This window comes from Schistocerca piceifrons, chromosome 5, assembly GCF_021461385.2.
Source record: "Schistocerca piceifrons isolate TAMUIC-IGC-003096 chromosome 5, iqSchPice1.1, whole genome shotgun sequence".
In the NCBI taxonomy this organism is placed as follows: domain Eukaryota; kingdom Metazoa; phylum Arthropoda; class Insecta; order Orthoptera; family Acrididae; genus Schistocerca; species Schistocerca piceifrons.
The window spans coordinates 417,341,911-417,413,999 of NC_060142.1; the positions used below are offsets into that span (position 1 = coordinate 417,341,911).

The following is a 72,089-nucleotide window of genomic DNA, read 5'->3' on the forward strand; positions in this document are numbered from 1 at the left end:
TCACGAATAGTTAGTGAATGCTCCAGCCCTGAAGCCCAAACACTGTAACTCATTTCCCCTCCCTATCTTTTCCTTACTGAAAAAAATTACAACATCATATGTTGTAAGTTTTACAAACTGTAGATTATGAAATCGATGTCTTTGGGCAACGTTTGCAGATAAGAGCATTCAGAGACTCATTTGGATTTTGAATTTTCCCATGAAAGTACGTACTTAGCATGCAAAGATTAGCCAGGTCCTAAATCTGGGCATGGTAGCATTCATTACACATTCAGGAACGTATTTATTGTCGCTGTAGGGAGTATCATTCGACGAACAGTAGCGAAATAGGGAATGGCTGTTAAATATTGAACAACATATTTTTGTTTTCATCAATTCCATTACGGCTGCGAAAATGAGACTTTTGGAAAATGTTATCAATACTACTAAATGCAAACAAAATTGAACATGAAATTTCTGGTCACATTTACACACATCCTCCCATAAACTGAGAAACCTTTCTATTTACCAAGAAAGAAAAGAGAAACAACGTTAACACCCAGTTAAGACACAAATTACTCAGTTCTCGCCACAAAACTCTGCATTTATTGCCAGACCAGTAATAATGCTCCACTTCAGTTGGCTTATGAAATATGAAAACTATAAAGTAAAAACATCATGACATGAAAACACGTTAATGTTTTATAAGTGAAGTGACAGTGCGACCTCTAACGTATGCCCAGATTTCCGTCGTAAAAACGAAATTAGATTAAGTCCACTGAAGATACCTTAATGTAAAAAGGTGAAGTTCGTCTGGAACATAAACAAATATAACTGCACCGAAAAAACTAAAAAGTATTGTGTTTCTTAATAAGGTAGCTCATGAGAATAATTTCAGGCCGTGACTTACTCGAAAAGTTAACATTCCAAATACTAGAATAATATCTCATCCTAAGTCCTTGTCGGATTGTCTCGCAAACGGTTCGTTCGCGGATCTAAGTTCACGTGAATGTTTTGCACCTATTTCGTAAACTTTCGCCCATGTCAGTGTCCCTATTAATTGTGATACACTCTATACAGTCAACCTATCTTCCTCTCAGTATTTTATATTAAGAAATGTGCACTAAGGCGATAAAAGTCTTGCGATACCCCAAATATCGTGTTGGACCTCCTTTTTTCCTGCGAAGTACAGCAACTCGAAGTGGCATGGCCTCAATAAGTCGTTAGAAGTCCCCTACAAATCTACTGAACCGCGTTGCCTCTACAGCTGTCCATAACTGCGGAAGGGTTGCCGATGCGGGAGTTTGTGCCCGAACTGACCTCTCGATTATGTCCAATAAATGTTCGGTGGGATTTACGTCGGACAATCTGGTTGGCCAAATCATTCGCTAGAACTGTCCGGAATGTTCTTAAAACTATTCGCGAACAATAGTAGCCTGGTGACATGACATCGTTGTTTGAGAACAGGAAGTTCGTGAATGGCTGAAAATGGTCCCCAAGTAGATCAACGTACCCATTTCCAGTCAATGAACGTTTGAATCCATTCCATGTAAACACAGCCCACACCGTTATGGAGCCACCACCAGTTTCCACAGTGTCTTGTTGACGTCTTGGGTCCATGGCTTCGTGGGTGTCTGCGACACACTCGAACCGTACCATCAATTCACACCAACCAAAATAGGGACTCATTTGTTCAGGTAGCGGTGTTCCAGTTGTCTATGGTCCACATGGCCACGAACACAGGGAAGACGCTGCAGGCGATCTACATCTACATCCATACTCCGCACGCCACCTGACGATGTGTGACGGAGTGTACTTTGAGTTCCCCTATCGGTTCTCCCTTCTATTCCAGTCTCGTATTGTTCGTGGAAAGAAAGATTGTCGGTATGCTTCTGCGTGGCCTCTAATCTCTCTGATTTTATCCTCATGGCCTCTTCGCGAGATATACGTAGGAGGGAGCAATATACTGCTTGACTCTTCGGTGAAGGTATGTTCTCGAAACTTCAACAAAAGCCCGTACCGAGCTACTGAGCGTCTCTCTTGCAGTCTTCCACTGGAGTTTATCTATCATCTCCGTAACGCTTTCGCGATTACTAAATGATCCTGTGACGAAGCGCCCTGCTCTCCGTTGGATATTCTATATCTCTTCTATCAACCCTATCTGGTACGGACCCCACACCGATGAGCAGTATTCAAGCAGTGGGCGAACAAGCGTACTGTAACTTACTTCCTTTGTTTTCGGATTGCATTTCCTTAGGATTCTTCCAATGAATCTCAGTCTGGCATCTGCTTTACCGACGATTAATTTTATATGGCTATTCCATTTTAAATCACTCCTAATGCCTACTCCCAGATAATTTATGGAATTAACTGCTTCCAGTTGCTGACCTGCTATATTGTAGCTAAATGATAAAGGATCTTTCTTTCTATGTAATCGCAGTACATTACACTTGTCTACATTGAGATGTAGACAAGTGTAGATGTCACATTATTAGCGAAGGCACTAGCATCGTTCATCTGCTGCCACAGCCCATTAACGCCAACTGTCCTAACGGATACGTTCGTCATAAGTCCAACATTGATTTCTACGGTTGTTTCACTCAGTGGTGCTTGTCTGTTGGACTGACAATTCTACGCAAACCCCGCTGCTCTCAGTTGTTAAGTGAAGGCCGCCTGCCACTGGGTTATCCGTGGTGAGACGTAATGCTTGTTCAGAGTCTGTTAATTCTTATCGTGCGGTCATAATCACGTCGGCCGCATTTTCACATGAATCATCTGATTATAAATGACAACTCCGCCAATGCGCTGTCCTCTTTGTGTACACGATTCTACCGCCATCTATATGTGCGCATATCGCTATCCCATGACTTTTGTCACGTCAGTGTATTCATAGCGCACGAAACTTAAAAATTTTACCAGCAATTAATTTTTCTCGTATCACTGTTGCATTTTTTTTCCACATTTACTTAGACTTAACTTTAGTTTCAACTAACTAATGCGCGCTTATCAGTGATTTAGGCTCTCTTTAGCATCGTCGTGGACTGTTATAACAAAGGAGTTGCTTATTAGTAAGTATCTGTTCATCTCTTTGTCCCGGTAAAACTTCCATGAACAATGCTGTATTCCTAATAATCAACCGTTTTCGTGACAGTCAACTAATAACCCAAACATTTGTATTAAATCCAGTGACTGGCCACTCGTCATCCAAAGCCCATTGTTGCTTTTATACAATTTTCCACTTTCGAGTACTTCGGTGTAACTACTTGAGAACTTTTATTTTCTTCTAAAAGGCGACAGCGGCCTGAGCCCGGAAGAGGCCTTGAAATGCAGAGCGCATCGCAGCCTCCGCCACGGCCAACGCAACGCGCTCGCGGCGTCACAAACAGTAGAAAGCAAGAGTGGCATATATAAGGGGGCGCCCCGAGCTCACACCGCAGCAGTCATCCGCTCTCCGCTTCTGTCCACTACATACGATGAGGCTGCTCACGGTAAGCACGTCATTCTCTCTTACGTTTATTGTATTTTGTGCTCCACTGCCTCTTAATTGTAGTCGTGCACATTCAAGACGCGATATGGCACCCTTCTGACTCTACCGCAGCGCCTGACGTAGATGAGCACCAACATATCAGGCCTCTGTGCCTTTAAGAGCGTACCGAGGAGAGACCGTTTCCGCCTGGCCCTAGTTAGGCTCTGCCTATCACTTGCGATGCGCCAATTCGGAAATAAGTCATTCATCTGTGAACTGAAACCTTAGTATCCAAAGAAGATTAAACGGGCTTCGGAACCTTCTTACACCCTTCAGTTAAACTGCACACAAGATATTCATACGCCCGTGCACGGCACAATACGTAATTGTGCCACAGATACTCTTCTTTCTCAGTCGTTAGGCGTGCTAAGTCCGAAAACAACCATTATTCAACTGCCAATGCAAACTTCGGCATCCAAATAAGAATAAACTGTCTTAGGAACCTTCTATTGTCTTTCAGTTGAGACGCACGCGAAACATTCTTATATCTGTGCACAGCACAAAATGTAAGTATGATACAGATATTCTCTTACTCTGAGCAAATGGAGAAAAATATGATTTTGTGCGTCTGTTTCCAGAACGAAAATTGTCCAGTTGCGTGAAACATGATAGGTCAAATTCATTTTCGATGCATGTTCAAGCGGAAAGACCAGACAGTATCATGAAAACGTCGTTTCAGTATTGATTGAGAAGGTATTCACCTTCATTAACAATTGGAGTCGTCACAACGAAGACTCTTCCTTCAGTAGAGTGGAACTTGATGGAGACATTACGATTAAAGCCTTTCCTTTACAACAACACAATATGTGCAGGTTTGGAGGTCGATTACTTTCAGCTGAAGATTTATGTCAGACGACTTTACGATTTTATCACATTTTAAATTAGTAAATTTGATAATTATAATAAAAAACTAAAAGATAACTATAAATGTTCAGCATGTAGCCAAATTTACTAATTAATTTACAATGGGACACGACCGCTACGGTCGCAGGTTCGAATCCTGCCCCGGGCATGGATGTGTGTGATGTCCTTAGGTTAGTTAGGTTTGAGTAGTTCTAAGTTCTAGGGGACTGATCACATCAGATGTTAAGTCCCATAATGCTCAGACCCATTTTTTTTTTTTTTTTTTTTTTTTTTTTTTTTTTTTTTTTTTTTTTTTTTTTTTTGTAAATTGACACTTCCACATCATTACGACTTATCGTACACATGATCCATGGAACATTAAAATAACTAACTAACCTCTTCAAATTCATTATAGAATGTTTACAATGATAACACTTTCTGTAGACTGCAATCAGACTCATGCAAATAAAAGTGGAAGCATGTTAGTCTACTCATAGTTGCAGCACCATGATCTTACGTCCCTTGTATGCCCTGTCTTTTGTATTATCTCGTGCGCTCAGTGGTCACTTTGCTAATTTCAAACATAGGTATTTATGTGTACTGCTGTTGTGTTAACCATTGCATTTCATATCAGAGGGAGTGAGAGATCTTGATCAGGCTTTTATGTGGAAGTCACCAATAGGATGAATATGGACATCATTTTATCGCGGATGGAGAGTGAATGACAGATGCAAAGTAACTTCAAGCGTGCCCTGCGGATGTATTTCAGGACCCATTGCTGTTCGTATTGCATGTTCATGAACTAGTAGACAAAATTAAAAGTATCTTTAGACTCTTTGCAGATGATGTAGTTAAACAAGTATCCAATCAAATTTTGTTAAGATTTTAAAGAGGTCGAAAGATTGGCAACTTTCTTCAAATGTTTTGAAATGTAAAATATGCGCCTCACAAAATTCAGAAAATGACTACAATTTCGGTGCGCCACAGCTGGAGTCACTCAACTCATACTAGTACTTGGTCGTAAGAGTTTTTGCGGATATGGATGGAACGAGCACATACAGTGTGAATCGTAGAAAAGGCTGGTGGCAGTCTTTGGTCCACTGGTAAGCTACTGGGAAAACGCAGGCAGTCTACAAACGAGACTGAGTACAGACGCTTCTGTGATCCATCCTAGAATGTTATTCTAGCGTGTGGGAGCCATTCCAAATAGGACTATCAGCTCATATTGAACGCACACAAAGAAGGGCAGTAAGAATAGTCACTGCTTTGTTTGACCGATGGAAGAGTTAAGGAGATGCTGAAAAATCTGAATTGGAGATATATGAAGATAAACGCGAAATATCCCACCGAAGTCTACTTACAAAGTTTCAGGAGTCGGTATTAAGTGAGAATTATAGGTATATCCTACAACCCCCCCCCCCTCCCCCACTTACAGCTACCGTAGAAACAGTGAAGGTAAGCTGTGACTACTTACACAGCGCACAGAGGCAAGTAAGCATGCTCCGTGTTCAGCACATGTAGCTCCCAGACAAGTGATCACGCCAGTTCAAGAAAAAGTAGGCAACTTACTCAAGGCAGTGGGACATTGTAGTCAAGCAGAGGCTGGTCTGCATCTGACTGCACGCTACTAGAGGATATAATGGATAATGAGCACAACATCGGATAAGACTACGTAAATACACTGCCGTAAGAAATGCAGCACCCTAAAGGACTGCGTTCATTGGCGCCAGAGGATTGTAGCGTTAATGATCCATTTTTTACGGTCATTGACGATGAGACGGCGCTCTGGAAGCCTGTCTGCGCTCTTTGTTTTGACTCTGCAGTCAGTAAGCGTGCTGAGTTTAAAGACGAACAGTGTGTACAACATTGATTCTGGGGTACAACCACGCCTCACCATCAAGTTCGTATTCCTGTTGAACAACTCCAACCATTTGAACAGAGTCGAATTATGGGCCTGCGGGAACCTGAATGAACACAGCGACGGGTTGTACACAAGCTGGGTACAATGTACCCGGTGGTGTGTATCTGCTTTCAGACAGTGTTCTGTGAAACTTTCCCACGCCCGTAGATCAGGGTGAAGACATCCACGTAGCGCAAAAGCACATAAAGAGCGACGCACTGTGTGAGCAACAGTGGCCGACCGAATATCATCCACGGACGAATTCTGGGCATATGTTGCAACCGATGTGTCACCACGGACCACTAGGAACCGTCTGCCTTTTGCAGCATTAACACCACGTATGCCTCTGGCCAGGCTACCACTGAACACCAGGACACCGCCCAGCACGGTTATTCTGGTATCATGAGTCGACTGGACTTCACTGTCAAGTGTAGTTTGTGCCGCATGTGAGTGATGGATTTACAAGTGTACGGCGTAGACACAGTGAACGGCCTATTCCGGAAATTATTCACCAATGACAGACTTCATGGTGTGGGTGGCCATCAGTTACAACTGTTGTGTTCCTGCAGGGTAAAGTAACCTGTGCCCGCTTATACTGCACAGATTGTGATCACCGTGCTACTGCCATTTATTTGACAGGAAGTTGATGTGCTTTTTCAGCAGCACAACGTGCTTTTCATGGCCTTGGCCATCAAGATCACCAGATCTCCCGACTATTGAACAATATTGTGAAGCGGAAACTTACTCGTTCGCCAGCGCATGCAAGAACAGTTGCCGAATTGCATCGAAAGGTGCAAGGTAGTTGGAACAGATTGTTGCAGGATGTCATTCGACTCCTTTACGATCGTTTGCGTGCGAGAATATATGCCTGCGTTGCAGCCAGTCTTATCGCGGTCCGCGCGGCTGCCCCCGTCGGAGGTTCGAGCCCTCCCTCAGACATGGGTGTGTGTGTTGTCTAAAGCGTAAGTTAGTTTAAGTTAGATTAAGTAGTGTGTAAGCTTACGTACCGATGACCTAAGCAGTTTGGTCCCATAAGAAATTTACAATTTGCAGCCAGAGAGAGGGGGATGGGGGGGGGGGGGAGAGAAGGAGGGTGGCTGCACTATATATCGCTGCGACTATTTGGACACTCTTTACCGTGACAAGCGTCTCTCACTTGGTCTGAATTTATAATCATATATCCCTATAATGATGAACCACATGTCACATCACTTGTCAATAAAATAGCCTTCTCCTTGAGGATGATGTTCCTTTTCCGGCAGTGTATTACACTGAAGTGACAAAATTCATTGGATAGCGATATGCACGTACACAGATGGCGGTAGCAACGCGTACACAAGGTGTAAAAGGGTGCTGCTTTAGCGGAGCTGACATTTATAGTCAGATGATTCATGTGGAAAAGGCTTCCGACTTGATTATGACCGCACGATGGAAATTAACAGACTTCAAACGCCCAGTGGTAGTTGGAGGAAGCGCAATGGTAGCTGGAACTACATTAATGGCAAATTCCTTTTCGGAAATCGTTAGAGGTTTCAGTATTGGGAGATTCACAGTGTCAAGGGTGTGCCGAGAATACCAAATTTCATATTTATCTCTCGCCACGGACAATGCAGTGGCCGACGGTTTTCACTTCACTTAACGACCGAGTGCAGAGGCGTTTGCGTAGAGTTGTCAGCGCTAACATACAAGCAACACTGCTTGAAATACCCGCAGAAATCAATGTGCGACGTACGACGAACGTTTCCATTGGAATACGGCAGCAGAATTTGGTGTTAATGGGCTGTGGAGGCACACGAGCGACGCGAGTGTCTTTGCTAACAGCACGACATCGCCTGCAGCGCCTCTCCTGGACTCGTGACCATATCGGCTGGACTCTAGACGTCTGGAAAACTGTGAGATGATCAGATGAGTCCCGATTTCCGTTGACAAGAGCTGATGGTAGGGTCCAAGAGGTGGCACAGACCTACAAAGCCATGGACCCAAGTTGTCATCAAGGCACTGTGCAAGCTGGTGGTGGCTACGTGAAATGGACTGGGTCCTCAGGTCCTACTGAAAGGATCATTGACTGGAAATGTTCGCCTACTTGGAGACCACTTGTAGCCATTGATAGACTTCATGTTCCAAAACAATGACGAAATTTTTATGGATGACAATGCGCCATATTACTGGGCCACAATTTTTTGTGATTGGTTAGAAGAACATTCTCGACAGTTCGAGCGAATGATTTGGCCACGCAAATCGCCCGAAATGAGTCCCATCAACCATTTATGGTACATAATCGAGATGTTAGTTCGTGCACAAAATTCTGCTGGATGGCTGTAGAGGCAGCATGGATCAGTATTTCATCAAGGATTTCCCAGCGACTTGTTGAGACCATGCCATGTGGAACTGCTGCGCTACGCCGAGCAAAACTAGGCTCGAGGCCATATGAGGAGGTATGCCATGACTTTTGTCACCTCAGCGAATGCATCATGTGTCACACTGTCTCTATTTCACAACGTATGTGAGTGTGGGAACTTAAATTTCAACAATGCAAAAATCAAGATTAACGGGCATGTTGACTAACAAAAGATTCATATTCATGTAACTTTAACGCCATATCATAGAACGTATGACATTATGTTGGCTTCCTCTTTTATAAACGTTGGCATACTTACAAATTTTTCGCCGTGTTTACATATTGCTTTTGCTTCCTCTAGGAATTGTGGCAGAGATTTCTTCGGCAGAGCTACATTTCCATTTATGAAAATATCTGCTGCTGGCAGAAATAAAAGCGGCTCTAATATGAAATGTATAATTTGCCCAGGTGTTTCTCCTGGTTGTGCTGGCTTTGGCGATGGTGCTGGCGGCCCCTGCAGGACTAGACTCTGACCCGACGATAGGAGATGAGGACACCAGGTCCAACCTGTTCCTACTCAAGAAGAAGCTGCTCAAGAAGAAACTGCTGTTGCTTGGCTGACGCTCTACTGAGCCATGGCTGGCTCGATTTGAGCTCTGTGGTAAATACTCACTTTTGGCACTTGTAGTTGTCCCTCCCAATAGTACCTCAAGCTACGAAAATATTAATTCCTTTTAATAATTTCTTTCTGAAGCACATTTCGCAATATGTACGTTCCACCTTCAGTGCAGGTATAAGCTGCACATACATCAGCACATGCAGTCACAGTACACTGTCATTAAAATTTGCTGCAAGACATCCTTTCATCAACGGCCATCAAACCGGCTGCCAAAGTCTCGGTGGTAAAAAATTACGCCAGAGCTTCAGGCATTCTCTTGTGCCAACATTACTGTATTTAAGAAACATTCTACAAATTAAAGTCCAGAGTGAACCATTTTCTACTATGAAAATCTGTCTTCATAGTCTCAGATATGGCATGTTATAAACTGAGTAGACCTATGTGAGCACAAAATATGTAGCTTCTAAGTTTCACCCTATATAAATAATTAAGCAGAGATACTAAATCTGGAAAATGTTTCAGGATACTACTAATTTTCTCAACAAACCTCCATTGCTAAAGAACTTAAAAGACAAAATTATTTGAAAAATCACTTCAATATAACACCCAAAATTGGTTCAATTTGAGTTAGTTATCTCAGCCACTCTGTTCCTCAGTGAGGTGACTTCAGCGGTTCAGGATCTTCTATCACGATAAATCAGAATAATTTAGAGTTATTTATTTATTCATGTCAAAAACGTTGTACACAAAATAGACAAAAAGGAAAAAAAACAGACTAAAAGTATAAAATTAATATATACAAGGAAATGTAGATATAATACGAGCCTGTTAGAGATACATAATAATAATAATAATACATAAACAGATTACAGATGCTAAAATGAATGTAATTGGACCAAAAATTAGCAACATCACGGCAAATTCCTTGCCCCGCAGTAGGTCCCCAATGTGCGGGAAACTGGGCACTAAGGATAACTTTACAGGTGCTTGGTGGTTTGTTCGGTTCAATATTAGCATGAAGTTGATGGGTCCCCAAGATAGTTACACTTGGTCATATTATCTTTTGCTCTACCTACACCACTTTTTAGTCTGTTGAGGGACTTCCACGTTTTCCATTGCAGATTTTTGCCTGGGGGGAGGGCCTCCGAAAGTGGGATTGAAGACGCGATATCTGCATTTCTTATTGTCCACAGCTTTTGTCGTGTCATTGACGGTGATGCACTGTCTGACAAAGTTTTTAGGAAGCTCTTCCCAGTTTTCAGCCTGCTTAGGGGGAGCTGGTAACCATGGGAAGGGGGGGGGGGGGACAGCGTAGAGTTCCACTTTGCGTCTCTCTGTGTTCACGGCAGCTTCCCTTTTTATATCTGGTGGGGCTAACCTTGCCAGTAAAGTTTGTAGGTCGGCGTTGCCCTCAGGCATCACAATTCTGTTCTACATGTCTCACTGAGGGCATCATCCACATGCCTGGCACGAACTGATCTGTATCAAACAGGGCAGGCGCATTCAGCGACAGATTATCATAACGCATGTACTGATGTTCTGAGTGCTGTCAGTTGGGTACTCCCGTCGGCTACTTGTGAGCTTTCTGATGATGTTATTGAAGGTGAATACTCCTTGCTTGTACTGTCAGTTGGGCACCCTACCCGCTACTTGTGTGCTTTCTCATGATGTTATTGTGGGTGGATACTTTTTGTTTGTTTTGAGTAATAAATATATGTATAAATTCAGGTGGTAGGAGCATGACATCGGGTTGCTGAAACGACTAAGAAAATTTATATTAAAGATGCTGTTGCTGACGGTTAGGTGATATAAAAATTAGGAATCTGACATCCTTTACTCACATGTATTATGTAATGTCATATAGTACAAATTTTGGCGTGATTCATCAAGTCAAACTACAATTATTAGAGACCAGGCATGTGAAATACAAATAATATGTGTTGTAAATTGAAGAAAGTCATGCAGAAGCCTTCTCAGAGAACTGTATGACTAGCTACTGCGTCACAGTACAATTTCAAATTGGCAGCTCAGTTCATTAAGACAATTATTTTGTAAATACATATTATGTACGTTTGTCTTACTGATGTATCCTCTCTCCCTGATAACCTCCTTGTTCTGGATATAAGGAAAGAACAATGTATGTAATGTAATCTGAAGTGCCAGAAGTCGTGTAACTATATATTTTGCCTGATGTATCCAAAAACGAAAAGTACTTAAAGAGTCACTCCTTTGAATTCTGATACCAGCAATGAGAACGCACTTTTTAACAAATGAAGAGTTATGAAACATATTTTCGTTGCGTATTTAAACTTCTTTAATAGTAATTCCGACATTACTGTATTTGCAGATGTCTATTTCGCCGCAGAAGTAGCCTACCTCCTAAGGAATGCGTAAAACGTCAACATCCGTCGTCTACTTCATGACAACGTAGTTGTCTCGCTTTATGTGAATAAATTAGTTATAGTTTCATATTACAAATAATTTAATAAAAGTATTCAGTAAAAATTCAATGTGTATTTTTTGTACTATTGTTAACCTCTTAACCACAATATTTGTAACCTTGGCTGTTGAAACAAGGATAGACAGGGGTCATACTTTCCAATTTTAATATAACATCAAATTTAAAAGTTCTTAATGGTGAAATTCTGAAAAATTCATGTATTGTGAATGGTATCCATTCCTGTTTTACGAAAGAGAACTACCGTGTGAAATCCTCTGTACGATATGGGGAGGTCTATGAGCACATACAACGTCCCCAGAAATGGAAACTGGCGTGATTTTCGTTAATCGGTCAACTACAGCCTGTCTGAAAAATGATGGAGGTCATTTTTGGTGACACAATGATTATTCGCACAATCAAGAAAAAATTTCAATTTACCATGCAACTTCGTTCGACATGATGTAGCAGTTTCTCGAGAAAAGGGGACAGAATTGCGTGATGCATTTTACAACAATCATATCACATCTAAATCTGATTACTGGATTATGTTCCAGAGTTCCGTATTAGTAAAATGGTTCTGAAGACAATGCGGGTCTGACTGCTTCAGTTAAAATCAGCTTCAGTATTTTGGAGGCTGTTTACAGAGGCCTACAGACAAAGAAATTGGTTGAAAGAGCGTCTGGAATGACAGAGCACAATATACAATTTAAAATCTGAAAATCAACAGCTGAGCAGACTGTTTTAGTTAGCCTGCCGGAGTGGCCGAGCGGTTAAAGGCGCTACAGTCTGGAACCGCACGACCGCTATGGCCGCAGGCTCGAATCCTGCCTCGGGCATGGATGTGTGTGATGTCCTTAGGTTAGCTAGGTTTAAGTAGTTCTAAGTTCTAGAGGACTGATGACCACAGCAGTTAAGTCCCATAGTGCTCAGAGCCATTTGAACCATTTTTTGTTTTGTTTTAGTTACTAAAAGAAAATAAAGCCAGAAATGGGTAGAAATTCTTATGTGGTAATAAAAAGTTGTTAGTATTTTCCAAACAAGCACAGAGATCATTGATGCCATCTTCCATTTAGGTTGAGCAAGCCCACGTAGGTATTACTGGATGTGTTGGAAACAATTTGCACGATAAATAATTACAACATGAAAAATTGGCTGCTCAGAAAAATTGAGGAAAGGGACTAACATATATACAGGTATAACATAAAACAGAGTGCAAAGAAACGTCGCATAGAACAATCTGCACGGAAACGAAAAGTATGTAATTACAATAATTCTCAAATAGAAGCATTAATACAGGCGTACAATGGAAAATATTAAACCAATCAGTCAACAAATACATTTTTAGATTTTGTAACAAATATTTGTAGAATTTTATCGTACAATATAAGAAAAATTGCAGACATGTCTCCACTTACAAACTATACTCTGTATGACGAGAGAAGATCGCTGACTGCTAGCAGTACTGTTGCCAGTTTTCAACCACAAAATAAAAGTGGCTACGTCAACACTGCCTGAAAGCCGTAGCTGTGACAACGCTCAGACGTTGCCATAAAAAAGTAAACAAAATCATGCCACATGATTAGAAGTGGCAGATGCGCGAAGCAGGCCCACCCAGACCTCTTTAACTGTCAGGACTCTTAACTTGCCGTACAGACCAATGTTAGTAAAAGACATTGGTGACCGACACATATAAATAATATACGAGGGCAATCACAAAAGTAGGGTCTCCTGTTTTTTATAAGTACATAGACCTGTTTGTTTCTGCAATGTTTTACATCTGTTTACAGCTTGAACATTTAGCTATTTTTTGACATAATCACCATTTCTGTCGAAGCATTTTTGCAGACTCTGTGGCAGTTTTTCTATGCCTATGTCATACCAGCTCGCCGCCATGCTGTTAAGAAAGCTGTGACCCTCTTCTTTCGCCTCGTCGTCGGAGCTGAATCGCTTTCCAGCCAAGTGTTCATTTGACTTAGGGAACAGGTGATAGTCACTGGGCGCCAAGTCAGGACTATAGGGTGGGTGGGTGATTATGTTCCACTGAAACTTGCAGGAGAGCAACGGTTTGCTGAGCGATGTGTGGGCGAACGTTGTCATGGAGAATGTGTACGCCCTTTCTCAACATTCCTCTTCTCCGGTTCTGAATTGCCCGTTTGAGTTTTTTCAGAGTCTCACAGTCCTGTCAGCGTTAACTGAGGTCCCAGTGGGCATAAAGTCGACCAACAATACCCCTTTCCGATCCCAAAAAAACGGTTGTCATGACTTTACCGGTGGACTGTGTTTGTTTGAATTTCCGCGGCTTTGGCGAAGAAGGATGCTGCCACTGGCGTGATTGTTGCTTAGTCTCAAGTGTAAAGTGGTATGCCTAGGTTTCGTCGCCCGTGACAATTGAGTCCATAAAGTTGTCCTGTTCGGCTGCAAGGCGGTGAAGAAATGCGCGGGAAGCATCAACTCGTTGCCGCACGTGGTCCTCAGTCAGCATGCGTGGCACCCATCTTGCGCACACCTTCCGGTAGTTCAATGTTTCCTTTAAAATTATGTGAGCGGTGCCTCGGGAAACCTCAGGAACCAACGTGCAGAGATCATCCAGGGTGATCCGCCGATCTTCACGCATGCTTTGCTCAACCTTCAACACTGTCTCCTCAGAAACTGACGGTCTCCCGCTCCTTTGTACGTCGTGAATTTTGGTCCGACCAGCTGCAAACTCTCTACACCACTTATGAACATTTTTGACGCCCATGCACGACTCACAATACACTTCCGTCAATTGGCAATGGACTTCAACCGGCGCAGTGGCCTTTGCGTTCAAAAACCGAATAACTGCGCGCAATTCGCACTTGGCGGTAACATCCAACGGGAGCTCCATTCTCAAGGACTGCCAAGCCAAGACTGAGCGCCTCAGCCCGGCGTGCACATATATACAAACAGTGCATGAAGCACTCTTCATGACAGTGTGACCAACTGCCACACAAACTGAGTTCTGTACTTATAAAAAAAATAGAAGACCTTACTTTTGGGATTACCCTCGTAACAAGTTTATGATCCTTTATTACGATATGTCACATCAATTATGTTAATGTAACTGTGTATGTTTTAGGCTCTTTTGCAGTAAGTACAACTTAGATGACTAAACTCTTGGAATCAAGGTGCTCAGGTTTTTAAGTAAGAGTTGACTCCAGAATACCAATACAATAATTCCGGTATCACGATATTTTAAACTCATTTCACTAATTGCTGAGGGGCCACATTGAAAAGTTTTGGAGGCGTTACAACAATATTTATTAATTATTCGTTCTAAGAAGATAGTCTGCACGATAGTTGACGGGATTAGCTATTTCGATCGAATACCGAAGACAGTGTATAACTTCAGATTATTATGTTCTTGTTCCCAGTCGCTACCTTGTTAGCCTTCAGTACTATCTACTAACACACTGACATTCTTGTAGCCGTATTATTTAGTTCAGAACGCTGTTTTGTAGTAACGATCACGTGTGGGGATATTAACTTTCCAGTATCTGAAACTAATTATACAGTTTCATTTGCGATTACGTAGACACTCTGGACGCAGTTCTGTCTTCGCTGAAAAAGCTGATGGTACCGACAATGACCATTCGGCTCCGGCCGAAACACCTACTCTTGTCATCTCTTATGGCGAGAGTCTCCTTGGAGCGAACAATTAGTATTTGAGGATGAACTATGTTTTCATAGAGCTGATTCTTTTAAATAAGTTTTTGGTATCAGCAATGCTTGCAGCTATCACAGTGCAGCTGAGATTTCAGAACAGTTTAGACCAGGAATCCATCTTTTCTTATGAAATAAAGTTATATATTCATTAACATTTGTGGATTGTGATTTTAGTTGCCTGATACCGAGCATAATATACATAAAACGAGTAACTTTTATTCATAATAGTTCTTAAATGACTGCTCTAGTTTGGTTTAAGAATCCAGAATATCACCAAACTCGTGGGAAAATGGAGCTTCGCAATGACTGAAATAAAAATACAACATCAAATTTCAGGCAACTTTATAAAAAAGCTTTGAGTAATATACAACTCTACGTCAGATTCATACTTAAAAAATTAAGAGTATTAGTATACACCACTTCCAGCCAGCAACAAAATGGAGTTAAATAAGCTTGTTATTTTGAACACAGTCTCCAGTTTCTGTTGCACATCGTGTATTTTCATAAATTGAATTGTCTTCGTTAATGCCTTCCAGTGAGATGACAAACTTCTGGCCTGTAAAATGACTTTAAAGTACACATAAAACACCAAGTGGTTGAAGTAGAAATGTAAGTTACTAGCCGTGTTACACCAAAGCCAGTGTTCACGTGACTGAATTTATTGTGCCTTGACACTCAAACTGAAGGCAATTCTCTAACAAAACTGAAGAGAACCTACATTACTTAATTCTTAATATTACAGACATGGAAAAGGTGTGTGGTGAGACGAAATCAAATGAGTGGCATTAATTGATGGGCAGTGGGACTGGTCAACATGATGCACTTCGCAGCTCAATATGTTACTGTACCGTACTTTTACTCGTTTGCTACCCTGAACTGCTTGTAGTGCGCTGAGGGAAACACTACGAAAGAACAAAGAGAACACGGAAACACTGATAATAATTAGTGACAAGAACACACTCAGTTATTGGCGAATACTCAACTTGGTACAAATCGGCTCAAGTAGCAGATTCTCAAGTTCATCTACCACTCCAGAAGGTAAAGATTGATAGTAAACAGATCTTGTACCACTAGCATTTTCGCTGAAGACGGGCTCGTGTGAACTCGCTAGAAGCAGACGATGTGGCACAAAGTACACAAGCAGGAAGCGGTCTTCTCGACAGCCGAGCTAACTTGTAACTGGCCGCTCTGTAGTGGCGCCGTCGCATATCACTTTTCTGGTCGCGTCACTGCTGCAACTTCTTGGTGCGACAATGCTAGGCTATATGCCGTCTCTGGAGTGGGTTGTCAACCTACCGGAGCATGTGGTGCTGTCTGGTGTTGTGTGCTGCGCTTACGACAACAAAACATATATTTATATATATAGGGTGAGTCAGGAGGAAATGTACATGCTCTGAGGCGTGATTCTGAACGATAAACTACATATTGACGTAAGTACTATTGCGAATGTTTTCAGAAATGGAACACGTTTAATATCACTTTTGTATGTTTTTCTTGAATAACTTGAAAACCTTACCCTCAAACGAAACTGTGTCTCAGTACACAAACCAAATTAAATTTGCTACAAAGCAAGGTCGTATTTATTTTTTCTCCAGGACTAATCATTTGCGCGAAGAGATCGCGAGAATATTTAAAATCTCGCGCGACGCGAGTGCACTGTAGCTTAGATACTTTTTGTAGGCCAGTTTGAGGTAGTTTTCCGACTTCATAGACCACAAGAGTTCTGTATTAAAATGTTCGTCTCAACTTCCTCTAAAGTGGTCTAGCTCGTAAACCATTCGGTATAGGGCATATGTCCACATCAAGTTTTTTGTTCAGAATCACTAATGCTATCACCCGTCAAAACACACCTTTCCTCCTGACTCACCCTGTATATATATATATATATATATATATATATATAGTGTGTGTTTGGAGGTAATGGCGCGTATCAACGCCCTGACATAGACTAAAAGAAATGAATGTGGATAAAATGAATAAAAACCTTGTCACACGATGAGGAATAAACCTACAAAATGACACTCACAAACTCACTCCCACCTCATTCGCGTTGACCCACACAATTATGCAATCTCACACACCTTAAGACATCGAAGCAAGGGTGAAAGGTGGTAAACATAGGAGTAAAATATAAGTAAAATGACAGAGGAGCTAAAATAACAGCACAGAGAAATACGACTCACTGACCACTTACTGAAAACAAGGATGAGCCAATCTATAAACTACCTTAAATGTGTTAAAACGAAAGTAAAACAAGAAATACAAGAGAAAAGCTGGAGTATCAGCATAAGGAAATGAGACTGGCTGACCAATTACAAAATATATCGATGAGATAGTCACCCTGTTAAGACATTAAGAACATTTCCCTAAAATTTCGGGAAACAGGTTGAACATATCACAGAACCTTAAACCTCTAACCACTTTAGTCTGAATGTTACCTAAAATATACAGGGTGTACAGCAATTAATGACGTAAACGCTTACAGTTGAAAATACACGATACTAGAAGCAAAAAAGTCTCAATAAACATAGGGTCGAAAACGCATACCTTAAGAGCTACGAGCGATTTTTCGTCTTCAATACTGTGAAGCAAATCTCTTCCACTGCAAGCTCTTTCCTTTCCACATTTTGGGATGTAGTAGTATGGAACAAAATAAGAAAAAATGTCAGTAAACATTTGCTCTAAAATGCATACCTTAAATGTTGTGAGCAATCGTTCATTGGAAGAGTTGTGTTTCCAAAATGGTTCAAATCGCTCTGAGCATTATGGGACTTAACATCTGAGGTCATCAGTCGCCTAGAACTACTTAAACCTAACTAACCTAACGACAGCACACACATCCATGCCCGAGGCAGGATTCGAACCTGCGACCGTAGCGGTCGCGCGGTTCCAGACTGAAGCGCCTAGATCCGCTCGACCTCATCGGCCGGCCTGTGTTTCCAAGTAGCGAAGATGGGCACGTGGTCATAGCTCTTAAGGTATGCATTTTAGAGCACATGTTTAGTGGACATGTTTTCTTGTTGTGGTCCGTACTACTACTTCCCAAAATGTGGAAAGCAAAGAGCTTGCAGCAGAAGAGATTTGCTTCACCGTACTGGAGATGAAAAATTGCTCGTAGCTCTTAAGGTATGCATTTTCGACCCTATGTTTACTGAGACTCTTTTGCTTCTAGTACCATGTACTTTCAACTGTATGAGTTTATGCCATTAATTATGGCAGACGCTGTAGAGCAGATCTGTCGGCAAATCGGTCGTTGTCCTCTGGTTTGAAAGAAAGCTATAGCCTACTAAAATGTGGCGCACGTTGATCTGTACGCTACAAGCACCACAAACCGAAGAGAACTCTCGCCGGAGCAAGTAGCCATACGTTAAAGGGCTGTGCTCTGCACGAAGACGAGTGGAAGAACCACATCCCGTCTGGTGGCTAGAAGGAGGTAAGCCGTGCCCATGTTGTGGGCTTTACGAGATGCAGCTAGTTGTCTGTCACTGCCAGTCATTCTTCTTTCACCTAAACATGATTCTGTACGTCAACATCGAGGCGACAGCACGTAGGGAGACAGCCACAGTGAAGTATCTAAAGATTGCGACACTCCTTGGCTGCTACATTTTCCCTCTTGTTCCCCACAATACCCGTGTGACTTGGCACCAAGCAGAAAGATACTTCGTTGCCCAGCCTTTGTAGGTGGAGGGCGTTTTGACAATGCTTTCTATTAAGATACGTAATGACAACAAAAATGTTTCCAAGATAACGCTCAACCTTAGGGAACATACAGAGCAAAACATATTTTGCACAGATGTAGGTTTGTAAATATTGCTCAGGAAATGAAGGAAAAAACTAAGTTTTTTGTAGGTTGTTAAGAAACTGTTTTATGTCTTTACTTATTCCAGCTGCAGACAATATCTCAGAATCAGCCACATGAAGTTATAATTTTGTCATTCATTACAGTTTCTTTGGCTAAACTACTTTTCAGAGGCTAAATATTGGTATATACAGAAAAATTGTTCTGGATAGACACGGAAATGCAAAAACCATAGTACAAGATATAGTTAGCAGTGGGGGATAAGCACGGCCGCCTGTATTTGAGGCCGGAGGACTGAAATGTGGCAACGTTACGTTAAGGCCTACCGCATGGCTGTGGCTATAAGGTAGCAGTTGTTTACGTACTTTCGCGGTGTCTGTTTTATCTGACATTTCAGTGTAATTATGCTATACTAGACTTCTGTTATTTCAGAAGTTGTTGAATATTCTTTCAGTGGTGTAGGGGTGCAGTATCTTCTGACGGGAAAACTACAAATTGATAATTTGGAATCACGGTTTAATAGGTATCGTCAATTATCGGGTGGAAACTAAAATGTTTCTGTAACCCAGGTATGTGAATCTGAAAAGAAGTTGCGTATAATGAGTGTTTTCGGAATAAAGTCTGCAAAATATGGCCCAGTAAAATTTTCTCCAGAAATAATGAACGACGTAAGCACCTCAGATGTAATGTCTACGGATGTTGACGTGAATCCGTTTGTAAGTGTTTTGAACAACGTAGGCAATGAAAATGTTGATGTACACCAGTCTGTGCTTCTGTATGTTTGTGGTTATGCAGCACACAAAACAACACAATTGCTCAATTGTACAACATGCACTGATTTTGTTTTAGGCACACACACCACAGATAAATATCCGAAGTGGATTGACTGTCCCATCAGATATTGTTGTGGAAATTGGCACTTTTGTATATACAATTATGCAGCTTTTAATATCTGAAGAGTATGAAACAAAATTCCTCACTTGTCAAAACTAAAAGCAGTTACTGCTCAATCTGGTTGGCCAAGGAGTTGAATCACATGTTTCTCTGCAAATATTTGTAACAGATTCATGTCTCTGTGGCAGGCCACTTACTGATATCTACAAAAAGCTGGTTTCCATTATGTGTAACATTTTGTTAAATAATTATACCAAACTCCAAAATGATCATTTAATATGTTCCAAGAAGCAAGGAGTTAACAGAAAATTAAAACATTACATAACTTTTGACAAAAAATTATGAAACTTCTTTCTTACCCACAACCTCAGTCCTTAAATGCTCTGATTAGTACTGGCAAGGAGGAGGTGGCCACTATGAAATAAACTTTAATACACTGATAAATTTCAGTCATGCTTCTTACGCAAATCCTACAGCAAGGTCACCAGTTCATTCTGATTCAGGAAGATGTGTAAAAGCATTTAAATAGATTGTGTATGACCTGTGATTAAAAAAAATGTAACATACTAATGAACAATACACAAAAAACGTTCGTTAAAAATTATTATTATTATGCCACCGTCATATATAAAGGTGTGAAAGATATGTTGCAGCTGTCAGAAACTTTTATATTAGTTTGTCATTTATATAGGAAGGAACATGATAATACATTTCAAATAACAGACTGAAATAATTGCAAGTCTGCAAATAATGTTAGTAGGCACCTCACAAAATTGTTTGCTGAACTTGTATCTCCAAATCTCGGGTAAGAAACGTCATAATATACTGCTATGAAGCACATGTGAGTTATTGAAAAGTTCATCGTTGCAAGGAAACGAGAATAAAATGCGTAATTCCGACATAAAGTCGGCGTAATACGCGATTGCGTATTTATATCTGACACGTCGCCTGCATTCGACGAAATCTAAACTTCAGTCTCGGACTAGCTGGTCACGCTAGCCGGCCTATTGACGTCACAGGCTAGACGTTGTCAGCTTGACGACTCCGGCCTCTAATACAAGCGGCCGTGGGATAAGCCAAAGGTGCCAGCTGAAAACAACGTTTCCTGGGTGCAGTGAAATAGAAACTAAAGAATTCAAAGTGTTACAAATTCTGCAAACAGTTAACTTCAGGCTATACTGTTAGGACGTGTAGTTATTTATTCTAACGAACAGTAGCTAATAAAATATTACGCTGGCCAACAACGTACACATTACAAATCATATGAATAATATTCATTGCTAAGTCACGACCCGCCAGGTTAGCCGAGAGCGCTAATGTGCTGCTTCCTGGACTCGGGTAGGCGCGCCGGTCCCGGATCGAATCTGCCCAGCGAATTGACGACGCGGGCCAGTGTGCCGGCCAGCCTGGTGGGTTTTAGGCTGTTTTCCATATCCCACTAGGTGAATACCTGGCTGCTCCCTCTCCAATCTCAGTTACACGGCTCGCAGACATCTGAACACGTTCACACTATTCCATGGATTACACTAGCTGCAGACAGCTTGGGTACACTAATTCTGTCCTGGGGAGTACGGGATTGCGGCAGGAAGGGCATCCGGCCACCCCTTCACATTGTTGCCAAATCCATACCTAACCATACCGACCCTGCGAAACTGCGGGATAAAGGTACGAACTAAAAAGAAAGAAGTTCATGTCTTCGAAATCCTCGAAAACGTTTGGTATTGGTTATTCTTCTGTGGCTTAATTTAAATGCTCAGAAGATTTAATCGTTCACAAATAATCGAATTATGCACAAACAAGTCACATGAAACTCCGTCCTGAAAGCTGCCTCCAGGAAATGTAGATGGTTTGGCAGCAACTGCTTAAACACATCGAATCACGTTGTGTTTGTTGACACTCGCTTCTTAGCGCCCAGGCTTACGACAATTTTTGGAAGTGACTGCTTCGTGATCTAAGCACGTGAAGGTTTGTGGTTTGTCTTTTGGGTTCATTCAGAAGAAGAAATAAGTCGCCCTGTGTAAATAGCACGATTTCTCTTTGTTGTATCTGCGGAGAGTTAAATCTAAACCGCAGAAACAGAAATTTAATCCTTCTGTTAGGGCTTAGATACGAGGGGGGAGGGGAGGTCCACAGAGCCATGACTTTTTTTTCTTTTTCATAATTGGATGCGAAGTAGCCCACTTTAAAATACGGCAGATAATTAGTAGTTGTGAAATATGAGATTAAAAATTGATTGTTGAACACTTTAATAACTTTTACATTGCGAAGTCTGGCAGCATCGAGAACTGACAAGGTATCTGTAAGTTGTCGATGCTAAGTTGAGCTTCGGTTCCCTATTTGTTATAGGTACATGACGGTACACTTCCTGTTCGCTTATGTTTACGATTGGTGTCAGCTTCAGTGATCGAACAGTTGTAGAACTATAGCAGTGTGTCAACTGAAAAACATATAGCGCAACGAGTGTATTTGAATATGAACAACTCTATGATATGCTTTCACATAACCATGTTATTCCTGTGTGTAATTTATACCATAGTTGCGGATTATCTTCGCCTACGAATGCCCAAAGTTGCAAAATTTCATAGCAGATAGACAAATTTCTCCTCTTACGTCCCTCCCCAATGTGCGACAAAGTTATCTTCTGCTTTCTCCGCACGTCTCACTACCGAGGTCGAAACTTAATTTAGCACCGACGACTTAAACCGATTTATGTTGATATCTACTCAGCGGATCTATTGTGTCTGAAATAATTAAAACTTGAAATAAATGAATCCTGGTTTAAAAAACATAGCGCTTACCAAAAACCTGAAGGCTTTTAATACTGTAAAAATTACAGTGCCTCAGAGTTTCATTCGAAGTGATGTAACAATGATATATCTAATGCATAAGTTGGAACTGTTTTCAATGGCGTAAACGTTTCATCACACTGATGGCAAGGAGAGAGTTGTGGTATTTAGCAAGACTGATTTTGTGTTATTTGTCCAGTTCAGCTGAAGTGATACTTCAGGACAAGTTTTTTTATTTATATTTTGGAAGAGTGATGAGATATTAACTAACTGTGTTAATTTAATCATGCTAACCTTACATGACAATAAATTTAAGATTGGGGGTTATCATTTCAATAAACCATAAAATGTTCTAGTCACCTTTTGCATTAAAAATACGGACATTGCTCCAGAAGACAGACACATTGTTGCAAAAATGATATAAGAGTGTCAATGTGACTTCAGGGACCAATACTGTGCTTGAGAGAAGCCATGGAAATAGTTCAGGACACTAGAGAAAAACTGAAAATTCTGAGGTCTGATACTTCAAAAACTTTCAGAATTGTTTGGAGAGTGCAGCTGAAATTTGTCAACAGCTGGACATCTTAGTCTTGGTTCCCTGAGTGGCTGAGATCCAAAAGAACAGACCAATTAACTCGATGTGTGATCCTAGAGAGTACTACTTGGGGGCGGTCTTTACTCTATTTTTAGATTTTTTATAACAAAGTTAAATTTTACAGAATAAGAAAGTGCTGTTTGGATGTTCTTCACTGTTCCCGATTTCAACCAGTGAAGTACGTTAATTATTGAAGAATAACAAGAGTTCAAGGCCTCAGCTGAACTATTCATTGAAGATGTGGAATGTGTAGTTGAAGATGTTCTTGATGAACTACATTTATGGAGAAAGAAATCTATGAAAGAAGATTCCAGTAGAAGCACTTCAGTTATACAACAAAGATATGAATCCAAATATTAACGTCATTCTGTCCTTCTGAAGATATTGGCCACACTTCCTGTAGCCACAGCCAAAGTGGAGAGGTTATTCTCCAGTTAAAGAGAATCATCGCTTACCTGCGAAATTCAAAGGACAGGCAAGCTTTAAAGTTTATTGTTTTGCATTAACTCATATAACAATTATTAGATTCCAGAATGAAATTTTCACTCTGCAGCGGAGTGTGCACTTTTATGAAACTTTCTGACAAAAAACAAAACAAAACAAAAAAAAAATGGTTCAAATGGCTCTGCACACTATGGAACTTAACATCTGAGGTCATCAGTCCCCTAGACTTAGAACTACTTAAACCTAACTAACCTAAGGACATCACACACATCCATGCCTGAGGCAGGATTCGAACCTGCGACTGTAGCGGTCACGTGGTTCCAGACTGAAGTGCCTAGAAAACTTCCTGACAGAGTCAAACTGTGTGCCAGACCGAGACTTGAACTTGTGATCTTTGCCTTTCGCAGGCAAATGCTCTACCATCTGAGCTGCCCAAGCAAGACTCACGACCTGTCCTCACAGCTTCATTTCCGCCAGTATCTCGTCTCCTACCTTCCAAACTTCACAGAAGCTCTCCAGCAGACCTTGCAGAACTAGTACTCCTGGGAGAAATGATACTGTGGAGACATGGCTTAGCCACAGCCTGGGGGATGTCTCCAGCAAGAAATTTTCACTCTGTAATGGAATGTCTGCTATTATGAAACTTACTGGCAGATTAAAACTGTGTGCCAGACCAAGACTTGAAATCAGGACCTTTGTCTTTTGTGGGCAAGTACTCTACCATCTGAGCTATCCAAGCATGACTCGCAACCCATCTGCACAGCTTCAATTCTGCCCCTACCTTGTCTCCTACCTTCCAAACTTCACAGAAGCTCTCCTGCAGACCTGTCCAGCATTCACATCAAATACTGAAACATTGTTTTGTTTATTAAGTATGCTGCTCCATACCTCCCTCACATCACACACCATATGCTTTGCCTATTTATATTGAAAAAAAAAGTGTACAGGTATGTCAGAATGGATTAAATAATGTTCACATATGAAACTTTAATAAACTGAGCTAAATGCAATGAAAAAATGAACTAGTAATGTGACATACATAGATATACTAAGATAATATTCCTAATATTTACAGTACATACAAATAAAAGGAGTATTCACTCAATTTACTAGAACACCCATGACTTTACCCAACAGAGTTCATGGAAAATTTAATTATTCTCAGCACATTACATAGGATTAATAATAATATTTAACACTAAGTATTCTAAGCTCAGAAAATTTATTACTAGATATTTAATAGCATTGTCCCATTTCAAAATCGTAAAAGGATCTGCTCATTTAGTCTCATAGCATACATGAATCAAATTCTAAAGCACAGATCTATTACAAAACGTAATTACAAAGTTGTATGAACCTAAGATGCAGAGTGGTACAGATTTAAACTTTGTCAATAGATAAGACAGAACTTAAGAAATCACATCCTACATACTACATTCTTGATAAACATAATAGAATAATGCTGTTGTATAAACCTGCATAACATAGTGTATATTTTCTTCCAGACTAGGAGTCACTATGTATCCATGTTCAAAGGTCTTGTCTTCTATACTAAAGGATAACAGTGCCTGATATTTTGCCAATTTGCTTTGCTTACCAGTGGCTCCTCTTATCTTTGCATGTACAGTGGACCTGCCAACAAAATTCTTGCTGTACTTGATTTTGTCACTGAATCGTTCAGACCTACCACAAATTGGGATACCTGTACCAATCAAACAGTTACCTTCCCAGTGAACAATCTTAATTTTAATGTAATGACACCCAAAATCTGAATCATCTTCTCTGTTGTCAGACAATTCATGTGAAAAATCACTTTCAATTTCATAAAATGCTACATCCACACTGTCTTAACAGGATTTTATCAACTTTACTGGTATCATAGCATTACTTTGGTTACTCATGTTGTAAGGTAAGGATTGAACACAATGAATGGACTCCATGCCACGACTAACATCACTTGTTACAGAAGGAACACAAAACACATTGCTGTCAAAATTACTGTTCCTGGTTAGATCCTCTTTCATCTCAGTCCCCCAATTTGGATACAAATTCTGGCTGACCACAGCTAACTTATTCCAAAATTGACCTATGTTATCATCAATCTGGTCCCAAAACAAACTTCCAGAAGTTTTCACTTTTATTCTCCAGGCTCACAGATAACTCACCTTTACGTTTTGGATCATTACTGTGCATGACATTAATGAAAAACTGCTTTGACTGGACTGGTATTCCATGACTCTCACTTACAACATCACATACATCACATCACGTTACCTGTATTGTCAACATCATTCACAAATAACTCTGAAATTTCATTATTCTTAAACTCCACAAATACCTGATACTTATTGTCATCATTTTCCTCCAAAATTACTTCATCAACTTCACTAATAATACAAGTCTCATCTGCATCAAAGTCACCTACATTAATTCGCAATAAGCCACCAGTCTCACACATACCTACCTCAGTTATTTCACAGCTCTCATTCACGTCTACATAAAAAATATTACCTAGTTCAGATCCAATACAGTCATCAATTGATTAACATGCATCAATAACACTGTTTTCTGCCCAAGAGAAGAAATCATTAGTACATACTACAGCAACATTCTCTCTACTCTCACATTCTGGTTTGTGATTAGCACTTACATCACTATAATTAAACATATTATCCCAAAACTTTAGATCAAAACATAAATGGGAACCCTGATATTCCTTCTGTTCAATTTCAGATACATGTGTCATATCATTAACCCTGCTATTATTGTCTAACTGCAGGTATTACTTGAGAGTCCCATGCTTGTTATGTTTCTTCACCCCAAAACTGTGGACTTTCATTGAGGCAAACTGCCATTTCCTGAGTAGTTACTTCTGTGATTGTTTCTTCTATTAATTTTCCCATGGTTATTCCCATTATTCCTGCTGTTAAAAATTTCTCTCTCTATTGTCACTTTGATCCTGATGGAAGTTACCATTATCTCTGTTTCCGTGATTACTCCCATTGTGATTTCTATCATTCCTATTATTATGTGATATACTTGTTTCTGCTGCCCTATCCAGCCAACCAACATATCGTAAAAACTGTTCAAGACAATCATCAGGTCTGTGTACCAAATCCCACTGCAGTCTTTCTGGTAATCTCCTTTTAAGTGCATCAATCAGTGTCATTACGTTTAATGGTTTGTCAAGATATGCTAATTTTTTTAAGTTGGTTCTTATAAAATTCTTTTCAAGTCATTTAGTTGTCCTTGTAGTGAAGTAAATTTGCTGTCATTATGTGTTCTTATTTCAGTTAACTGATCATTAACTGCATTAAATTTGCTATTGTTATCTGTCTTCATTTCCTATAGTTTTACCAAAATTAACTGAAAAATATCAGTTTTTACTGTTTCTTCATTGGCTACGATTTCACTCGTCTCAGCCATGTCCTGATTGGATTCTGCAGCTTCCATTTCTACCTCACTTTTGCTTTCACCCTATTCATTTTGTTAACAAGCACATGACTCCACAAATAAATTAACTTCACAGATAGTTTGTACTTACTTTTCCTTTTTGACATCCCTGTTTGTAAAGTCCTCCTCACTTTCATTAGATCTGATCAATCATTATTGGTAGTGTTTTGTCACTTTTGGTATAAAGATCCTTTGTTGGGCAGCCTTCAATTTTGCTCCATGTGACCAAAAATTCATTTGTACATAAATTTCAAAAATCAATGAAATAAAATAATTTATGCAACAGACAAAATTTCATTATTAGTCAATTAATCATGGATGACGCACCCACTTGTAATCTCACCCCTCCTTCCTACTTACATCTATTGTCCACATTAAACAAAGTCCAGTCCAAGCAGTTAATAAGCGAAGTCTTCTTGGGAGGAGTGAAGATTACGATAAAGTTTCGAGTTTACTTAGCTTCTTGTGTTGAGATAGCTCCAGTTCTTCTTGTCTAGCGTTCCGATTCTTGAAGCTGAAAATCTCACATCAGGTCATGGTTGGTCTGAACTAAATAAATTTGAAGATTGTTGTTGCATCATTTTCTGTGTAAATATATTTTCTCACATTTGTGTATATCATACGGTATTTTGATTTTTCATATTAACAAAGTTCAAATTGCATTGCCCACACAAAATTACAAAAATATGCCCAATCAAATCAGAGGCAATCTTATGACTCTCTCTCTGCGGAAATAATATTCCAAAGGGTTCATAACTTTTCTTAACAAACAAATTTCTACTAGTCTATATCTCTGAAGTTCAATATGCTCCTGCTTTTCGCAATATTCAATAAATTGAGCTTTAAGGTGTGTGTCATGTCAAAGTTTGAGCATTTCATTTATGAAATTAGTGTTAATGAAACCTAGTCAGCAGCTTGTGGTCTTGTGGCTAGAGTTGCCAACTCTTGATCACAGAGCCACAGGTTTGATTCCCCATCAGGTCAGGGATTATCTTCACTTGAGACTGGATGTGGGTGTTGCCCTCATCATCATTTCATCATCAACAGAGGATAGGTTCCTACACACCATAAAGATGATATTGAGTTGCAGACAGGCACAATGAAAAGACTACTACACATAGAGCTCTTGGGCAAAGCCTTCATCAGAAAAGAAAACACAGACAAATTCACACAAGCATGCACGCATATCTGCTGTATCTGGCTGCTACGCTCAAAATTCTGGCTGTAGCAGCCAGAGGTAGTGGACATGTATGTTTAATGTATTCCTGCTTATGTGAATGTGTACGTGTGTGTCCGTTTTTTTCTGAAAAAGTCCTTGGCCAAAAGCTCAGTGTGTAACAGCCTGTAGGTAGTGGTGAGCGGGCATGGTAATTATGATGATAAATAATCACTCACACTCCCATACTCACTATGAATACTTTTATTCTCGCAGTATATACACAATTAGTGTAGCATAGAGTGTGTACTACAGACAACTGATCTGCAAAGATACAGTTAGAGCCAGTAGTTCTACAAGCCCACAAAGCCACCCGCAGCCCTCCCCGCACACACAAGTGAGAAGTACAGTGACTGGTGTACACAGAGATGCGTTATCCTGCTGGCAATGGCAAGGGCTGACAAATCGTAGTCCGCCACGTGGTTGGGCAACTGTGAAGGGCGACTGGTCCGTGACATCAGCAGGGGTGCCAATGGGACAATAGCAGTGTCTTTTCAGGTGTTGGTGGTTGGTGGTGCATTTTCCAATGTTGGTGAGGCTGTTGGTCCGCTGGCGGTTGTGTCCGGGATGTTAGTCATCATTATGAAGTGCTCCGGGCCAGACATGGTCAGGTAACCATCCGAAGAAAGCGTGGACTTCAGACCTGCTGTGTTGATCATAGGTGGAAGGAGCATGGAGTGCTCTAATGACCTCAAGACCATGCTGTATCCTGACTGTCTTGTCGAATTTGGCCCTAACCATGAGTAGTGAGTCCTGCAGTGTTATAGAAATGTCTTCTGGGAGGTGGACTTGCAGGTCTAGGCCAAATGCAAATTGGCTTAAGAGGCTTGGAGCTGGGGCCAGTGGAGGGTAAGCACCAGGTGTGTCCATTTAAGTCCACTCCAATTTTAGGCAGTTCAGTCACACTGTTGTCGTTTTTCAAGCTTGCAAGACATGAAAAGTGTTTGGCCCTCACTTCAACACCTTGCACGGGCCACTGTACACAGGATGGAGGGTGGGTTTGATGGCTCCAGTCTTGATCATAATATGTGTACATGATTGGAGATCCTTGTGCTCAAAGACGGTTGGTTTGATGTGGTGGGATGATGATGGGATGTGGACGTGGTGAATGTGATCCCTGACACGTGGGGCCAGTGGTATGTAATGCAAACTCTGCTGGGAGAGTTTCCCCCTGTAGAGCACCTCTGCCAGCGAGGCATCCAGATCTTCTTTGTAGGCTGCTTGTATGCCCAGCAGCACCCAGGGGAGGGCCTCTATCCATTCCTGGTCAAGGCAATCGAGCACTGCCTCGAGGGTGGGTGCCACCGCTCCATAAGTCCTTTGGATTGAGGAGGGTAGGTCATCCTGTGGAACTGGTGGCACCAACCAAGGATGCCCTGGTCTGTTGTCAAGGACTCTGGGCAGTCAAAGTGTGCAGTTTGTACTGTGATGAGAGCTCAGGTGACAGTGTCAGCTGAGATATCAGTCAGTTGTGTAGCCTCCACCCATTGAGTTGTCCTGTCTATGGCTGACAAGATGTACTTGTATCCATTTGAATCTGGCAGTGGCCCCACTAGGTCTATGTGAACATGTTGGAAATGGCCCTTTGGGATGGGGAATTCCCCAAGGGGAGGTTGGGCATGATGTCCTGTCTTGGCCTGTTGGTGTTTGATGCAGGCTCTCGTCCACTCAGAACAATCCCTTTTAATGTTATTCCAAATGAAACATTCTGTTATGTGTTGGTCATACTGCAGGGTGAGACAACTTGTGGAGGTGGTCAAAAACTGTCTTCCTGAAGTTCTGTGGGATGACTGCTTGTTGCCTACCATGGGATACATCGCAGCCAACTAGTTTGGTTGTGCCTCCTATGGTGCACTGCTAGAACTGGAAGCCTGTTGTGTGTCCAGATAGCCGGTTTTGAAGTACGGTGTCAGTTACTTGTGCCTCTGCTAGTTGGTCGAAGTCAAGGTGTGCTGATGTAGTTGTGAGTTGTGAGAGGAGTCAGCCACCATGTTTTCTGCTTCCCATACATAGCGGATGTACATAGTATATTGTGAAATCAACTCCAGGAGGGGAGATACTGGCTGGCAGGTTTCTAATAATGTCTGCCAGAGAATGGTAGTCAGTGTAGACAGTAAGCAGCTGGCCTTCGATGTCATCTCAGGAGTACCAAACCACCTCATACAAAATCAAAAGCTCACAGTCAAAGGTTGAGCACATTTTCTGGGGGTCGATAAGTTTCCACAAGAAAAACCATAGGGGGTGGCTTGCACCAGGGACTTCCTTTTGTAGCACCACCCCAATTGCCTGGTTGCTGTTATCGGCCGTTATAAGCATATGGGCGTCTGGTGATGGGAGTGCCAAGTTGGTGGTGTCAGCTAGCTCAGTTTTAATGTTCTCGAAATCTGCTTCCCCACAAGTCCAAGTGAGCTTATGTTGGCATTTGTCCTTGTTGACAACAACACCATTTGCAGATGTTTCTCATGTTCTTGAGCTGTATGTGAGAAGATAATTACACCATCCAAGTAACAACAGCATAAGGGCATTGTAAAAAACAAGCCGGCAATGAACCATTGGCAAGTTTGGCTGTGTTCTTTAGTCCAAAGGGCATAAAGAGGAATTCATATAGGCCAAACGGTGTAATTATTTCTGTCTTTGGGATGTCCTCCATGGCCAATGGGATCTGCAAATAAGCTCTTTTGCAGTTGATCACGCTAAAGATTGTAGCACCAGTCAGTTTCTGGGAGAAGTCCCCAGTATTGGGCACAGGGTAACTGTCAATGATAGTGTGCATGTTCAGATGTCTATGGTCCCCATGCTGAGGCCAACGTTTATCTTTACTCATTCTCATAGTAATCAGTGAGATCCACACACTGTCTGATGGCCTGATGGTGTCCTTGCATAACGGTTCCTTGATCGTAGCCTTGGCCGCATTTAGTTTGTGAGGAGCAAGGTGGTGGGGCCAGTGTCAGACCAGTGGACCAGGTGTAGTGTTAATTCTGTGTAAAGTACCATTGCTTACGATGTTAATCTTTTTATGAGGCTGATATGGAGTTGCACATGAGGCACATGATCTGCTCACATAGGCAATATCACTGTTTGCACTCGACCCGCTCTCGAGAGCAATATCACTGTGGGAACATCATCACCAGAAGTAAGAGGCACTGGACTGACCTGTGGTTCTGAAGGCCTGGCGGCGTCTAGGGCAGGCAGCTCTCATTGTTTCTGGTGTGACAACAGCTGCTGCTGTTTGATGTGCATGTGTGCTCTGTGTGATGTGCATGTGTGCTGTGAGCTCGGAGCAGGAGTTGAAGTGGTGATTGTTATCTGCTTGTGAGTTGGCATTGTTGCAGGGGAGGTTGGTGTATGCAGTAGTCACGGTTTTAAGCTCCTTGAACAATGCCTGGCACTTTAGCATGAGGTCCAGTACTGTTTCAGAGGTAGGTGGAGTAGGCGGCATAGTCTCGTCCCGGTATGTGGTCCCTGTTTACTCCAGTGATAGGTGTGTGGCCATCACAATGTAGCAGTAATGCCAGGCCTGGCAGAAGATTATAATGCCTCAAAAAATTTGTGGCCAAAATTGGCTCTACAGTGTCAGCCACGAAAAACATCCATTAGCGAGGGATGTGGTTGTACAGTTGAACTGTGATAGAAGCCGTGCCTATCACGGGAATCATTGAATCATTCATGGTGTGTAGTTGAATAGTGGATGGTGTACATTTCCCAGGAGCCAGCTGAGGTAGCAGCTTGCTAACATTGGCACCCATGTCGACTAGGAAGTACACTCTAAGATGGTTGTCATAGATATGAGCTGTGTGTCATTAGAATGTAGACACGAGATATGACGAGTGTTGTCGTGTTTCATAGCAAGGCAGCTTGAAGCCAGGCAGTGACCTGATGCACCTGTGTCAGGCTGCTATACTAGCTTGGATAGCTGCGGGGTGGACAATGGCAGCATGCACTGGCATCAAAGCATGTGTGGAACCAGCAGGGGTGGTGCAGCTGAGTAGGTGCTGCATCCTGCCTGTGTGAGTTGTTGTGATGGTTAGGTGTGGGTTGATGGCTGGGCATGAATGTCGGAGAGGTTGTTCACATTCCGCTGCAAAAATGGCTCCTGGGTCTGTCATGGTATCTGATTGTTGGTACCTCACTGCAGTGGAGTCTTGCGAGGCTGCTGTGGGTGTGGCATGGAAGGGCTCGCTGAAGCTAGAACAGCTCAGTGACTTTATGTTCGACCAGGCACTGTGCAGCGAATGTTTCATGGTGATCTCTGTGCATGTGGCCAGTGTGCAGCCTGGCCTGGGCTGGCTGTAGATGCAGCTGGCGTTGACGTCGATGCCGGAGCTGATGCGAGTGTTTACAAGGCATGATGTTGCATGAGGGCAAGTATCTGGTCAGTAACACGTAACTGGGTTCCCAACGGTTTGTCCTCACACCTTAGCATGGCCGTATGTATTTCTTCAGGCAGCTTGAGAAGGCATAGTGACCAGAGAGGTTTGTATTGATTCAGAAGCATAACCTGTGACAGAGTGCTGGCCCAAAGATGTCCCAGTGACAGCTAGGTGGACTTGTTGCTCAGGTGAATGTGACAGCCACTGCAGTGTGAGTGTCTTCACTGTCTCATATCTGTCAGTGGCTGTTGTGTGCAATAGGAGATCACTGATAAGATCACTGCTGGTGTGGAGGTGGTTCAAAAGCAGCAAAAACTTGTCATGGTCGTCTGTGATCCCAGTTGACTGCTTCATGCACTCACAGAGTGTGAACCGTACTTGCGAAGAATCAACCTGTAGCGGCGGTAGATGTAATTTGATGTGTGGCTGGTTGTTTTAACCATGTGAAGTACATGGTGCAGGTTTGTGAACATCATCTGGTGGTGCAGATAGAGGCAGCAGTTGGTGCAGCAGCGTGACAGTTGCAGTACGTGTGTAGGTAATGCGGGTGTTATGATCGATTATCACAGACACAGCATGGGTGTTGTGGCTGGTGTATTGGCGTAGTGGAGGATGGTGTTGTAGAGGGATACTGAGGAATGCCAAGCTGCGAACAGGTCCTGGTTAGTGGCAATCGTGATGGATGAAGCATCGATGTAGGTCACCCGACATGGCAGCTGTTGTAGGTACTCCTAGTGTCCCCACAGTGTGTGGGTCATAGTTGTATTCATGCTTGTTGTATTGATAGGCTGTGGTTGCTAAGTGTGAAAACCATGCATGTTTGCAGGTAGATCCGGTGTTCTTGCTTGTTGAGTGACAACATGTGGCAGGTGTCACCTGGAACACAGTGCAGCTGTTGTCAGTGTGTCATCATCTTGATGACATGATGCAAGTCGCAGCATGGCTGTAACATATGTGACATCACTTGGACGACATACAGTATTACTCAGAACATAAAGTTCAGGCGTAGCCCATGGAAAACAGATCTCAGCAGTGGGAGGTGGTCATATATGGTGGCAAATGTTTGCAACAATTGCGGTACTCTGGAGGGTTTCTGTAATTTGGTACATTGCACACAGAATTTTGATATGCGCTGAATCATTAGAATGAAACTGAGTGTGTTGCAGTTCATTAATACTGTAACTGATTGGTATATTAGCCTCACTGGTTAGGTGGGAGGTGGGGATGGCGGCAGGTAGCCATTGTTCACTGTTGATGTAGCACAGTTAATTAAGGAAGCGGCAGGCTTCGTCTCACCACCTTCACTGATAACATCATACTTGATTTATGATTTAGTGTATTCATCCATTTTGTGAGAGGTAATGATGCTCTGGTTCAGCAGTTGTTGAAATAATTGGAACATTGTCGATCATTCGATAACCACAGCTGCACTGGTTATATCACCTGGGAATCAGAGAGAACACAAAATAGTGCACAAATAAATCATCTGCAGTGATGCCGGGCAATAAAGCATTATCATAGGGTGTGTTTTAAATGGCATGAAGTTTGCATCCCGTGGTAATCGGTGGCATGCCAGCACGAGTATAACTCAGTATTTTGCAGTGCATTTGGAAAGAAAATAATGAGGTCACCACTTTAGGTAGGGGGAGTGGGCATGGTAATTATGATGGCAAATAATCACTCACACTCCTCTCACTTTCTGTGAACTTTTCTATTCTCATAGTTTATACACAATATGTGTAGCATACAGCGCACACCACAGAAAACTGATCTGGCAAAGATACAGTTCTTCTTGCTGCGGTAGAGCAGTGATATTATTGGGAGTAGAGGCAGTGATTCTATGTCCCCACAAGTCTTTTAGATGTGCATGTCTGCAACTCAGCTTGTCAACTTTATGCTGAACAGCAATCAGTCCTTTTCATAATATTGTTGATATTCCAAACTAGAGTTTCCTTTGTTTGATTTCGCCATCAATGAAGCCCAAATCACTGAAATGGCTTCAGATAAAAAGATTGTTACATTCTATCCTGGATTTTCCATTGTTTTGTTCAAATAAAAAGACTTGTACCAGGAAGCTGAACTGCCCAAAAGGGGACTCCTGGCCAACAATACCATTTGCATGTTTCCTTGTACAAAACCCAGATTGGCAGAATAATTTGAGACCATCGTGTTCAAGATGCCAAATGTTCTCTACATGAATTAAACAGCCTTGAACATTACTAATGCCTGCAAATCTGTTTTCTTTTTCTTCCAAATATTCTTTCAAATAATTTGCTATGTCTTGGTAAAGACATTTGGTGATAGTTAAGTCTCATTGGAGTGCGGAAACAGTTAGAAAATTAAATAAATATTTTTTCTTCAAGTTCATTTATATGCAATTGCATTTTAACTTAAAACACAAATATTCTTTTAGTCATTTGCCCAATTGTCTTGTTAGGTCCCTACAATTCCAAGATAAGTTTGTTGAATTTTTGTGTACTATCAGACAGAACTTCTGTAAAAGCTTAGCTATTCTTTATTATCAAGTTCATCAAATTTTACTGTAAAAAGAAAATAATTTCAGATTTCAAATTGATAAGCCTTTTTAGATTTTTCCTTTGGTTAACCCTCTGACAGCAGTATGTAGAACAAGCTTACCATAACAAGCTTACAATTCCTCCAGTAGTTCTTTAAATTTCTGGTGATTAAGTTCATATGCACAAATGAAATTTATTCATATATTTATGTTAGTAATTATCCTTTCAGAAAAGTTGAAACTTTGTAGACTTGCGCCAAAGGCAGAGAGCTGTAGGGTCTTCCTAAATGGATCACGTATGCACTACAAATTGGTGCACTAATTCAGCTTCAGTTTGGTGTTATATTTTTTGCAGGAATATTCTACACTTCGTAAAATGCTGCCATCACAGCCTCCTTTTCTCCAAACACTACTGACATGATTATTTGTTGAGGATGAATTGTTGATTATAGTAGGGCAATATTTTGTCCTTTCTCTCGTTTGAATCTAAAGGAAAAGCTACTGTAAATGAACTGTGCTTACCTGTGTAGTTGCAAAATAAATGGTCTCTCTCCTTTCTCACAGCTGTTTCCCAGCATATAAAGCAAACATCAGTACCTTTTTCATGTCCACCTATTAAAAAAATAAAAATAAAAATAAAAAAATGTTCTTCCCAGTTTTCTTGGGAACTTCTGTTCTCTTTACCTATATTCCTCGCAGGAATTACTTTTTATGATACACCAGAATTACTTATCCTAATAAAGGTAATTGGTAGTTCAAACATACCTGAATAATGGTACCCCTAGAGGAAATGGCAGTAAGGGATGGGAAGGAACACCAGGCACACTCTGTGTGTGCCTGGTGGCCTCATACAGCATGTTAAATTGGTTATTCCAGTAGCCGTTCAGGGAACAGGGTGCAACCAGCTCCAGATAGTGTAACAAATGATGCCTGTCATTTGGATTCCAAGGTCATACTTGGATCATCCCAGTGACTAGCAGAGAAGATTCAAAATACCACACTTGCTCACAGAGTTCCAAAAAAACCCACAATCTGCAGCACTGTCTGCAGAACATACCATGTTCACCTGCCTCTGAGTTGAGTGGAAGCCTTGAAACAGAAAGTCTGAGGATTCTGTGACAAGATAGGCAATAACTTTGTAGACTTGTGTCATAGGATTGAGAGTTGTGGGCTCCCCATAAATAGGTCACGTGTGCACTACACATCAGAGGCAGCTACCCAGGTAGTTGACTCTGCGTGGGGTGTACACAAGTGCTTTTTAGATTAGGCATCTCTCCATTCAGTCCAAATAATGATAGTCATAGGAAACCCAGTAGTATCAGTTAATATCCAAAGAATGCCCCCCACAGGTGAGAGTACTAAAATTCTAGTGGTTAACTGCCGAAGAATTTGCAACAAAGTGCTAAAAGTTGAAGTGCTGTTGAGAAGCACTGAAGCTCACATAACACTAAGCACAAAAACCTGGGTAAAACCTGATGTTGAGAGTAGTGAGATCTTTGGGGCAAATTTAAGTGTATACCAAAAGGATACAGAAATGTGATCGGAGGTGGCATGTTTGCCTCAGCAGACAAGAAACTCAAATCCACCAAGATAGAAAATGAAGCTGCATGTGATACTATCTGGGGAGAACTCATTATCAAGGGGAGACATAAAAATATAATAGACTCCTTCCATAAACAATCAGACCAACTTCCTGATGTAACTGAAAACTTTAGAGGAAATGTCATTTCACTTGTGCATACACTCCAGTTGAGCTGTAATAATTGGAGGAGACATAATCATCCAACACTCAATTGGGATTCTTATAGTTTGTTAGTGGTGGACATGACAATACATCCTGTGGAACATTACTAAATGCCTTCTCTGTAAACTATCCAGAACAGGTAGTTCAGAACACCACTCATGATGGAACTATAATAGATCTATTGGCAACAAACAGGTCTGACCTCTTTGGGATGTTCACATCTAAACTGTATCAGTGATCATAAGGAAGTTATAGCAACAATGATCACCAAAGTACAAAAGGCAACTAAAACAAGTAGAGAGATTTGTTTGAAGACAAGAAGCAGTTGTGTTACCTCAGTGAGGAACTTGGAACTTTTAGCTCAGGACAGGAGCATGGAGAGGAGCTGTAGCTCAAGTAAGAAAGATTAGTTAATCATGGACTAGATGGCTATGCACACACTAGAACAGTTCACGATGGGAGAGAGTCTCTGTGGTATATAGTTGCTGTAAAGGAACTTCTAAAGAGACAAAGGTATAGAACAAAACATAGAGCAGATAGAGAGATGCTGAATGAAACAGTCAAGAAAGCAATGCATGAAGCCTCCAGTGACTACTGTAGTAGAATATTGTCACAAGATCTTTCACAAAACCCAAAGAAATTTTGGTCATATGTAAAGGCTATTATGGCACTAGACTTAATGTCCAGTCACTCATGGGCAAGATGAACTGAAATTGAGAGTACCAGAGCACAAGCATAAATGCTTTAGTCATTTTCCTAATGTTCCTTTACAAAGGAAAACCCAGGAGTATTGCCCATGTTTAATTGTTTTACCACTCCAAAGATGAGTGGAATGGATATTAGTGTCAGTGATGTTTGCGAAAAAGTTGAAATTTCTAAAACTGAACAAAGCCCCAGGAACTGATTGAATCTTGTATCAGATTATATACTCAATTTTCAGTTGAGTTAGTCCCATTGTTAACTATAACCTGTCATAGATCCCTCGAACAAAAAACTGTCCTGAATAGCTGGAAGAAAATATGTGTCACACCTATTTACAGGAAAGGTGATGGAAGTGATTCACAAAACTACTGTTCAATTTTCTTGACATCTATTTGTTGTAGAATCTTAGAATCTATTCTGAGCTCAAACATAATGAGATATGCCAACAAGCATTTATTTCAGAAACATTTCCCTAATTATTTGTCAGTTTGTTATTGATAGTGTTAGTCTACAGTAGACATGCGAAAAGCTGATCAGCAGCCTCAAAGTACTGATCACTACATGTTGACATCGTTCAGAACTCTTTGTGTTGACTTTTATCTGTTTCAGATTGCTGCCTACCTCAAAGGCTAACAGTTGTGACACTATGGATGTGTCATGGTATTGTTGGTTTTACTATGTGTCTGCATCAGTTAGATTAATAATAGTATTTGTACTTACATTTAAATGCACTGTTGAATGTGAGACACCATCACAAAAGTTTGTTAAATTGTTTAACTCTAGTTTTCTTCAGTTTTATTACAACAGCCGTAATTATTTTGATGTTCCTTGCTATAATCAAGTACTGCATTTGAATATGGCCATTGCTGTAATGTCCATCCACAAGTCCAGGCTACTTTTGTGTCAAAATATATACCATAGCAGCTGATCTGTATGAGTCACCCAGATTTGTGAGTTGTCAGTACTGGAAGATAAACAAAATACTCTCCCTCTCACATCTGCGAAGACCAAACCGGTCATGCCATTTATTTCTCTGCCCCTGAGGTAACTGGCCAACTTTCTTATCTCACGCCCAAATTAACCAATGTCAATTCAAATCAACACATCTCAAAATGTTACTTTATCTGTAGTTATTTTTGGATTGTTGCTCAACAGGAAAACTACACTATTAACAACCTCTTCATGTTAGTTAACTTTTTTTGATTTGGCTGTTAGTTGTTAGATGTATATTATTATAACGTGTAGCTGAGAACCAAAAGCTCATGAATACTTGATTTGGGCAACAGTTTGATGACCACTGCTTCAGTGGCAACACCAGCTCTCTCGTACATATGTTTCACAATGATACTCTCATTGTTGGATGAGAATTAAACACATTGATTGTCCCATTCTTAGTGAAGGACATTTCACCACTAGGCCAGGCACATGGCTTTAGGCTTTACTGCGGCCACCAAAGACCACACAGCATCAGGCCTGTCGTTCTGCTGTTGCCACCGGCAGTCAAAGTTTTAATTAACCAACAATCAGTTGTGATAAATAGTTTTGTAAGTGAGTGGCATGACAGGACATCCAGGAAAACAGTGCTACATGACATCTGTAAACTGTTCAGAAGAGGTTTTTAGAAAGCTAACTCATTATGGAAATACATAAAATGCAATGGTAACAAATAGATCTGACGTGTTTGAGTATGTCCATGTTGAAACTGGTGTGACTGACCATGAAGCAGAAGTAGTAACAATGTTTACTCAAGTTAACTTAAAAGAGTAGTAAGATTTACAAGTGTAGTAAACTAGATAAAGAATTAGTTGGGTAATATTTCAAGGAGGAGCTTTAGCAGTGTGGGAAGACACTTAACAAAAGCTGCAATTCTGACTATCTCATAATATCTGGTATTGTATAGGAGCTTTACGTGAAGTTGTGTAAACCTATAACAATGCACTGTAATAATGTTAATTCATAGTATTGATGAAACTGAGGTACTTGACATGTAATTAAATGAAATATAATTAATAAGGTGTGATATCTAAACAGCAACTCAAAATATGTAAAAATCACTGTAAACAAAAGTCCAAACTATGATCTGTAATATTTGTACCCAAGAAATTGATAGTAATTATTATTCAGCTTTTCATTAAGACTCAGGCATCAAAATTAAATCAGTATTAATAAGGAAAGTAATTCAAACATTATTACAGAATGGCATTTCATGTAATTTAGCCATAATGATCATAATATTTCAGCATGTTAACTGGTTTATAAATATTGTAAAAAATAGTATAACCAAATTCTGTAACCAATTTTGTAAAACCCATCAAAGTTTCATTGTAAACTTTAAAAAGTCTGTTCGAAACAGTATATGCTCAAACATCTTCATTGTTCAAACGTATAGGAGGACCAAGGCAGTAGCCATACAGAGTCATCTGTGGTACTATGATACACAGCCTCTGTAAGGACACTACTGTGCAATAGACATAAAGCACAAGATTACAAACGGAGGAATAATGTTAGGTTGTCCAATGAGCACTGGTATTTAATGACTCTGAAAAGCTTTGGACCAAGTACCACACCAATACAAATTAAGGAGGGAATATTAGGGTTTTAAGTCCCACAATAATTAGTTCATTAGGGACAGGGCATAAATCCAGTTATGAGAAATAAGACTATTATGTTTTCCCAAAGGAACCAATGTAACTCTGCCTGGTCACATTACCTTTTAAATCACCATGAAACCTGTAACTGCAATTGTTTCATTTATTTATTTATTTTAGCTAGGGGCCGTCATGTTATACTAGATGGAGAGACAATGACAGATGTCATTACCTTTTAAATCACCATGAAACCTGTAACTGCAATTGTTTCATTTATTTATTTATTTTAGCTAGGGGCCGTCATGTTATACTAGATGGAGAGACAATGACAGATGTAGAAGTAAGTACAGGGGTGCCCCAAGAAAGTGTCTTAGGAGCCTTAGTGTTCATGTTTTATGTTAATGATCAACCCCAGCCTTTTTGCAGATAACACAGCTATCTATAATGAAGTACTGTTAGAAAAAAGTGCACAAATATCTAGTCAGATCTTGGTAGAACTTCAAATTGCTGAAAAGATTCACAGCTTCTTTTAAATGTTCAGGAATATAATACTGTGAGTAATGCAAAAACATATCATCCTATGACTAAACCATCAATGAGTCACAAGCATACAAATAGCTGGGTGTAACAATTTGTATACTCATGTAGGCTCAGTCACAGGCAAATCAGGCTTCAGATTTCTGTTCATTGCTGGGATATTGAGGAAATGCTGTCGAACTAGTAATGAGTGCTTACAAAACACACTTGTGACCCTTCAAGGATATTGCTAGACTATGTGGGCTCCATACCAGATATATCAAAGAGGAAATGTTGTATTGATACAAATAAGGGTACCTTGAATGATCACAGTTTTGGTTTGAGTCACTGTAGAGTCTATGGCAATTATGAAATACCTGAAGTTGTTGCCATTCATGTACCACTTCCGCAAAAACAGCAAAGACAAGAATGGAGTCATTACAAGCCATGGAGAGTCAGATAAGCAGTTATTCTTCCTGCACTCCATAGATGAATGCAATGAGAAGAAACTCTAATGTGTGATACAATGAAAAGTACCTGCTACTATATATTTCAAAGAAGGATGTAGATCTAGAAGGAAAGGTTGGCTTTAACCTTGCAGCTCCCTAGTGATATCAGTATTTTTTGAGATTGCATGCAGTTGACACCTCAAGCTAGTGCTCATTGTTTGTACAGAAAGACATTATGGACGCAAGTGTGTTAATGTTTCCCTACTCACAATATTGGTTGTGGTGATAAACTGGTCTATAATGAACCCTAAGATATGAGTTATATTGGAAATTGATGCTTTGGTTGTGGGTTGATAAAACCATCATGAAGACTATGTAATCTTCATTATGCTGACAGGTTTATCTTAAGTATACTTCAAGTCCTGTAAGTCTTGTTAGCAACATCTATACCACAGTTAATACACCTTTCTTTATAAATAACTAAAAGCACATGTTAAAATCAGAAATTTAGTACATATTCGATATCTATCCAATAAATATTCTGACATATGTGCTTATACTATGCATCACTAATTGAAAAATACTTGGGAGGTGAGGATGGGGACTGAGTAATGCAATTCTTACATTTGAAATTCTTATTTTACATGGTCCTGAATTCTTAGCACATCATTCAGGCTATAATCTCAGACAGGTCTTCCATGTGTTTGGTTGCAATGCAGCTACAGTATACACTGTTGATGGTTGTGTTGCTGCATACATTTTAAGTATTATACCTTACAAAAACTTGGTTATACAGTGCACTATGAAATGAATATTTTTGCTGGTAGCTCTTACTAAGACATCTGTTAAGCTTTTGCAACAGATTTGGTATATTAAGTTTCTTTAGTTCATGTTTTTGCATTAACTGTCCATAAAAATGTGAGTTATTGACAACATCCTTGTAGTAGCCCATGGAGCTACCACCCACTTACGGGGCGCATCAGACACCATTGATATCACTGCAGCCGGGCTCCTGCATCTCTGCTATCTCAGGGATCAGTTGCCAGAGAAACACTGTTGTAAAATCTGCTGCATGGGATGTACATGCAGGTGACCTCTTAATGCCAATTGCACAACGTTTCATTACAGCCATCTGTTTATGTGGCTGTCACAAGCTGCTCAATCATCTTTGTCTTTGCTTGCAGTACTGTGTGTGGACCATTCTCTACATTTGAATCTATTTGCTGTTATACTGGGACTTGGGACTTGTTTTTCTGGTTCGTGTACTATGTTTGTCATGTATCAAATCTGATCTGCGAAATACATCAGTTATCTAGCTTGCCACACTATTATTTACGTTACAGGTTACAATATAAGTGAGGAAGACAGAGGTTGAACAAAATACTATGGTGCATGAAAATCAACCCAGTACAGCATCAAATACTACAATGTGTGGAAATGGACCCAGCATGGCATCAGCTGCTGTCAGGCTTGTCCATGGAGGTCACATTCAACAACTCTTCTAACAGCAGTCAGAAGGACAGATTCACACATCTGCCACCATTCCCATCATATGATAAAATGGCTGAAGAGTGAGATGTGTATGAGAAGCAACTCCAGCAGCATTTCACTTCATTTAAGACAACAGACACTGCAACTGTTAAATCACTATTTTGGTCTTGGATCTGCCTCAAACATATTGGGCTTCATGAGCTTGTTCCTCTCACTGAACCAGCCCAGCTCAGTTTTGATGAAATGTGTGCTTTGTAAACGCACCTTTCCACCAGCATTGTCATGTTGTATCTTCATAAGTACACTTCTATCAATGTCAGAAACAGCCCGACCAGTTGTACTGCTTTTGGCAGATGAATTACAGAGGCTCAGTAGAAAGTGCTGTTTCATTACTTCCAATGCTAAGTAATCATATGTCACGGTTACAATCAGGAAGTACATCAGAAAGCTTTGCAATTTGATGGCCTCATCTTCGAGGAGGTATTGAAACTGGCTCAATCATTTGAAGTTCACCACATAGCCAAACACCATTTAGATTCTTGGGCAGAAATGTCTGCCATCACTTCCAGCCCGGGAAGTACCTGTCATAGAACATAAAAAGAACTGCCCTCTTGCTCTGCCTCACAAACTAGGGATGAAATCGCAACTTCTTGACAGGTGCACACTTCCGTCAGGCCCAGGCTGTTTTTGCAAGCATTCCCAGGATAACTGCCCTGACAGCTGGGCTGAATTCATCAAATGCAATGATGACAGAGGTCCCTCTTCTGTATGTCAAACCTCTTGATTCTGGCATGCTCCTTGTCAGGGACAACTGGATATCAGTGTAACCACCTCATACTGTCAAAACACAATGCTGGCACCCCAAGAAATTGTTCATTACAAATGCAGTGTGCAACAGAGACATTCAGCACATTCGACTACTGGTAGACACAGGAGTATCAGGATTCTCATTACACTTTCCTACCAGCATGGTACACCATCACTAGAAGAAACTGCTCACTGCCTAGTGACTTATAACAAGCAATAGATTCCAATCAAAGGTTAATTTACTAGTAAGGTGGCTTACAGGAATGTCATGTATAGCACACAATGCAGACATGGAAAACTTTTTCAGCTTATACGCCTTTTCTGCTTTTCGATTTGCAATCAACAATTCAGTGACCATCAACTCCTACCAAATACCTTTGAACAAGCTAGGAAACATTTGTAATGAATGCCCAGACATTTTGTGTAGAGGCCTCAGAAAAGCAAAGAATTTCACGGCACACATGAGATTTTTTTGTGCACAACCCATACCTGCAGCGATGCATGATTCAGTAAAAGATGAGCTGGACAGATTGATGAACCTTGACATTACTCAACATATTTCTGTCAGTGAATGGGCAACACCATTGGTGGTGATGAAGGAAAAGTTTGATTATGTGGTGATTTTAAAGTCACAGTAAACTCAGTCTGAAATGGAGACTTATTTTACTCCAAAACCAGAAGAACTCTTTGCCACACTCTCAAGTGGACAGAATTTTTCAAAAACTGACCATGCTAAAGCCTGTTTCCAACTGCCCCTTGATGAAGAATCACAAAAGGTATTCTTTGTCTACATGCTACATTGTCTTTCTATGTTTAAGCACTTGGTTTTTGGCAAAGCCAGTGCCCCGACTCCTTTCCAATCATTTCTTGAAGAACTGCTTACATGTGTACTTGATGAAGAATCACAAAAGGTATTCTTTGTCTACATGCTACATTGTCTTTCTATGTTTAAGCACTTGGTTTTTGGCAAAGCCAGTGCCCCGACTCCTTTCCAATCATTTCTTGAAGAACTGCTTACATGTGTACTGGGATGCATTAATTACTTTGTCTTTACTAATATAGTCATGGGGATCACAATGGAAGAACATTTACAGAATCTTCTGTAATGGGACACCCTCTTCTAACATCAGCTTTCTTTATAGAAATAGGCAATACCAGAAGGTATAATTTTGAATTTTGTATAGGTTAAAATTATCTCAGCTGTTTCAATAAAAAAATTTCGTATGATTTTGTATACAATGTATTATATTTCAGGCTAAAATGTATAAAAAGAAATTAAGTTGTTACAAGCGATATACCTAAAATTATTCTTCTTGTAGAAATACACACATCAAAAATAGTTTTGCATCACCTCGGTTATGAGAGTTCCGGAACCTCTACACAAAATTGGAATAGAGATCAACAAAAACATCATTTACACCCTTTTTATTGCTCATGACAACAACACAGTGCATGTTGTACAACCATCCAGCGAGACCTTCAGAGGTGGTGGTCCAGATTGCTGTACACACCTGTACCTCTAATATAGTAGCACATCTTCTTGCATTAATGCATGCCTGGATTCATCGCAGCATACTATACACAAGTTCATCAAGGCACTGTTGGTCCAGATTGTCCCACTCCTCAACATCGATTTGTCGTAGATCCCTCAGAGTGGTTGGTGGGTTACGTTGTCCGTAAAAAGCCCTTTTCAATCTATCCCAGGCATGTTTGATAGGGTTCATGTCTGGAAAACATGCTAGCCACTCTAGTTGAGTGGTGCTGTTATCATGCAGAAAGTCATTCACAAAGTGTGCACATTGTGGGTGCAAATTGTCATCCATGAAGACGAATGCCTCGCCAATATGCTTGCACTATCAGTTGGAGGGTGGCATTCACATACCATACAGCCATTACAGCCCCTTTGATGGCCACCAGTGGTGTATGTCAGCCCCACATAATGCCAGCCCAAAACAGCAGGGAACCTCCACCTTGCTGCACTCGCTGGACAGTGTGTCTAAGGCATTCAGCCTGACCAGGTTGCCTCCAAACATGTCTCCGACAATTGTCTGGTTGAAGGCATATGTGACACTCATCGGTGCAGAGAATCTGATGCAAATCCTGAGCAGTCCATTTGGCATGTTGTTGGGTCAGTTGGTACCATGCTGCATGGTGTTGTGGTTGCAAAGATGGACCTCACCATGGACGTCGGGAGTGAAGTTGCGCATCATGCAGCCTATTGCGCACAGTATGAGTCATAACGTCATGTCCTGTGGCTGCACAGAAAGCATTATTCAATATGGTGGCGTTACTGTCAAGGTTCCTCTGAGCCATAATCCATAGGTAGTTATCATCCACTGCAGTAGCATCCCTTGGGTGGCCTAAGCGAGGCATGTCATCAACGGTTCATGTCTCTCTGTACCTCCTCCATGTCCGAACAACATCGCTTTAGGGCACTCTGAGATGCCTGTATACTTCCCTTGTTCAGAGCCCTTCCTGGCACAAAGTAACAAAGTAGATGTGATCAAACCGTGGTATTGACTGTCTAGGCATGGTTGAACTACAGACAACATGAGCCGTGTACCTCCTTCCTGGTGGAATGACTGGAACCGACTGGCTATCGGACCCCCTCCATCTAATAGGTGCTGCTCATGCATGGTTGTTTACATCTTTGGGCAGGTTTAGTGAACAATCAAGGGAACTGTGTCTATGATACAGTATCCACAGTCAGTGTCTGTCTTCAGGAGTTCTGGGAAACGGGGTGATGCAAAACTGTCTTTGATGTGAGTATTTGAAATTACAAAATATCTGGCGTACTTAAACTTCATATTATTAATTGCACAATCTAACACTAATTATTAAATTTATTTCTGGACTCATTTATAAAATACTGATATAGCTTGGTGCAGATCCTTCTTTTATCGAGTAAGTTTGTAAACTCTTTTGCTTTGTAAACTCTCTTGAATATTGTTAGTTCCACAGAATGTAAGTAGTAGTGGGCAAGCCTCTGATGGAAAAGCATGTGTTTTTTAATTTTGTCTACAACAATGTAATTGATGGTTATATGAAAATGGAGATTGTGAAGTCAGTGTGACATAGAAGAATGGGATAAAATAATAGAAAATCTTAGCAACAGACAGTATTTCATCAGTTATTTAGTCATCTGGAACCCAGTAAGTCAAAATTTCAGCCACAAGAATGTACCCCTAGATGCGAGAACTGCAGCCAACAACAACAAGAAGTTTTTCTTTTGTATATCTGACACCTCTCAAAGCTTTTGAAACTAATGAAGACACTAAGAAAAATTTAATAGTGATGTGTGGGAGGGTAAGATTACAAGTGTGAGCATCAGATGGGATCTGTTGATTGATAACAAAGTTTTGTCTGTTGCAGAAGAAGAAAGGGCAATTATTTGTGTACTTGCATTTTTCATGTAAATGAACTTAATCACTCAACAAATGAAGATGCGAGAGCTGCCAAACAAGGTCGTATCAACAGTGATGAGATACTATCAACAATGACGGACCAGATGAATTGAATGAGGACTTTACAACTATGAGAAAGGCCATCAGAAAAGATAAGTCCGAACTATTTCTGAAATTAATTAATTAAATTTTTTTTTTACTCGTGTGATTGCTAAGAAAATGAATAGAGATGAGGGTGTGGTGATGAAGTGAAAGCTGTAGGACATAGCCTAGACATGTTTTAACCAAGTGAAAGTGTAGTCAGCAAAGAAACAGTGAGAATCAATATATTGCAGTTGATTTTAGCAAAATTAGAGGAATTGAAGACAGATAACAATAGTGAAATTAGTGCAGTTAACGAACATTTAACTGAAATAAGGATGGACAATGATAGCAACTTTACTTCACTACAAGGACAATTAAATGACCTAAAAACTGAAAACAGTAGTAAAATGGACAGGGTACAACACCAAATAGAGTGCCTTAGTAATCAGGTTTCGTAACTATAAAATGGGTTGTCAGATGGATTAAAGAGAGTAAATGAAAAAGTTGATGTATTAGAAAATAAATTTATTGTTTTGGAAAGTGAGCTAGTAAATGAATCTGCACACCAGGAGAAGAATGTTAATGACATCAGAGTTCAACAGAAGACTGTACAGGAAAAAATGGAACAAAACTTGAGCAGTTTAGATCAAAAAATTGTAACTATTGGAAACAGTATGCTAACTAATGTAAATGTTTTAGACCAAAAATTACATTAAAAAAAATCTTTATGCAAACAATAGTATTGCATGGCCCAACATTCCAATCAAAATTTTTCCATCAGACAATTTACATCCAGTGGATTTTCTACACCATTGTAAAGGTAGTTTTGTGTTGGGCACGAGTGACGACCAAAAGATTAAATTTGTTAAAAGATGTCTTGGACATGAAGCTCTGTGTTGGTTCAATCTAAATTTAAGTCAATGGGAGACACATCAAAGTTTCAAAAAAAGTTTTTAAATAAATTTTAGTTGGAAGCCTGAACAGGGGAGGATTAAAAGTGATTTTTTCAACAGTCCAAATAACAGGAATTTGGACAGTACCCTGAAAGAATTCTGTAAGAATCAACTTAAGAAATTAACACATCTTGACAAATCATTTGACGAAATGACATTGATTTATGCATTAAAAATGAGATTACCAGAAAGGTTGCAGTGGGTTTTAGTACACAGACCTGACAATTGCCTTGAACAACTTTTATGATACGTTGGCAGGCAGGATAGGGCAGTAGAAATAAACATGTACCATAACAATCAAAATGATAGAGATCACAATGGTAATAACTACAGAAACAGAGATAATGGTAATATAAACAGAAATTTTGAACATTAGCAGAACAGCAATAATGGGGATAACCATGGGCAGTTTAAGGTGAGAAACTATCATAGAGGTAACTATTTGGAAAATGGCAGTCTGCCTCAATGAAGGTCCACAGTTTTGGAGGAGGAAACACAACAACCACAGGACCCCTAAGTAACACTTACAATTAGACAATAATAACAGCATTCATAATATGGCACAAGTATCTGAAGTTGAACAGAAAGAACATCAGATTTCTCATTTATGTTTTGATCAAAAGTTTTGGAATACTATGTTTAATTATAGTGAACCAGCATGTGAGAGTAGTGAGAATTTTAATATAGTGTGTAGTAATGATTTCTTCTCTTGGTCGGAAAACAGTGTTCTTGACATATGTAAAACAGGTGATGACTGTACTGGCTCTGATTTAAGTGGTATTTTTTATGTAGATGTGAATGGGAGCTGTGAAATGACTGTGGCTGGTAAGTCTGAGAGAGGGACCTTACTACAAATGAATGTAGGTGAGGTGTGCAACTTTTATGGAGATGAGATTTGTGTTGTTAATGATGTTGTTGATTAAGTAAATTTGCAAGAGTATGATGATGATGATAATGATGATATGATGATAAGTATCAGATATTTGTGGAGTTTAAGAATAATGAAGTTTCAGAGTTATTTGCGAATACAGATGAGGTAAGTCGTGTCTGTGATGATGTCAGTGAGAGTCATGGAATACCAATCCAGTCACATCAGTTTTTCATTAATGTCATGCAGAGTAATGATCCAAACACTAAAGGTAAGTTATCTGTGAGCCTGGAGAATAAAGGTGAAATTATTTTGAAATTTGTTTTGGACCAGATTGATGATAACACAGATAAATGTGCATTCTGGAATAGGTTAGCTGTTGTTAGTCAAAATTTGTATCCAAATTGGTGGAGTGAAGTGAAAGAAGATCAACGTAGGAAGTGTAATTTTGACAGTTATATCGTTTGTGTTCCTTCTGTAATAAGTGATGTTAGCTATGCTATGGAACCCATTCTGTATGTTCAGTCTTTACCTCAGAACATGAGTAACCAAAATAATGCTTTGATACCATAAAGTTCATAAAACCCTGCAGAAACACTGTGGATGTAGCATCTGATGGAATTGAAAGTGATCTTTTACATGAAGTGTCTAATAACAGAGATGATGGTTCAGATTTTGGATGTCCTTACATTAAGATTGAGATTGGTCACTGGAAAGGGAACAGTATGATTAGTACAGGTAGCCCAATTTGTGGTGTATCTAAACATTTAAAAACATGATCAAGTATAGTAAGAATTTGGTGGCAACGTCCATTGCACATGTAGAGATAACAGGTGCTACTGGTAAGCGAAGCAAGTATGTAAAATGTCAAGTATTGTTAATGATTGGTATAGAGGACAAGACTCATGAACATGACTGCATAATGATACCTATCTAGAAGAAAATATACACTATATCTGCATGTCTGTAGATTTTTAAGACTACATAATTGTGTTTTGTTTGCCATGAATTTAGTATGTAAGATCATGTAGTTTTTAGAGTTCTATCTTATCCATTGACTGAGTTTAAATCTATCTGTAGATTCATAAGACTATATAACTGTGTTTTGTTTGTCTCAAGTTTAGTATGTAAGATGATGTGATTTTTGAAGTTCAATTTCATCTATAGACAGAATTAAAAATATATGATACATTATGTAATTATTTTCTGCAATGGATTTGTGCTTTAGAATTTGATACATATATGCCATATATGCTTCCCCCCATGAACCATGGACCTTGCCATTGGTGGGGAGGCTTGCGGGCCTCAACGATACAGATAGCCATACCGTAGGTGCAACCACAATGGAGGGGTATCTGTTGAGAGGCCAGACAAACGTGTGGTTCCTGAAGAGGGGCAGCAGCCTTTTTAGTAGTTGCAGGGGCAACAGTCTGGATGATTGACTGATCTGGCCTTGTAACACTAACCAAAGGGCTTGCTGTTGTGGTACTGCGAACGGGTGAAAGCAAGAGGAAACTACAGCTGTAAGTTTTCCCGAGGGCATGCAGCCTTACTGTATGGTTAAATGATGATGGCGTCCTCTTGGGTAAAATATTCCAGAGGTAAAATAGTCCCCCATTTGGATCTTCGGGCGGGGACATTCAAGAGGACGTCGTTATCAGGAGAAAGAAAACTGGCATTCTACGCATCGGAGTGTGGAATGTCACATCCCTTAATCGGGCAGGTAGATTAGAAAATTTAAAAAGGGAAATGGATAGGTTAAAGTTAGATATAGTGGGAATTAGTGAAGTTCGATGGCAGGAGGAACAAGACTTCTGGTCAGGTGAATACAGGGTTATAAACACAAAATCAAATAGGGGTAATGCAGGAGTAGGTTTAATAATGAATAAAAAAACAGGAGTGCGGCTAAGCATAGTGAACGTATTATAGTGGCCAAGATAGACATGAAGGCCATACTTACTACAGTAGTACAAGTTTATATGCCAACTAGCTCTGCAGATGACGAAGAAATTGAAGAAATGTATGATGAGATAAAAGAAATTATTCAGGTAGTGAAGGGAGACGAAAATTTAATAGTCATGGGTTACTGGAATTCGACAGTAGGAAAAGGGAGAGAAGGAAACATAGTAGATGAATATGGATTGGGGCTAAGAATAGAAAGAGGAAGCCGTCTGGTAGAATTTTGCGCAAAGCATAACTTAATCATAGCTAACACTTGGTTCAAGAATCATAAAAGAAGGTTGTATACATGGAAGAATCCTGGAGATACTAAAAGGTATCAGATAGATTATATAATGGTAAGACAGAGATTTAGGAACCAGGTTTTAAATTGTAGGACATTTCCAGGGGCAGATGTGGACCCTGACCACAATCTATTGGTTATGAACTGTAGATTAAAACTGAAGAAACTGCAAAAAGGTGGGAATTTAAGGAGATGGGACCTGGATAAACTGACTAAACCAGGGGTTGTACAGAGTTTCAGGGACAGCATAAGGGAACAATTGACAGGAATGGGGGAAAGAAATACAGTAGAAGACGAATGGGTAGCTCTGAGGGATGAAGTAGTGAAGGCAGCAGACGATCAAGTAGGTAAAAAGACGAGGGCTAGTAGAAATCCTTGGGTAACAGAAGAAATATTGAATTTAATTGATGAAAGGAGAAAATATAAAAATGCAGTAAATGAAGCAAGCAAAAAGGAATACAAATGTCTAAAAAATGAGATCGACAGGAAGTGCAAAATGGCTAAGCAGGCATGGCTAGAGGACAAATGTAAGGATGTAGAGACTTATCTCACTAGGGGTAAGATAGATACAGCCTACAGGAAAATTAAAGAGACCTTTGGAGAAAAGAGAGCCACTTGTATGAATATCAAGAGCTCAGATGGAAACCCAGTTCTAAGCAAAGAGGGGAAAGCAGAAAGGTGGAAGGAGTATATAGAGGGTCTTTACAAGGGCGATATACTTGAGGACAATATTATGGAAATGGAAGAGGATGTAGATGAAGATGAAATGGGAGATACGATACTGTGTGAAGAGTTTGACAGAGCACTGAAAGACCTGAGTCGAAACAAGCCCCCGGGAGTAGACAACATTCCATTAGAACTACTGACGGCATTGGGAGAGCCAGTCCTGACAAAACTCTACCATTTTGTGAGAAAGATGTATGAGACAGGTGAAATACCCTCAGACTTCAAGAAGAATATAATAATTCCAATCCCAAAGAAAGCAGGTGTTGACAGATGTGAAAATTACGGAACTATCAGTTTAATAAGTCACAGCTGCAAAATACTAATGCGAATTCTTTACAGACGAATGGAAAAACTGGTAGAAGCCGACCTCTGGGAAGATCAGTTTGGATTCCGTAGAAATTTTGGAACACGTGAGGCAATACTGACCTTACGACTTATCGTAGAAGAAAGATTAAGGAAAGGCAAACCAATGTTTCTAGTATTTGTAGAATTAGAGGAAGCTTTTGACAATGTTGACTGGAATACTCTCTTTCAAATTCTAAAGGTGGCAGAGATAAAATAAGGGAGCGAAAGGCTATTTACAATTTGTACAGAAACCAGATGGCAGTTATAAGAGTCGAGGGACATGAAAGGGAAGCAGTGGTTGGGAAGGGAGTGAGACAGGGTTGTAGCCTCTCCCCAATGTTATTCAATCTGTATATTGAGCAAGCAGTAAAGGAAACAAGAGAAAAATTCGGAATAGGTATTAAAATCCAGGGAGAAGAAATAAAAACTTTAAGGTTCACCGATGACATTGTAATTCTGTCAGAGACAGCGAAGGACTTGGAAGAGCAGTTGAACGGAATGGACAGTGTCTTGAAAGGAGGATATAAGATGAACATCAACAAAAGCAAAATGAGGATAATGGAATGTAGTCGAATTAAGTCGGGTGATGCTGAAGGAATTAGATTAGGAAATGAGACACTTAAAGTGGTAAAGGAGTTTTGCTATTTGGGGAGCAAAATAACTGATGATGGTCGAAGTAGTGAGGATGTAAAATGTAGACTGGCAATGGCAAGGAAAGCGTTTCTGAAGAAGAGAAATTTGTTAACATCGAGTATAGATTTAAGTGTCAGGAAGTCGTTTCTGAAAGTATTTGTATGGAGTGTAGCCATGTATGGATGTGAAACATGGACAATAAACAGTTTGGACAAGAAGAGAATAGAAGCTTTCGAAATGTGGTGCTACAGAAGAATGTTGAAGATTAGGTGGGTAGATCATGTAACTAATGAGGAGGTATTGAATAGGATTGGGGAGAAGAGAAGTTTGTGGCACAACTTGACCAGAAGAAGGGATCGATTGTTAGGACATGTCCTGAGGCATCAAGGGATCACAAATTTAGCATTGGAGGGCAGCGTGGAGGGTAAAAATGGTAGAGGGAGACCAAGAGATGAATACACTAAGCAGATTCAGAAGGAGGTAGGATGTAGTAGGTACTGGGAGATGAAGGAGCTGGCACAGGATAGATTAGCATGGAGAGCTGCATCAAACCAGTCTCAGGATTGAAGACCACAACAACAACAACATATGCCCTGAGACTAAATGAGTATATCTGTTTAAAATTTTGAAATGGGACTATGTTCATAATTTGTACTGCAAAAATCAGGAATAGTATTTGAGCATACCTGTGTGTAATATCTTATTAGTCCATTTTTAAATTGCATTTAACTCTGTTTATTAATGTTTCATATATGAACACTTTGTAATTTCACCTGACATTAATCGTGTATAAATGACTTTGAAAAATGACTAAGGAGAGCATGTTTTGTGTGGTGAGAAGGATGTATTGAACAGAGTATTTAGTACACCGTATTTAGTACACAAAACAATGTTTCAGGATTTGATGTGAATGCTAGACAGCAAGTTACCTATCCACTGGAGCATGTGATGAGAACTCGAGGGAGCAAGCTGAAAGATGTGGGTGGATCCACTTCCCACACTGCTGTATGGCTGTACCCTACTGGACCAGTCAACTTGCAAGAGATCATGGGTGCTGGGTAACATACTTGAGCATCTGTCGACTAGATCTGTGTTGTGACTGATATTTGTGAACTGTTAGCCAAGACTGCTAAAGATAGTGTTATTCTGCATAAATGCATGATTTTTCAAGTAATGTGATGTAGATTAGTTGTATGGACAATTAGCTTAGTGTGCAAGACATTTTCTAGTACAGACAATACAACAAGATGTATAAATGCTTTCATATAGGCCTAACGATTTTGGTCCTCAAGCTACTGGATTGTGCCATCATTCAAAGCTAATTTATGACTCTGTTTGCCTGTATTTATTCTGAGTATTGCAATATTGTATCTGATTGGAACTTAAGTTGTGGACAGACTCATGCTTAACTCTGTTTTAGGTACTCCTGGTCTTTGCAACAGTGTGTGTGTGTGTGTGTGTGTGTGTGTGTGTGTGTACTCAAGGAGCTCGTACAACCCTTGACTGAGGCTAGAGGTTTCCTATAATTACATTTTGCATATGATTGAACTTATTGATATGATTATGAACTTTATTCATTTAATTGTGTGAAAAGAGTTTTGGTGGTTTGTACCTGGTGCGGTTTGGATTCATGGGTCGACCCCCGCATCTAAACTTAGGCCCTAAGATTTTTCCATTATTTTGTTCTTTCATGACTCAACATATCTTTAAGTACTATGGTTTATATGGCTGATGGATTCCTACTCATGACTGAGTATATTCTTCTGGCCTGTACCCGTCGTGAGTTTTTCGAGTCGGTTCACTCATCGTACGCTTAGGCTCTGAAATTTTTTTCTTATCTTTTGAAGATTTTGAAGGTGTGACTTTATAGGTATAAACTCACAAATTACAATTCTAGTAAATTACATTCTCTCTGTATTTATTTCTATAGTTTAGTGTTGCAGTGTTGTAATTTTGACTTTGTATTATTTGTCTTGTGACAGTGTGTTCCACAAAGCTGAAAATCTGAATGCCATATCCTGATATATGTATAGATTATGTCTTGTATAGTAGATAGTTTTCTTATGTTTTCTGTAATATGTTAGGTATCAGATACTTCTGTACGTCTAGTATATTCTGTCTCTTGGCATTATTTTCTACACCGTTTGGCAAACCTTACAGTCTATCATAAAATGTTGTAAACATACTGTTTTTGAATTTTGTAATGGGACACCATCTTCTAACATCACCATTCTTTATAGAAAAAGACGATACCAGAAGGTATATTTTGAATCTTGTACAGGTTAAAATTACCTCAGCTGTTTTACTAAAAGAATTTCATATGATTTTGTGTACAATTTATTATATTTCAGGCTAAGAAGCATAAAAATCATTCTTCTAGTAGAAATATTTGAAATTACGAAATATCTGGCACACTTAAACTTCATATTATTAACAGTACAATATAACTCTAATTATTAGATTTATTTCTGGGCTCATTTATAAAATAATGATATAACATGGTGCAGATCCTTCTTTTGTCGAGAAAGTTTGCAAACTCTTTTGCTTTGGAATATTGTTAGTACTGCAGAATGTAAGTAGTAGTGGGCATGCCTCTGATGGAAAAGTACATATTTCTTATTTTGTCTACAACAATGTAAGTGATGATTGTATGAAAATGGAGATTGTGAAGTCAGTGTGATATAGAAGAGTGGGATAAAATAAAGGAAAATCATAGAAATAGATAGTACTTCATCAGTTATTTAGTCATCTGGAACCGAGTAAGTCAAAATTTCAGCCACATGAATGTACCCCTAGATGCAAGAACTGCAACCAACAACAACAGCAAGAGAAAATGAAGATAAGAAAAAAGTTTATCTTTTGTATCTCCTATGTCTCTTGAAACTTTTGAAGCTAATGAAGACACTACGAAAAATTTAATAGTGATGTGTGGGAGGGTAAGATTACACTTCAGAAACTGTTCTACACTCTACAGGCCACTGGCATGAAATGCAACCTTGAAAAATTGAAGTTCTGTCAAGTGTCAGTGGAATATCTCAGTCACATCTTCTTTGAAGGTAGACTTCAGCTACAAAGAAACGTGAGGAAGTGACCATGGCACTATCCCCTCTCCAAGTTGGAGCTATAGTGTTCCCTCAGAAAAATCACATATTGCAGTAAATTCATTTATGACACTGCATAGAGTGCTTACCCACTGAAAAATCTCATTTTCCTGATTGACAGATCTTCAAACAGGCCTTTCCTCACATCTTGGCTCACCACTTTCCAGCTGGGGTAGCAGCTATTAGTGGCCGCTTATGTGTGTGAAAGGGGCTTGATTGCCATATTAGCACACGGTAAAGTTGACAGCTCAGACTGGCCTACTGCATATACTTTCAAAATACTCGACATGCCACAGAAGAAGTTTTCCCTGATTGAATAGGAAGTACTCGTGATTCATATTTGCATTAAAAAAGTTTCACATTTTTCTCTACGGTGCTGAGTTACACTTAATCATTGATCACACGCCTTTGGTATTACCCTTCAGTGCAATCACTAAACTTCCCTATTGAACAGTCCACTGCTTCCATTGATAGGCTCTTTTCCTCTGTTGATACAAGATAGAGATACAGTTCCAGAACACTACTCAGCATGTGACTGCAGATGCTATGTCACACTTTCTGTTGGGTCCCAATCAGGCATTCAATCATGACAAACTAAATGATGAGGCCTAGCAAGTCGTGCACTACTTTTGTGTCACTGGATCTTGAATCACTGAGCCACTGACAAGGATTTAATATTACAGCAAGTGCATCACTGTATCTTGTAATTATGGCTGGGCAACTTCCTGGTCACCACTTTAACACCATAAGGCATTATTTTTACCTCCATCATGGCCTCATTCTTGTGTACAGTGTCATTTTGTTAACAACAGACCAAATCTATGCAGGGCTGGTCCTTCTGGAACACCTTCAATCAGATATCTTTTATCTCTCCAGTTGCGCCACCTGCTCCACTGTTTTGCCACCCACATCGGCCATCCAAGTGTTGGCACAAGGTTTCAGATATCAGGGAAAATAGATCACACTGGTCATCTGTCAGCGAAGGGGGTGGTGTGTGTTCACCTTGGATGTGGGTGACAGGATGGTGACCTGTCATCAAATCTGACTCTGCTAGTGATGGGGATGCTCCTCACAGAAATGCCACCCAAAATTCCTCTGCTTCCCCATCTCTTTTTTTCCCCACTTCAGCTTTGGTGTGTTTCCTTCCTTCTTATCCATAACCTGGCATGCCCCCCCCCCCCCCCCCCCAGCTGTGCCATCACCACTCTCCTTTCCCAGACCACCCACTGAGAACCCAAAATCAGCAGAGTTACAGGAGCAAACCCTTTTGAGCAACTCCTTGTAATGTAGTGAATGGTAATGGCTTATAAACAAAACCAGATAAAGAACTGAACTGTCACTGATGAACCACTGTGATCAGTGATCTACAATTCTCTTAATACTCCAATAACATTTAAAGATTTGAACTTGACCTGTCTTGACCTTGTGGCTGAATAAAGTTACCACCCCTCATCACCAACACAGCACATTAAGTTTACATAACAACAATGTAATGGGATAATACAAAATAACAAAATGTATCTTCAGAATTCCATGACTCTTTAAGCTAAATTTACTGATATGTATTCCCGAGTAAACTACTTGTCTTATTATAGATTATAAAACTAGAAGAAAATCTCTCAAGTATTTTAAATTTGCCTTGAACACTGTAGCAGTACTACTTAGTTTTCGGTGCCACTTCAAATTAAGCATGTCTGTTACTAGTTTAATTACACAGTTCTATTTGCCTGTGCAAATAATTATCTATGCAGTGCTTACATAACAAAACTTATATTCTGTAACATATTGCTAAACCTGTCACAAAAAGCAGAAAAAAACTATATCACTGGATGTACCACTTCTCAAGCAAGTATCTAACATCACACAGTTAACAGTAACCTTTAATTACTGGAGGTGAAATGTGCACAAATTTTATTATATATTTAAAAGCAAACTCTCTTTTACTATTTATTCATTTAGAAAATTATGAGCAGTTAACCTTCTTCTGTTTCATGCATATCTCTCATAAATAAAATTCTACTATTGATCAGCCAGCTAGGTAGTACCAACTCTCGCAGTAATTCTTTACTTGTAAGCAAAACTAAAAAACTTTTTTTTTCCTTTTTAAATATGTTCCCTTATTCTTTCTTTTTTTAAATTTTAGCAGATAAACTCATTAGAATTATACCAGTGATTACTATCAATCTCTGATTATATGTGCATATCAGTGGATTTTAATCTCTTTCTATATGTGATTACCTTTGATTTCTATTTTTGCTACTTGTCTTGAAAGACTGTTACTGAAAGAGAGCTGATTCCTGACTAAAAAAGTGTTCAGCAAATATTATTTCTTTCCCTTTTTGTTATCTGTTTTTCCTTATTGGTTTGATTTCAGATTCTGAAATGGTATCATTGAAATATCTCTTTATATGGAAAGACAAAATAACAAGTCGGTACTCTATTTTTATTTTTCTCTTTTCAAAATGTCCATGTCAAATGTGGTTTGTTTGAAAGTAAAGCCACATACAGATCATGTGTTGCTGCTTATGAGTGTTGAGTCTTCCTCAAACCTAGTACTCAGTTGGCCTATTAATCACAAAGAAAAATAATAAAAAATAGACACTAATTTACTACCAACGCTTTGATCCATAAATGAAATTTTGCAGGCAGGGGGGTAAGTATTAGGTATGAGTCAGCAAATCCAAAAGTTGATTAAAAAACAGACCTAAGTGATTTCATAAGATCAGTGTTAACTCAAATGGGTGAACATGTTCGAAATTAGGGCATATGGCATCTAGAATGGGGGAATTAGATTCAATAGTGAAAGCCAACAGTGACAGTTTAGAGTCACTTATAAAATCCAATAGTGACCTTTTAAAGTCTGAACTGCAAAAGAACAAGGAACAAATAAGCAACAAACTAACAGAAATGAATACGTCTGTGGAGGGCATAATAAAAGAAATTAATCCTAAATTCAGTCCTGTCGTTGAAGAGGAACATTTAATTGAGACCAATAGTAGAATCCTTGTTGTACAGGAAACTCATATGGACACTGGCTGATCATTTATAAACTTACCTGTAGTGGAATGCAATGAAACTTAAGACCATATTTACAAATTTATCAAGAGTCATCAGAATCAAAAGTGAACTGAGAGAAAAACTGTATATGGCAAATGTTTGTAGGATGCTTGATGGTTGTCCATTTAGGTGACAAATACACACAATAATAATATTTTTCCTATAGCAAATTACTGAGAAATTCTTATTTTGGCAATGATTTAGCAAAATTACAAGTTGAAATGTAGAAATATGGATGTGATGCTAGGGTTACCAGTAACATGTTTTGGTACCAATTTACAAAAACTGCAACAAGAAGAAAGCTTAGTTGTAGGCAACATGTAACAAAAGTACTGAACAGGAAAATGGTAAAACAAGAGCTTGCTATTGAAGCAGTCACAGTATTTGGATATATATATATATATATATATATATATATATCAAGCTTTCGCAACAAATTGTTGCCTCATCAGGAAAGAGGGAAGGAGAGGGGAAGACGAAAGGAAGTGGGCTTTAAAGGAGAGGGTAAGGAGTCATTCCAATCCCGGGAGCGGAAAGACTTACCTTAGGGGGAAAAAAGGACAGGTATACACTCGCACACACGCACATATCCATCCACACATACAGACACAAGCAGACAAATATGCTTTGTATTTATATATAATTTTTCCCACGTGGAATGTTTCCTTCCATTATATATATATATATATATATATATAGGGACCGGGGAAGTGATATGAAGACTCCGTAAGTAAAGATACACTCAGAGGACCACAAGCTACTTTTGTGATGGAGGCACAGTGAACCCAGGGTCTCAATGTTCATGCAGTAACATTTCTGAGATTTCAATTTCCGTACTGCATGTTTACCCCCAATTCATTTCTTTATCTTTTCCAGTTACTTTCTATTGTCGATCTGCCTCATTCTATTTTGTTAAAAAATTATCTTGTAGATATATAGATGACTTAGGTCAGAGAAATAATATAACAGTGCCAAGAAAAAATATTTTGAAATGCATATGCTGATTTTTAAATATGAAATGTGGTTTGTTGCACTTTGAATTTTTACTGTGTCTTATTTTATGAAATCTATATGAACAAAAGCTGGTCATAGGAAAATTTAAATGCTCTTTTCAGACAGAATTTACTTTTGATTAATATTATTAAAACAAAGCTCTAGTATGTTGTATGTTTGCTGTTTTGAAATAGTAAACAGTAAACATATATGAAATACTCATGTTTTGGGGACTTTCACACAATTTGAAAAAAAAATGTGGTTTTATAAAATGGGAAGTCAGACTAAAAATAATTTCATTGTTCTATTGTAAGTAGAGTCAACTGTTATTAATAATATTTAGAGTTCTACTGAGTGAAAAATGGTGATGGGAAATGCAAATATTAGATCTATTTTTCCAGGGTATGCCATCTGCGTGTCTATACTTGTCACTGAGAGAGAAAAGAATTGCTAAAGAAGAAGATTTCTCAGATGGTAAAAGTAAAAAGAAGCATGTGAAGGTTATATGAATATACTGAGATACCTGAAAGATTAGATGGTAAGTACACTGTTATTTGGTTTAAAATATTATGTGCTGTGTTGTCATGGGTGAGGTATATGACATATTAAGAGCACATTCCTATTAGGGGTAATATAATGATGCTCAGGGAATTGTGGAGTTATCTTGAAGCCATGGAGAAGTATTTTCTGGTATATGAGATGTGTGAGAAAAGCAATGAGACTGACAACACTGCAAGTGATCTGGCAATGCTGTGTTGTTCTGTTTTTGAGACTCTGGAGAACATTCAAAATAACGTGATCAACATGTTAAAGGCCCTACCAGTTGATGCCTTTCAGTGCTGCTACCAAGACTGGGAACAATGATTCTACTGGAGTGTAGGTGCCAAAGGAAAGTGGTTTGAAGGAAAAAAATTGGTACATAAAAAATCGGTTTCATTTCTTACCCTCCATACTCTTGTGTACCACATTATACTATGCATGGTTTTGAAGAATGACTACGGTGAGGTTATGCTATCTGTTGAAGTGAAGTTATGGTATATAATTATGATGATAAATTTCTGATATGCTTGTAGTAGTGTCTGACATGTCTGTGATGTATGAATTTCAGTTCAACAATGTCAAATGGTGTGAGATGTTTGAAATTTTGAGGAAAATAGGGGTACGCTATAGGGAGAGATGGGTAATATACAACATGTACAAAAGCCAAGAGTGATTTACGAGAGTAGAAGACCAAGCACAAAGTAATCACATTAAAAAGAGTGCAAGACACAGGCATACGCTTTCACCTCTACTGTTCAACCTACACATCATGGAAGAAATGATGGAAATGAAATAAAAGTTCAGGAGTGGAATTAAAATTCAAGGAAAAAGGATATCAATGATAGGATTCACTGATGACGTTGCCATCCTCAGTGAAAGTGAAGAAGAATTACACAATCTGTTCAATGGAATGAGCAGCCTAATGAGCACAGAATAGGGACTGACACAAAATCAAAGGAAGGTGAAAGTAATGAGAAGTAGTAGAAAGAAGAACAGTAAGAAACTTAGCTTCTTGCTTGGGAGTCATGAAGCAGATGAGGTTAAAGAATTCTAGTACCTAGGCAGCAAAACAACCAATGACAAATGGAACAAGGAGGACATCAAAAGTAGACTAATACTTGCAAAAGGGCCATTCCTGGACAAGAGAAATCTACTAGCATCAAACATAGGCCTTAATTTGAGGAAGAAATTTCTGAGAATGTATGTTTGGACCACAGCATTAAACATGGACTGTGGGAAAACTGGTACAGAAGAGAATTGAAGCATTTGAGATGTGGTGCTATAGACAAATTAGGTGGACTGATAAGGTAACAAATGAGGAGGTTCTGTGCAGAATTGGAGAAGGAGGGAATATGTGGAAAACACAGGGACAGAATGGTAGGATATCTGGTAAAACTTCAGGGAGTAACTTACATAGTACTAGAGGGAGCTATAGAGGTTAAAAACCATAGAGGAAGACAGAGATTGGGATACATACAGCAAACAGTTGAGGACATACATTGCAAGTGTGACTCTGAGATGAAGAGGTTGTCATAGGAGGAGAATTCATGGCACTCTGCATCAAACCAGTCAGAAGGCTGATGACTAAAAAAAAAAAAAAAAAAAAAAAAAAAAAAAAAAAAAAAAAAAAAAAAAAAAAAAAACCTCAAATAAGAGTCAAATGTTGCTGTTTGCCTGCTGCTCAGAGTAGCAATATCAGTACTTACAGTGGGAGACAATAACTAATTGCTATGTTACAAAAGAGGCCACTCCTCCTCCTTCCCCCCCCCCCCCCCCGCCCCCCCCCCCACACCCATCCACCCCACTGTAGTGCGGAGTGCTGAAGGAGGTGAAGTGATGCAAGTTGGTGAAATTGTGGCATTAGTCAGTGGTGGTGCTGTGGCCAGTGATGATGGAGGCCTCATAGTCTTGGAGGTGGGCAGGGGGCCAGAGAGCATGCCCATAATGTAGCTGGGGCCAGTGCAATGGTAGCTGTGTCAGCATTGACCGACATGGGTGGAGTGCTCACTGATGTGGTGCCATTGTTGCTGTTGCTGTTGCTGTTGCCATGGCATAGGTCAGGGCTGTGATAATGAGGGAGCCCTAGGTGGTTAGACAAGCTGCCAACTGCACTGTGTCCATGCTGGAGGGTATAGACAAGGTGTAAAGGTAGTGATGTGAAATTGTGCTGGCTCCAGATTTCCTGTTTGCATAACATACAGAGACAAAAAGATTGCCATCAGCAAGTTTCACAGATATGTCCTCATAGTGGAAGTCTGAAAGGTTTATTTGCAAGGGCATAAAAAGGGCAGAGCAGGTGCATAGTCGAAGGGTGGCTGATGAGATAGGTCTGCGATGGTCCAAGCAGGCTTCAGTCTATTGACAGACACTGTCAATCTTTTGCCCCTGATCATAATATCAAATGTGTTTTTGCCATGTGCTGCCAGTATATGGCAGATGTAGCATTGGTTTCACTGTGTTGATGCGTAGTGTTATGTGTGAGCAGGTTGTACAAAGAACTACACAGTATTGAATGGTGGGATGCAAGTTTTGTATGCATTGTCCAACACAGGTGACAAGATATGGCATGTAGCGATCAGTGGGAGACATGGCCTGCATTACAGAATTGCCAGAAAGTGACAGTGTCTTGCCATAGAGGGTTTCTGGTAAGGAGGTGTCAAGATCTTCCTTGTGGGTGGTGTGTACATGAAGTGTGACTCAGAGAGGGCCTCTGTCCATGATGCCGAATGGCACATCAGTGCACCTCCTAATGTCATGTGCCACCATTCCAATAGTCCATTTGACATCTGAGTGCGGATGGAAAGCAGTGGTATGGAAGCTGTGGCAGCCATGAAGATGGTACAACTTGTTGAATAATGAGGATTAAAATAGTCTGTGCTGGTCAGAGGTGAGTAACGGAGGACAGCTGAAATGTTAAATCCAGTTATTAACAAAGGCTTTGGAAATAGTCTCAGTGGAGATGTTGGCAGTAGGTGTTACCTCAACCAGCCACATGATTCAATCAATCACTGAGATAATGTAACAAAATCTCCTCGACTCAGGAAGGGCTCAGATTATGTCAATATGCATGTGATAAAACCTCCCCTTGGCAATCAGGAAAGGGGGGGGGGGGGGTGGACTGTGCATGTCAGCCAGTTTTACTCTGCTGGCAGCAGACACATGCTCTGCTTAAGGTGGTGTAGTCTTTTCACATGTGGCACAGATTCTTTTCTGCCTTTTTATTTCTATGTATTACTTGTTCTTCTGTAAAAATGAATAATTTGAAATATATATAATTGTGGATTTTTCCAAAACTGTACATTAGAATACAGTAGTCTGGGGAGAGAGAGCAGTATTTGCAAATTTTGTACTTGACTCAAAACATAATTCATCATAAACATCAAACATTAGTATTAACAGTATGCCAATGAGCAAAATGAAGATGATGCAGTGGTGGTGATTCAACTGAGATGAAACAAATTAATTTCATTGCATATGCTATTTGTCTTATAGTTAGCAAAAATTTTTATCCTTCTAAAATGTAAATTTATTACCATGTTGTGTGTAAAAGTTATTTTTGTGCCATGTAAAAACAGCTTGTAATTTAGCTACCTGTTTGTTTTTAGATGTAAGAACCTTGGAATTCATACACATTCTACACACTCTTTTACGCTTATGAACACTTATCCACTTTACTAGTGGCATGCCAGTCTTCTAAACTAATACAGTAATAAAATAGTTTCAGAATTTGCATCTTAGATTACTGAAGGGGTGTAACTAATGAGAAAGACCTGATGAACACGATGTGAATGATTGTTTGAGTGCAGAATGCTAAAAAAAGGACCATAAGGGCAAGGAAAGAGAGATCTCTACAGTGAGCTGATGAGGACTAACAAGGAAAGCTCCCCATTGCACCCCACTCAGATTTAGTGATAAGATGGCCCAGTGGACAGCCCATCAAAAACTGAACTCAGATTAAACATGAAAACAGGAAGAAGATGTACTGAACTGTGAAAAAAAAGCAAAATAGAAACAGTGAGCAGCTCAACAACAAGAAGTGTAATAAAGGGCTACCTGATACAGCAATGGCACCGTGGGTAAGTGGTCATTGTGTTTTACTGACACGTGGGCAAGCTCTGTTCAAATCTTGCTCATGCCATTTATTTATTTTTTACAACATTATGAACTGTCCATCCAGTCATTGAAATGTTTGTTTTCTTTCTGTAGTCTTGGTAGCTGTCATACAATACATTGGTTATAGAATATGAGTCATGTGGTAAGAGTACATTACCATCACAAGTAAATGTGATGAACAGTGAGAACGGTTGAGATACCACATAGACACCTCACAGAAATGAAAACAACAAATAAACGGGTGTGGGCTATGTTACAACAAAGGAATTCAAGAGTCAAGACTTCCAAAATGGAATGCAACTTCAAAAATGTTAAAAACATATGTTTTGACAGAGCACAGAGAAACTGTGTGATTGTGAAACTGTTATGTTCATTTGTTGTAGCTTACATGACAAACTATTATATTTTCATCATTTCCTTGGGAGTGATCACATTCACATTCATACAAACACCTATATGGGCAACGAGGTATATCTCACTTACTTACCAATTGTACAAATTATGTGCATCGATAAGAGATTCCTGTCATATGACTCACATACTGCCACTAATGCCATGTATGACACACCAAACACGTTTTCCAATAGAGGATTTGGTTGACTTGTCCCCTTGTCTTCAAATGTTTGTGGTGCCCATTTGTAAGCCACTAATCCCATGTATGATGCACCAGATATGTTTTCCAGTGGAGGATTTCGTTGAATTGTCACCTTGTCATCAACTGTTTGCAGTTCCCATTCATAAGCCATTTCATTTTGGCTGCTAATGGAATAATTGTGTAGAATCGAGTCATTATAGGTCCTTAAATGGACATTGCACCATGACACAGACACAAATTTGAATAAAGCAAACAAAATAATAATAATAATAATAATAATAACAAAGGAAGAAGAGGAACTGATGTTGTTAACGTGATCCTAGTTGGTCAATACAATTGTAAAATAATAATAATAATAACAATAATAATTGGCACTAGGGTGGTTTGAAACCAGCTCACCTGCTTGGCAGTCCAATACTATAACCGGTTACCCACAATACTATTTCTCTGTAAATGGAAAAAAGAACACATTGACATCGGTGTGTCAGACCCACCATACTTGCTCCGGACACTGCGAGAGGGCTGTACAAGCAATGATCCCACGCACGGCACAGCGGACACACCAGGAACCGCGGTGTTGGCCGTAGAATGGCGCTAGCTGCGCAGCATTTGTGCACCGCCGCCGTCAGTGTCAGCCAGTTTGCCGTGGCATACGGAGCTCCATCGCAGTCTTTAACACTGGTAGCATGCCGCGACAGCGTGGACGTGAACCGTATGTGCAGTTGACGGACTTTGAGCGAGGGCGTATAGTGGGCATGCGGGAGGCCGGGTGGACGTACTGCCGAATTGCTCAACACGTGGGGCGTGAGGTCTCCACAGTACATCGATGTTGTCGCCAGTGGTCGGCGGAAGGTGCACGTGCCCGTCGACCTGGGACCGGACCGCAGCGACGCACGGATGCACGCCAAGACCGTAGGATCCTACGCAGTGCCGTAGGGGACCGCACCGCCACTTCCCAGCAAATTAGGGACACTGTTGCTCCTGGGGTATCGGCGAGGACCATTCGCAACCGTCTCCATGAAGCTGGGCTACGGTCCCGCACACCGTTAGGCCGTCTTCCGCTCACGCCCCAACATCGTGCAGCCCGCCTCCAGTGGTGTCGCGACAGGCGTGAATGGAGGGACGAATGGAGACGTGTTGTCTTCAGCGATGAGAGTCGCTTCTGCCTTGGTGCCAATGATGGTCGTATGCGTGTTTGGCGCCGTGCAGGTGAGCGCCACAATCAGGACTGCATACGACCGAGGCACACAGGGCCAACACCCGGCATCATGGTGTGGGGAGCGATCTCCTACACTGGCCGTACACCACTGGTGATCGTCGAGGGGACACTGAATAGTGCACGGTACATCCAAACCGTCATCGAACCCATCGTTCTACCATTCCTAGACCGGCAAGGGAACTTGCTGTTCCAACAGGACAATGCACGTCCGCATGTATCCCGTGCCACCCAACGTGCTCTAGAAGGTGTAAGTCAACTACCCTGGCCAGCAAGATCTCCGGATCTGTCCCCCATTGAGCATGTTTGGGACTGGATGAAGCGTCGTCTCACGCGGTCTGCACGTCCAGCACGAACGCTGGTCCAACTGAGGCGCCAGGTGGAAATGGCATGGCAAGCCGTTCCACAGGACTACATCCAGCATCTCTACGATCGTCTCCATGGGAGAATAGCAGCCTGCATTGCTGCGAAAGGTGGATATACACTGTACTAGTGCCAACATTGTGCATGCTCTGTTGCCTGTGTCTATGTGCCTGTGGTTCTGTCAGTGTGATCATGTGATGTATCTGACCCCAAGAATGTGTCAATAAAGTTTCCCCTTCCTGGGACAATGAATTCACGGTGTTCTTATTTCAATTTCCAGGAGTGTATATCGCACTTCTTGTTCTTGGACCATTGGGTGTTTCTATTTTACTTTTTTTCATAGTCCAGCACACCTTCTTTCTGTTTTCATGCCTGTTCTGTGTTCAGTTTTTGATAGGCTGCCCACTGGGCCCTCTTATTGTTAAGTCTGAGGGGGGTGCTATCAGGCATTTTGCTTGTAAAATGGTTGACTACAGAAGAACAGTTATTTTTCTTTATATTAATATTTGTGACCCATTTGAGTATAAATTGTTACTTGCATGATTATGGGCAGTGAATGATATGACATGGAGAAGAAAAAACTTTTTTTTAAAGACTTTTTTCCTAATTATTTATCTCACTTGTATTTACTTATAGATTTGTATGTGTGCGCCAAATGCATGGATGTTGAAACAAATAAGGAAACTTTATATTAATAATAATAATTTCTGAAATCTATGTAAATGTTTGCAAAGTGCTAGTTTTTTTTTTAGCTTCAGAGAGTCATGGTTATGTTTTAGAAAATTGTATTCTGTTAAATCATAAAGTACCACTAAATTTGCCAAAATATTTACTTTACGACTACATCTACATCAATACTCTACAAACCACCATGAGGTGTATGGCAGAGGATAAATCCCATTATATCAGTTATTAGGGTTTGTTCCTGTTCCATTCACGTATGGAGCAGGGGAGGAATGATTGTTCGAGTGCCTCTGCACACACAGTAATTATTCTAATCTTATTCTTATGATGATTGTGTGAGCAATACATAGAGGTATATTCCTGGAGTCACCATTTACGGCTGGTTCTTGAAACTTTGTTAATAGACTTTCTCAGGGTAGTTTACATCTATCTTCAAGAGTCTTCCAGTTCAGTTCCTTCAGTATAATAATAATATGTAAAGCTGTGAGTACCGGGCGTGAGTGTGCTTCGGTAGCTCAGATGGTAGAGCACTTGCCCGCGAAAGGTAAAGGTCCCGAGTTCGAGTCTCGGTCGGGCACACAGTTTTAATCTGCCAGGAAGTTTCATATCAGCGCACACTCCGCTGCAGAGTGAAAATCTCATTCTGGAAACATCCCCCAGGCTGTGGCTAAGCCATGTCTCCACTATATCCTTTCTTTCGGGAGTGCTAGTTCTGCAAGGTTCGCAAGAGAGCTTCTGTAAAGTTTGGAAGGTAGGAGACGAGATACTGGCAGATGTAAAGCTGTGAGTACCGGGCGTGAGTCGTGCTTCGGTAGCTCAGATGGTAGAGCACTTGCCCGCGAAAGGCAAAGGTCCCGAGTTCGAGTCTCAGTCGGGCACACAGTTTTAATCTGCCAGGAAGTTTCATAATAATAATAATTGGCACTAGGATGGTTTGAACACAGCTCACCTGTTTGGCAGTCCAGTACCATAACCACTTACCCACAATACTATTTCTTGCCCCAGCTGTTATATATTGCACTTCTTGTTAGTTGTTTAAACAAACTTATCACCATTCCTGCTGCCCTTCTCTGAATATGTTCAGTGTCCCTTGTTAGTCCTATTTGGTATGAGTCCACACACTTGAGCAATATTCTAGGCTGGGTCACATGAATGATTTGTAACCAATATCCTTTGTAGACTGATTGCACGTCCCCAGTACTCTACCAATAAACTGCTTTACCCATGACTGAGTCCATGTGAACATTCCATTTCATATCCTTACAGAGTGTTACCCAGGTGGCAATTGGCATTGGCCAATTCCAGCTCTGACTCATTGATATTATAGCCATAGGGTATTACGTTTATTCATTTTGTGAAGTGCACAATTTTACATCTGCAAACATCTAAAGTAAATTGCCAATACATACACCACTTTGAAAGCTTATCAAGATCTGATTGAATATTTATGGAGCTTCTTTCAGATAGTGCTTCATTACAGATAACTGCATTATCTGCAAAAAAGCTGATGTTACTATTAATATTGTCTGCAGGGTCATTAATATACTACACGAACAACAAGGGTCCCAGCATCCTTCTTGGGGCACACCTGAAGTTACTTCTACATCTGAGGATCTACATCTACATCTACATCTACATGGATACTCTGCAAATCACATTCAAGTGCCTGGCATAGGCTTCATTGAACCACCTTCACAATTTATTATTCCAATCTCGTATAGCACTAGGAAAGAATGAGCACCTATATCTTTCTCTATGAGCTCTGATTTCTCTTATTTTATCGTGGTGATCATTCCTCCCTATGTAGGTCAGTGTCAACAAAATATTTTTGCATTCGGAGGAGAAGGTTGGTGATTGGAATTTTATGATGAGATTCTGTCACAATGAAAAATACCCTTCTTTTAATGATTTCCAGCCCAAATCCTGTATCATTTCTGTGACACTCTCTCCCATATTTTGCGATAATACAATACATGCTGCCTTTCTTTGAACTTTTTCAATGTACTCCGTCAGTCCCACCTGCTAAGGATCCCACACCACACAGCAGTATTCTAAAAGAGGACGGACAAGCATAGTGTAGGCAGTCTCTTTAGTACAGAGGTTCCCAAACTTTTGTTTGTCACGCCCCCCTTCCGCCGAAAAAAAAACTTCCGTGCCCCCCCCCCCCCCCTAAAAACTATAGAGATTTTTATTAATTATCAAGAAACAATTGAAAAATTTGTGATGGTGATGTCATGTAACATGGTGGGCTGTTAATGTATCGAGTCGCAGTCATTACGTCATCAGTCTAGTCTAGTGATAATAAGCCACTCCTAGAGCAAAGAAAGTCGTTGGTAAACAAGGAAAAATGGTTGCGACCTTTGCAGATTAGTGGATGCGGGCCATTATTTTAAGCTGAGTGTAGATTATTACTTTCACTCATTATCAAAAATAGTCACCCAGTCACGGTGTTAATGAACATCACTGATTTGTACGCCTATAGCGCTCCCCATTGTCATCTCACATAGGTTGGCATTTATGTCAACGACGACAGTTACCAAACAGCGACAAAGACCTAGTTCCCAGAATCAGAAAACAATAAAAAATAAGTTTTACGAAATAATTTTGCAGACTACACAGAACTTTAAAAAATATGAATAATACAACTTCCTTACCTTGATTACATTCCCTTTCTGCACACCACTTCTTCACCAGTATACGATTTTAAGACTACTCTTCGCTTGCCATATCTAGGATAAACTTTCGCTGTGTCTTCATCCAGAAGAAATACTATTATTAGTTGAAATAACATACCACATGTAACATCAGAATCCATAAGGATCACACGCAGTATTTATATTTAAATCAGATTCACTATGTTTATTTTATATTGTTTCTTCGAAATAGTTTTTTGTAATTGTACAGTATTACCTACATGTAAGGATAGTTAGGAGGAAAATAACAAGTTCTCTTATAATGTGATGTATTTATTATTAAAATATTATTTCCACACACATGTGGCAAGAAACAGACAAATAAATCAATATGAAGGATGAGCTTGCATATTTTTTACAAGATTTTGAATTCTTGGCTGAATAGTAGAAACTGCGCAACGTAAATCATTGGCAATACTGAGTTTGCTTCTAAGCTTATTTTTTATCGCCACTACCACTGAAAATGCTCTTTCACACAAATAAGTGCTTGAAAATGGTAAATACAGTTTCAGTGCTTGTTCTGCTGTGCTGGGATACACCGTGAGATATTTCACCCAAAATAAAGGCTTATCCATCTTCTCAAAGTCATACTTCGCTGCAGAATTATTTTTAATTTCTAAGACTTCCTCTTGTAGTCTGTCTGGCAACACATCCACGTCAACGTGAAATGGATCCGTCGCTAACCTATAATAAATTTTATCATCATGACTGTTAGGGAAGTATCGCTCGAATTCATCAATGAGGTGCTGCAAATGGTTCGATATTTTACTCTTAGTATCAGTATCCTTAAAATCGTTTTGAAATGGGGCTTCTTCCAGAATTCCAAACAATCTGGGAAAGCAGGAATAATTGCAGGCTAAAATTTTACGTTTCCGTAGTTGCAACTTATAAGTAAACGCTTTGATGGCATCCCGATGAAAAATTATGTTTGACACTCCACCTTGTTATTTCAAATACAATGTGTTTAAAGATTCGAAAATATCTGACAGATAAGCCAATGCAACATGAACACCGGTCTTTCTAAATTCCATATACAATTCAGTTTGTTTGTTATTTTCCAAAAACTGCATCACTTTGTCTCGAAGTTCAAATAATCTTCCTAGCATATTTGCTTTTGAGAGCCGCGTACTTCTGTATGAAATAAGTGTTTTATACTCTGCTCTCAAGTCTTCACAAAGAGCCGTAAATAACCTGGAATTTAATGCACTCTTTTTTAATATGATTCATGATTTTGATGCACAGTTTCAAGACATCATTGAGTTCCTTTGGAAATGTCTTAGCTGCCAATGCTTGACGGTGTATTACACAGCTGATTGCAGTAACACTAGGGTTTTTTTCTCTGACTATCTGCACGAATCCTAAGTGACATCCAAGCATTGATGGGGCGCCGTCTGTGCATACGCCTATCAGTTTCTGCCATGATAACTCATTTTTACAAAAGAATTCAGAGACGGCTGCCATTATATGAATTGCTTTTGAAGTTGACTTTAACTCTGTAGAAACAGCAACTCTTCTTTAATTGTTTAATTTTGTATACAGCAAACTAAAGCTAGCAGTTGGCAACAATTCGCAACAATCTGCAACATCGGTACTCTCGTCTAACTGTATTGCGAAAAACTGCGATTGTTTGATGACCGTAACTAATTGATTTTGTATGTCTTCGGCCATATCATCAATCTAACGTTTCACAGTATTGTCAGAAAGCGGTATTTGTGAAAGTTTTTGTTTACTTTCTGACCAAAGAACAATATTAGCAGCTTTCAACAAACAGGATTTGACTA

The 72,089-nt window shown here is 40.0% G+C and overlaps 1 long non-coding RNA gene across 1 annotated transcript; it reads left to right on the plus strand.

The window, feature by feature from the left end:
- The first annotated feature begins 3,364 nt into the window (after positions 1-3,364).
- On the plus strand, positions 3,365-11,683 carry LOC124799300. Its single transcript, XR_007017010.1, has 3 exons — positions 3,365-3,467; positions 9,055-9,247; positions 11,553-11,683. It is a non-coding gene; the product is annotated as an uncharacterized LOC124799300 (long non-coding RNA).
- Positions 11,684-72,089: the final 60,406 nt, after the last annotated feature.